This window comes from Pieris brassicae, chromosome 3, assembly GCF_905147105.1.
Source record: "Pieris brassicae chromosome 3, ilPieBrab1.1, whole genome shotgun sequence".
Taxonomy (NCBI): Eukaryota; Metazoa; Arthropoda; class Insecta; order Lepidoptera; family Pieridae; genus Pieris; species Pieris brassicae.
In genome coordinates, this window is record NC_059667.1 from 17,726,198 (window position 1) to 17,798,286 (window position 72,089).

The 72,089-nt window shown below is 31.8% G+C and overlaps 1 protein-coding gene across 2 annotated transcripts; it reads left to right on the forward strand.

Moving 5' to 3' along the window:
* Positions 1-7,431: 7,431 nt before the first annotated feature.
* Positions 7,432-49,429, forward strand: LOC123707247 (lachesin-like). 2 transcript variants are annotated; one of them, XM_045657132.1, is made up of 10 exons: positions 7,432-7,528; positions 7,953-8,167; positions 17,681-17,805; positions 20,571-20,778; positions 32,929-33,102; positions 40,384-40,512; positions 43,103-43,241; positions 45,713-45,861; positions 47,533-47,586; positions 48,267-49,429. In XM_045657132.1, exons 2-10 carry the CDS (start codon positions 8,095-8,097, stop codon positions 48,365-48,367), a joined length of 1,152 nt encoding a protein of 383 aa, XP_045513088.1. In that variant the 5' UTR covers positions 7,432-7,528; positions 7,953-8,094; the 3' UTR covers positions 48,368-49,429. The 2 variants fall into 2 exon arrangements, with proteins under 2 accessions (XP_045513088.1, XP_045513089.1); XM_045657133.1 differs by having other exon boundaries at positions 7,509-7,561.
* The last annotated feature ends 22,660 nt before the right edge of the window (positions 49,430-72,089 follow it).

A 72,089-nucleotide genomic window follows, 5' to 3' on the forward strand; every position in this document is an offset into this window, starting at 1 on the left:
GTTTGGCCCAAAGTAAGAACCACTTTTAAATTGGCTACATTTACTCAGTAGTTTGAGGCTGTTTCTTTTATAAATTCTATTTTAGAATTATTATACTGAAACACACCCAAAATACTATTTTTTTATTTAATTTTTGGTTTTGATAGAATAAGTAAATTTGAAAATCCTTTTTGTTCAATATAAAATAGAAACATATACTTAGAATATTTCATTATCTTTAACCGTTATATAACATGAATCTAAAGAACTAATCTACACAATTTGATACCAACTTATTTAAAGTAAGTTATTAAAGTTATTTTTTTAGTTTTATCAGAACTGTAACTGATAAAATATTAGTTCAAAATAATATTAGCAGATATTTAACACAATTCCACATGTTAATATTTTATACAAAATAAAATCTTGAAAAAAAAATTACAAACGCTAGGCTTGGTATTATAATTTCATATACTTGGCATATACAATGATATTTCAAACGTTAATGATGTTTGTTTACGAAATAGCAAACACAGAGGCCGAGCTTACAAAGCTCCACGTGAAATACATGTAACGAAATCTCCTGAAACTTGTTTTGACATAATAGCTAGAAGTTTGGCAGTTAGCGCGCCTAGACATTTTGAGTGTGGTCTAAGGTGTAATTTGAAGTTTGTCATAGAAATCTCAAGAGAAAGAACTGTAATATGGTATATTAATGAATTTACTGTGCTCATAATAATTTCGAATAGCATTATGTAGTAAAATAATTAAAGGAAAATAAAGTCTTGCAATTTACAAATGAGCGCAACTAGGCAATATAATAACGAGTCCCGAAAATATTAAAACCTAAATTAGTCCTAAACTTTCCGGCGAGACTTATAATAAATGAATATCAAATCAGGTACAACGGCGCATAGAACGTCAAAGACTAATAAGCGTCAAATCTAAAACTGCTATTTTATATTGCAACTAACTGTATATATATATTTCTTCTGTATTATTCTTTTATAATTTAAGTAAAGATCGTGTGAACATTTTTCCACGCAAGTTAACTTCTACATATAAATCAAATAGGAACATATGCCATCATCAATATTTTATTGCTTTCAATAAAGTTCTTTTCTAGTAGTTCATTAGTCGTTTCTAAGTCTATAATAAACTCTTATGACTTAAGGAAGTAAATTGGGTTTCACCTGGGCCGTTTGGTGGATATAACGGGATCTCCCCACTTAGTATGGTCCTGCCTAATGACCAAAGTTTTCCCAACTTCACATGCGTAATTACCCTAACATTTATGATACAATATTGTTATGTGAGGTACGTGAGTATATTAGTGGTTATCGATTTGTTTGGTTAAATGTAAAGAAACTATTAACAGTTATCTAAGTAAATGGAAGTCCACCCAAGTTCTACTTCGCTAATTGATCCTTGAAGCTCTTCAATGACCCACGACGTGATAAATTGTATCTTTAGTATATAAGTTCTCATGTAAATGGCTATTGTCTGTTATGAGAATAAATTTCTTTTAACCCGTATATTGTTAACTATTGTATATTTTCTTTGCATTAATGTATGAATAGTGCTAGTCCTTATCTACGCGTGCAAATCTTACCCCGTCAAAAAGATGCATGTGAAAAAAGTACAGCAACACAAATAATAAAAACTACTAAACTTGTACGATATTCAATGTGTTAAAGTACTAGGGAGCTCAGTCCAGCTCTTCCGTAACTTATTTGGTAAGAAATTAAACCGTGTATTGTGCAAATGGTGTGTATGTAATGTTATATAATAACAGCCAAAAAGCCACGTCTATGTAATTCAAGTATTCTAGCCATTAGTTTGTTGACTCATTCCTTCATCCTTTGCTGACTAAGCAGGTAAATGTTTGTGATTATGTTTACTTTATTATACAATATAATCGCGTTACAATTTTTTCGTTACACAGTTTATAGCAAAGGTAGTTTGTATAGAAAAATAATCAACTATATATTTTCTCTGTTTGCTGGAAAGATTACTGTAGAACTTCTATATCGTGCTATTCTATTATAGATCTATTCTAAAAAATAAGTACCGCAAGCGTACAAGTACAGCGAGGAAATGCTGCCAGCCTTTAAGGTACAGGGCCACAGGGATCAAACCTTTTATATTTTAGCTAAGAATATTGTCAATACTGTTTATTTCAGAACATGTGTCAGGCACAGAAGGCTACTTGTCTATAATAGAAAGTAGGATTGTATCGTCACTGGATATATAACTTGAAAACTGTACAAAACCAATTTTTAATAAGAAATTTCGTTTTTTATATGTAATCGTATTATGATTCGACAAATTAACCACTCACTCCAAATCCACTGGCTGTAAATGATACTTATAACAACCTTAGCTAACACCTTATCAGTAAATAATTAACCAAATAAAAAGCTTTGGAGCTTTACATTCTCTTTTACTTTAATTATTTTTTACTTTTGTTTGCTCTTCCATGAGATTTCTTAAAACAATCCAGTTGAGATGCTTTTGAGTTTAGGTTACTAAACTCAATAGCATTTTTTCGTACTATATCATATAAACTGAAACGTATTGGCATCGCAAGACTGAATGAGATAACGTTGTTTGTGGTTTCTATGTTAGTTCTGAAATTTAACTACCAATCTTGCTTCGACAGATGATTGTATGATTCTAATAATTTATAAAATCTAAAAATTATTTTTAATAATTATCCATCACAATACGCTATTATATTTTAGTAGATATAATTATTACAAAACTTATATCTCGAAAATAATTCGTAACTTATTGTAATATATACTTACTATACTGATTCCTATACAAAGTTTAGGTGAATTATACTATATTCAATTACAACTATCATTGAAGAAGTCGCAAAAAAGAGACTAGTAATATACACGAAATCAACGCGGGCGATAGCTTGTTTAAAATAATATATGATATTTTAGGGAATAATGTTGTATTGTTTTTGTAATATAATACTATCTATATACATAATTAATTAATTTAATATTATAAAACATATTTTGTACAATTGTGTGAAGGTACACTATAATCATCAACGAATCTATAACAAATTATAGACTCGACTCGATCTCTGTAGTCGGAAGAAGGCATTGTCATCTTTTTTATTATGTCAGTCGATTTATTAAAATATTTTCTTCATAATCACACTTCTTTGAACTAAAAATTAACCTCTTCAATATCTGAATTATAAAGATTTACTATATAAGACACAGTATATCTTCTTAATCATACTTTATGAACTAGTTTTAATTATGAATTTTATTTAGACACGTTCGATACAAAAATGTTGAAGTTTTTAGAATCGCTTATTCCGTCATAATTTAAAGGCGTATCGGTCTAATTTAGGTTTAGTCGAGCGGTCATAGTACGAATTTTCATAAAAATTGAATGAACGAAATTTGATAAGGACTAAGGTCACGTGGGAACGTAAACCGTCTCGTTTTTCGATGTCATGGTATGAATAAGCGATGTATCTCAGTTGTAGGTTGTCAATAGGCTCGGTATAAGAGCTCATAGTAGCCCTCTGGTATGTTTATTGAGTCTCCTTGGTGTTCTTTATTAATATTAAGTTTAGATTCATTATTAATCTATATTTTTTGTTTTATTTTGTTTTATAATTTGCACACTTATATTTTTATTCTGTTTTATTTATTTTATTTTATAGGACTTACTGGCATAGATCGCTTACTTGCGATAAGGCCCCCCATTACACCACATTTTTTTTTCATATTTTATTTTAAAATTTCTGAAATGATCTGTAAAAAACTAATGAGATTATGTTTTGTAGCATTATTATTATTCGTAATTGCTTCTTGCGATATTAATTTAAATTTATGTAACACAAACTTTTACTTTAAGTAGTTATGGCTTTCTTAGACGGTCACTAATATCCTGAAGGACTTTAAATGAAGCCTACAAATCATATTGACCACAGCACGTTGGGCAAACCCAACCATTTATAATGTTAACCCTTCGGTGTACAGTCCTGGCGGATAAAATTAGAATCATATTTATCAATACAGAGCAAACTGCAAAGTAACACTTCAAGCGTGCTGCAAGTAGATATATTTAATAATCATACTCGATGACAAACAAGATTAGCACAAGTGTGTGTTTTGGTCATAGTTGTGACATTAGTTCCAAGACAAATACAGTGGCCATTCTCATGAAGATACCTCGATAAACTGATTAAATAAAGCATGAACAACTAGACAAAAGATTTACCCATAACAGAACAGTTTCCAACCCCAATATGAGGGAATATTTGATCAATACAAAAATATTTATCCAATAAAGACGTCATAACATTTCCCGCCCTGTGAAATCAGCTTTAGCCCAACGAGTTAGTGATTGATAGTGTTGTTGACAACTGTTTGTCATGGATATAGTTGAAAGATATCGGTTACTAATATTTTATTAAAACATATCAAATTTACCCCAAATCTGAGCAGTGTTAGCCTAGTGGCATATTACTGATTTTCACTTGCTACTTTTTGCAAATAAAATCTGTTTAAAACTCATTTCAATAGATCAGAGATCACTTTAAGCAAACTTTAATAGTATTACAAGATGATAGGTATATACCTCTCATAATATTGTGAAAAAAAGAAACTATGAAATTCTCTCGATCAATTTTGTCTTAATAGTGACGTCATAGTGGATTAAATGGTCATCGTAAGTTATTTGAATAATGGCTGGATTAGCGGAACAAAAAATATTATAAAATAATGACATTCTTTAATCATATTAGACAATTCTTTTAGAAACAACATGTTGTAAAAAAATTAGATGAACAAATCAAAACAATTGTTTCTTCTATAACACAATATTTTTTTCATTAAAAAATTAGGTTTGTTATGAATCAAGGCATTCATGATTGTTTAAATTGCCTGGTCGTGGCCCCCATCTATTTATAAGGACAAACAAATTGATGAAATTCGTTGTAAAATAATTAATTGCAAACGTCTCTATTCAACGGAGATAAAAAATTCATGGCTCCGTTGCCGCTTTTATTGGTCATAAAGTTATAATTTCATAAGAGAGGTTGTGTTGACAATATTTTTAGGGTCTACAAGGTTTGTGTTGGAATTTTATTTTTTTATCAATGGCGCTACAACATGTTTAGCTAGGCCTCTGATATCTGTATCTGTTTCATGATCATTTGTTAATCTAATAGGCAAGTAGGTGATCAGCCTTCTCTGCCTGACGCACGCCGTAGACTTTTTGGGTTTAAGGCAAGCCGGTTTCCTCACGATGTTTTCCTTCACCGTTCGAGCGAATGTTAAATGCGCACATAGAAAGAAAGTCCATTGGTGCACAGCCGGGGATCGAACCTACGACCTCAGGGATGGAAGTCGCATGTTGAAGCCACTAGGCCAACACTGCTCACTGCTGTGCTGGTATTTATTTAGCTAATATAATACCGATAGATTCTGATATATCTGGATTATTATGCTGTACCTAAGTGCCGACTCTCAGACGTGTAGCGCTACCAGAATGATACTTTTGGAACTCCGATTTATCGTAACGGTATTTTTATTCTATATTCGCAATGAATACTTGCTCGTATGTGGGTGAATTGTAGGTTCAGAAACTTTATGCCCAAATTCGTGTTGCCTTTAATTAAAATCAAAGGACCCGTCCCACGGTCGTTTTAAAATTTTCTCCTATACGTCGAAGTGACCCATGAAATAAACCTCAATATTATAATAAATTATCAAGCCATGAAATATTAATATGACGTTGCTTTAATTATTATGCATTGAAGTTTTTGTTTGCAAAAACTAATTGACAACCACAATAAAACATGTACATGATACGATGTTCATAATGAATAAATTTCCATTTAAATCAGAGCTTAAAAAGCCTACAATTTTCGTTAAACTTGTACTTTTACTACTTAAATTTTTGGGCAGTTCAGCAGCAGCAAAACAGTTCAGAACGAAAAGAAACACCATGTCAGTTGTGGACTTACGTATAATATAGCTATAAAGTAGTAGTAAGTAGTTTTACTGACAATTTTTAAGCACATAAAACAATTCATAGGGTATACGTACTGAAGCGATTCAATTTCTATGGTTTCGTTTCTTAGCGGAAACCATATAAATTATGATACGGTGTATCAGGGATATTGAACTTTTATACTTAGAGTTCCTTAGAAACAAATAATGGCGTGTTTCGTTTCTTTGCGACTAGGAAACGGCGTATCTAGTTCAATCACAGACGTGCTACCGCACCCGTCACTTGTTTTAATGTTTTTCTGCACAGATACCCTTCAGTTAACTGAGAAAAGGTTTCACAGGATTATTTATTTGCAAAGTTAAAATAGTGATTAAAAGTTCAATTGATATCCTAATTGAATAGTATGTTTATTTATATATGATTTAGGAGCTGTTATTATATAACAATACATATTCACACACACACAGTCCGCAATTCACACAATATACGTATATATTACGAGATGAGTTTTGGCAGAGGTGAGTCCAAGGCTTGTATATAATTTTAGGTATGTCTAAACTAAACAATTATGTTTTTTGAATAGTATAATAATTGTAATAAATCTTAAACAATCAACATTAAGAAGATATCAACCTACATAATAAAATTCGCTAAGCATTTTTTTCTTCTGTTTACTCTACCTATAAAGGAGAAGATGTTCATTTATATTATACAACCTATAAGAGTGCATTAGCAAATAATTTACATTAATAGCATTATACGAACATAGCTTCGAAAATCCAAAACAAAATAGTGCCTAAACTGCTGTTGCTTTCGGATTTTAAGTTAAAATAACGCGATATTTTACTTAGACATGACGTAAAAATGTTCGTCACCTCTGCTTAAGTGTAATAAGCAGTGAGAAAACACTTAGGTCGCCGGCTTCTTCACAACTAATCTTTTTATAACGTGTCATAACTTAAGTGGCTTAAGTAAAAATATACGAATTTCTTGAACACTCAAAGCATTAACTAATAAACAAGGTCAAAATTGTAATAAGCTTATAACTAAGTGTTAAGATCATGTTAAAACCCCATAAATAAGGCTAATAATGCTAACACGAAATTCTATATTGCGGTTATTATATTTTTAGATTTTTACAGAACAAACATTATATTAAAGAAAAAGCAAAAGCGTAGCGGCGTAGATATGATAATTACCATGGCTCAAGGATTTATGAAGTATGAATAATAAAGACGTAAGCAGTTGTGCCACCATTAGAAGATATTACACTTACAAAGGCTCGTTTCTAAAACAAACCACAGCGAACAGAAAACAAGACACTCGTATTCATGAAAAAGGCGCAAGGCTTAAACGTTGGAGTACTAACCTTTTCATGCAATGTTACGTAGGCGGCGTAGTAGTGTGCTACGGCCGCCCAGTGTGCTACGAAATCTGCTACGGGGCAGACGCGTGAGAGCGGTTTCCATCGTTTCGATGTTTCCCGTGTTTTAAAAATTACGTTAACCCAACAAATAATCAGAAATACATTTAAAGGAATATGTTATTTAGTAGCGTAAGTCAAAACGTTATAAACACGCAGTTTAAAGTAATTTTGTTTTCTTGTCATTTGTGTTGTAATATCAATATTTTGCAAAATTTCATCTTCACTTGAAATGAAAATGTATTATTCGCTAATTGAATCGGTTCAAATGGAATTAATTGAACTACTTGAGCAAACAGTTTCTTATAAATATTAATAATATTGAGACCGGCAATCGTATAACAAAGAGCGTTTCAAACTAATTGGGTGAGATTTCATCAAAATTGAAACATTGATTGAAGTGAAATTGGTTCAGTCATAACTAAGACACCATTTCAATATCTTGTATAATATTAAACTTTATTTTATTTCCAAATGTGCCACAGAATATTATGTTTACATTTAGATATAATTTTATATATAATTGTGTATAAGGAATCATTTTAACCATTTACAGTCACTCCGTATATTGAAGTAGTAACATAAGTGCAACATTTGTTAGTGTAACAAATGAACACTCCGTGTAACAAATAAACAAATAGTGTAACAAATGAACGGGAAATGTACTGTGTTAAGGTGATGAGTGAATAAATTGCGGAATGAGGTCGGAACGATCCTGGTTCTGCTCGATGCTACAAGCATTGGCCTTTTTGCCAACAATGGCTTTAAAAGGTAAGATCGCTTAACTATAAATAAATATAAATAAGCCTTTGAGGCGTTTATTATAGCTATTTCAAATGTTTCGAAGAAAATAAGATAATTTACGCAAAACGCGTTATACAAAACAACGTACATGTATTTTACCTAACTAGACTAAGATTGTTTGAATCGTTTTAAAACTTCTGTAAATTTATTTTTCCGGATTAAGTTAAATATTCCATTAATGTGTTAAAAAAATATTGTTAACTTCAGCTCAAAATACATATTGGATCTGTTTAATTTGTATTTTAGTCATGGTGGTCATCACAATTTTACATTAAGACGGAAACGATGTTAGGTAAATTAAAAATTGTTTTTTTCTCTCAGGAAACTACTGCTGTACAATATGAGCTGCAATATTTACTGATTTGTGTAATTTATTATAAAAATAATAAATATGTATTTCTTAGTTTATTTATTATATATATTATACATATTAACTTATTGCTCTTTCGAGTTTATTATATGATAAAGGAATAGTTATTGTGTTCCCCAGTTTCATCTGACAACGCCAAACAAAGTTGTACTGGTGAAAAAATATATACCTGTTCGACGTTCATATTTTTCTAAATAAATCCATAAAAAAACATTGTATGATTTCATATAATGAAGAATCATAACCCCCTAATGGGGTCCGGCACAAACAAAATGTGTTTATCCATGCCCACAGTATGGGGAAATTTTTTACTTGTTGTTTTTGAACGAGTCCAGTGCATTTGACTCAGTCAGGTTTAGGTTTCCTTCATTTTTTAATGAACAGCACCTCAATCGTTAGAGTTACTCCACGAGAGTATAGGCAGACGCAGGAACTGTTACACAATTTAATAAGCAAACCATTTTATATATATATTTATTTACATTATACAGTCGGGAAACCTCATATATTTTAAAAATACACAAACAAAAGTAAGTAAGTAAATCTACAAAAGTAGATGTTTAGTACTGTACCTCACACATCGCCAATTTTAGGACATCGGGCCATGTTTCAGCCGGTCCCTTTTCTATGATTTCCATCACGGCTTTAAGGTTTAAATGTAAATATGTATCCATGTAAGAAGCAATGTTGAATAAGAAATAATACAAGGTATATTTTCTGAACACCGTACCGAAAAACTAAAATCACTTTAATCTCACTCTCTCTGTTTAATCGGCAGCTCATGTCTGAGCGTCATGCTCAGCACGAAAGCGTCTGGAGCAGACTATCTGTTTCCACAGGTTTTGGTCCAGCGCGTCTCTTAAGATAGTGTATAGAAGGCGATGAGTCTTTCACTTGATCGATCTGGTTGGTGAACGGCCTCGTGATCTTTTACCTTCTGTGTTACCTATCACGATAAGTTTTTTTCCAAGTTCTCATCGCCTCTACGCGGCCTTTAATCTACACACTAGAATAATAATCTAAACTAATCGTTATTATAATTTATTTCTATTAAATTTTCTGTTCTCGTTCTGAATTTCAATAAGCCTCAGTACAATTACCCATATAGATAGAAAAATCCATTGAGTTAAAAATAGACTCAGTTCTCTTAGCTTAACTTTATATTAAACCTAGTTGTAAAGTTAAAAAGTAATCGTATAAAGCGCTTTAATTCAATGGACAGCTGCTAAGTATGTAGATTATCATAAAAAATCTTCTAATACAATAGCTGTGTAATCCAATTTATCAGGTAAACACGTTTTTGTTCCATTACCATTTATAAAATTAATATTTGAAAGGGTCGGGTCATGTGAAATTGTATTAAAATATGGACTGTGTTTTGTGTATCAACGTGTATTGGCTTTGATGTAGGTTTTAAATGAAATTATTTTAGGGAATGTTCTTTACGATGGGCTACCGATGTTTTTATCGTAAATTGGTTACAATGTTTGATCTAAATATCCCATAAATTAAAATACATGAATAAATAAAACATAATAAATATCTAATGTACAACAAATTGAGCAAAAAATAAAAATAATATTTATAAGTTTAAACTTTAAATTTATTTTAGTTTTATAATTTATCATTTTAAATTATTATTATATCTATAGGTGCGTTATTTAACCTACAGCTAAATTTGCTGTATACGTTGAGCGACGTTGCCGCACTTACAAGCCGAATAATGACGTCGAAGAACTTAGGCGAATCACCAAAAATAAATTTTACTTACAGTAATTTTACATAACTTTCAACATCAGAGATTTAAATATTTCTATCCTTCAAATAAATACGAATTAGAATTAAAGTACTAATTTTAATTATTTATAATAAGAATTTTAATTATGACGCACCTTCATGAAAGGCAACTATCAATAATATGTATAAATTGATTTGTAGATTAAGAATGTTCAATTTCCTCTACTAAAATCTTTCGTTAAAAATAAAGTTAGTAAAAAAATTGGCAATAACTGTCATACCTATTACCAAAGCGACCGTTAAAACTAATTTTGAATCATCATCCGATTTATAACTCTATACACACAACAATATGTCTATAATAATTATAAAAATTAATTATAGTAATTGTTCGCGCTAAATCGGTCTCAATCAAAGAAGGATGACAATTGTCAATTTGACTTTGACACACGAACCGGAGATGGTAGGGGGTCCCGGCGTAATGGCGCAAGGGAGTTAAATTTTAACCGCTGTCGCGTGCGCACTAAATGCATACCGTATAGCATTTACTTTTTTTTAGATTCATCATTGAAGGATCCAGTATTTGGAGTGAGATACGCCATCGTGGATGGTAAAAGCTAGTTTAAGTCTTATCGATTATTGGATTCCTTTTATTATTATACTGACATACGACACCCGAACCAGCGCATATTATTTCACCGAGGGTAGGGAGCATCCTGGATTTAGTTTCCGGATACCCAGGCCCACACAGTAATAAATGTTAACAAACTCAGTCAAGAAATTGCAGTCTAAGAGTTACAAGTATTCTTTTGATAAGCGTCCTCATAGATCAAATGATTTTCAAATTTTAATGTTCAGAATAGTTACAAGTTATTAGCTCAAAAACCTTTTAAAAATTCGGTAAATGTGAAATGAGCAAATGAGTTTATGGGAATCTGCTATATATACAATCCTATACCTAAGTTAGCCAATTTCAGCGCCGAAATCTATATATTTTAATAAATTTTATATACCAAAGTATAATTTTTATACTAAAAAATTCAATTGGAGGATTTTGCCATCTTATATATTAACTCTGATCAAGTGGTTGATTGACCTATGTCAGTGTAAATATATCTACTTTCTGTAATTGTGTGAACTTTTTTGCGCTGCTATGGATATAGTATAAATGGGGATAAAACATATGATCTCAGAGTTTACGCTTAATCACTAGCCCAACCCTGGTTAAACTAGCTGACACAATTACATCAACAATTTTTTTAGTAAAGCAAGTCAATGTTCTAATTGTCTGCATAGTTGTGGTTAATTAAAATAAGTCATTAAGAATGATTTATCTTGCGGTGAATGCGGTAATTAGATTTGGGTTAGGGTATTGACATATGAGAAGCGAATGCGACAGTTTAACGACTATTTGGGGATTATCAAAGACAGATCAATTAAATGATAACAGTATTCAAATTAAAGTATAAGATTATTATGAACTACAGCGATTTGTCATAACTTAAATGTGAGGCTAGGTACCCATTTCGAGCAGTGTTTGCCTAATCCCTGAGGTCGTAGATTCATATCTCGGCTGTGCACCAATGGAATTGCTATGTCCGAGTGTTGGCTCCTACGGTGAACAAAAACATTCTGAGGAAGTCACCATGTCTTAGACATAAAATGTATCATGTCTCAAGTACAGTATGCTGATCACATATCGGTTAGAAAATAGCAAGGATTACGAAATACACAAATGTATGTCCAAGACCAAGGTGTTACGCCGCTATTTTTGAGCCCCATTGGAACATATCTACGACTATTTGCGAATAGGTGAGCAGACTTGTGTTGGACGGGAAATTTGGGGTATAGGTATTAGGTATAATTATAGTGTTTCGATCTGTTTTATCACTGTATGATAATGTTCACACAAAAGAGACACTTATCAACACGGCTAATTAAACAAAAGTGTACTGTTAATACAAATAATGTAATGATAATGAAAATATTCTTAAAAGATTAATTGTATGAGCTTATCCTTATTCTCTTCTATTTTGACAAAGAGGCCAATCTCCTTGATTGATCAATATCACCGGGCAACGCCACACCCTCTAAGGTTGTGTAAAGAAAGTCAAGTTTTATCGTCATTTAAAGTGTCGATGACCCGTGAAAACCAAACATTTAGTAAACTTTAATCGAAAAAAGGTTTAAAATATTTTTACGTTTCCATATAAATTCAAATAAAATAATCGCAAGCTTTTACAACATCTAATATATCTGATACTATATTACTGATTTTAAAATCTTTTAAGAATCTTTTTTTCTATTACCTAACATAATTTTTTGTTCAACCATTTTGGTGTGTTCTCACTACGCAAATAATTGCCTAAATATACCATAATATCATATTATTTAATAGGAATAAGATTTAAACGACTTTATTTTAATTATTTAATGGAGAAATAAATTTATACAAATAAAAAAAACATCTGAATCGATAATTGTTATTTGTACATGGTATTTGTTTTATGTTTACTTACGAACGGTTTACTTGTCTATGCAGAGGTTTTAATAGAATAAGAGAATGAAAAGAATGAGAATGCAAATGTTCTCTCGAAAGGACTTACGAATGGTATTTTGTATATACATTTGGAAAACGTTGGGTTACATTTTTAGTTGATTATATACATCAACACACAACTTTTACCGATTGCTGAACGCATACAGCCTTGGGCATAAAAAATCACACCATTAAACATTTTCAATACTGATAAATTAGTGATTTAAGTCTTACAAAGAAAAATGTAGGTATCAAGTTGAAAAGGCAATTCGCACTCGAAGATGAAAGTCTCGTGATTATTGTGGCTCACATTCAAGGTATTCCAATGTATCCGCCCCAATACCCTTTTTGATATGGAAATATGGAAGTAACAATAGAATAGAAATAACATTTGCAAAGAAATCTTTCACGATATTAGGGAGATGTTTTCGCTGTGTGGGAAATATCGCTCTCTGAATAAACTTGATTGCGATTGATATTAATATATACTATCTTGTATATATATATTTTTGAGGGCATAATAAGCTTTGTGAACCCAATGAAGAATAAAGAAGACATAACGTCTGTTCCTTATGGCGATCTTTAGTGAAACAGGCGATAACAGTTTCAAGTAATGGAACCTTGTTTGCTATTCCGCCTACAATATAATTACTATATTTTATACGAGAAATGTATCTACTTATTCTTAGTAAGTTTCCAATAAAACGTTTTAATAAGCTCCAAAGAGTCTTTTTATCGAAGTACATTGGTGGTTCAGTTAACCACTATAAGTACAAGTAATGGTCAGAGCCGTTATGTACGTTGTTGGCGGGAACCGATAAATGGTGCGAGCTTTGTAGTGATCCAGAAGTGGATTCCGAGTAGGTATTCGAAAATGTTCTAGCTTTGTTTATTTATTACGTAATAGCAATACTATTCAGTTTAAACATTATTATATATTCGTATTCATAATTAAACTTTAAAGCAAAAATACACTGAGATACATACAGATGAGAATACACCTCACGCTTTACACTTTAAATGTAATGAAACGAATCGCATTGTTATATTAATTAAAAATTTATTTAAATCTTTTGAACGTGATCGAGATAACATTTGGATTTCATATTTTCTGATAGATTAGTAGGCTTACTCGTATATGTGTCGAACGGTTTTATGTTTGACTAGAATGACAATTATCGTTTTAAACCAATAGAATTTTGTTTTTATTATATTTTTTGTAGCAGTGACTTCACTTGTGCGTCAATGGCTATTCTATGTGCAGACTCGCTATTATGGTAAACTTTGTAAGGAAACTGGTATACCCAAGAGAGCCAAAAAATCTACAGATATGATGGTTTTGGGATTTAGTACTGATCACCTATTTGCCTTTTAACAAAAAACAAATAATCTCAAAATACATACATATATTTGTGGCCCGGACCTAAAGCTGTTGTTTTAGATTATTTAAAATCTAATACTTGCTGGTCATGGTATTCGAAAACCGCTTCTATTATATAACTACGTACATAGCAAAAATAAACAGATAGTAAATAAACCCATGAAACAATACGGTATGACGACATACGAGTATGTAGGACTATATAGGTACGTATATAAATACAGTAGCTAGGGGATTATTAAAGATCTAAAGAAAACTCCGAACCCGATTAGCCTTTTCGAATTGAAACCCACAAATTTGAAGCCCCAACGACCACACAAACGTGTTTATATGGAACATTACTTAAAAACAAAACACAACTTCTTTTCCCGGTCGACCGGTCACAGCCTTCGCGATAAAACACTTTTCACACGTTTTCCTCAATAATTTGAAAGCGGCCTCGGTGAAAAACGCAATATACTAGTTTGGGGCGGCCCGCACCTGCCACGGAATGCTAATGCGAATCTACTATTCGAAATGGTCACAAATCGATTTCGAATTCAATCTTTTACTCGAGTAGAAAATTCGATTTTTAAATTTCGGATTCTGTTCACAGGCTGTGTGGGCCTGGGTATCCGGAAACTAAATCCAGGATGCTCCCTTCCCTCGGTGAAATAATATGCGCTGGTTCGGGTATCATAATAAAAAGAATGATTTTTAATTCATTCTAATGCATTTAATAATTTTAAATGCGTTAGAATGTTTACAAAACGTCATAAATTTTTCAGATGTTAGATATCAGTCAGATAATTAAAAGTTACAGCAAATTTACACCCTTAATTTAAAAAAAAAAACAAAATTGAATAAACGAAGTGTTTATGCGACAAGTTGGTAGATTAAACAGAAAAATCTCATTTTCCTAAATAAGGTTTTTCATTAAATAAGTTCCAGAACGTTTTGCGTCCCCTTTGGAGTGGAAATTGTGGTGAAACTTTCACGATTATGTTAACTTGACCCGTTTTCAACGTCGTGCTAAATTTAAAGCCGTCTGTCAGCTTAGATTGTGTAATTTACTTTATTTATACGTGTGTCCTAATATATTTTGAAGTATTACATCACAGAAAAAAATTTGGGTAGGAAATATTTTAACCTTCAAATAAAAGTTTTACGGACGCTTCGGTGCTTTATGGTCTACTCACTTTTACTGTTTATGATAACGTTCCTAACTACAGTTGCTGCTGATTTTAGTGACATCTATTTATGAGTTACTGGACAAGGGTTTACTGTTTTTGGTGGTTAAAAAAAAGTAGGTGAAAGTGTCAAGGCTAACACCATATGCAATTAAAGATGCATACACATTATAACAAAGCATATACACATTACGACATAGTCACATAATCTTAATAATATATATTATATATTGATTTAAAGGAGTTTATTAGGTATTCTAGGAATTTAGACTGACCATCCATTGGCAAGGAATAACGTAACGAAACGTTATCAATAATTTTTTGCAAACGTATTTTCTTTCCTCAGCGAAGGTACTTAAAAAAATAAGAGTTATGAAAGCGCCTTAATCATCTTAATCCTCAAGCCTTTTAGATCGTGAAAAAGTCTGCAAAGCCGTAGAAAAATATGATTTTTTCGTGAAATTCCTTTGACTTTTGTTTATTTAGTGAAGGATATTTATTTTGTGAAGAGCAGCGTTGGCCTAGTGGCTTCAGCGTGTAGCTCTTATGCCTGAAGTGGTAGGTACGATACCTGGCTGCACGCCATTAGACTATCTTTAACTGTGCGCATTTAACATCAAAACATCGTAACATCACTTGCCTTCAAAATTTTAAGGCAAAGGCGGCAAATACTTCACAGAGTATACCTTGAAAATATTATGTAAATGCACCACTGCGTATAAGGTTGTAGCGCAACTAGATTATTATTATTTATGTCGCATATTTTCTTACGGCGTTACGGTTGTTTAATTACTGTCATCGTTTCTCTTTAACGTTGTTAATTTATAAGTCCTGTGACATTGTTTAATAATATGCAGGAGGTAAAGGCATTGCTCTGTATATATTACTATCATTCGGTCATTCTATCCGGTTTTACGTTTTACGGCTGTAAGTTTATTTTATTATGTAATACTTAGACATAGGATTGTAGACGTTTTTATAGATATCTCCATTAAAACCTTATTTCATCACTTTGCTCTATTGTCAATAAGTTTGTCACAAAGTCTTCATAGAGATTCCAGAACTTTTATTGGAAATGTTCGTTCATATCATCGTATTGGTGAAACAATTATTCAAGTCGGTACAGTTTTGGAGACTTATTAGTAAAATATATAATATTCGTGTGGAATTATTACATCAAAGAAGTTTTATAACTTATTTGAATTAAGAACACTGCTTATATCTCAAACTCTCAACTATCAATACCTAAGGCGAAACACAAAGCATCTTGAAATAAGTATATTTCAATATAGTACAAACTCAAGTCTCAAACTAAAACTTCCCGGTAACAAAGGGGTAGACCCAAGTTAACATCTATGCGAGTTTGACTCCTATGACTTAGTTAATAAAGGCCTTAATTGCAAGGCTTAAATAGTTTCTTGGAAGTTTAATGCAGTTTGCTAGATTATAGCGTATTAGCTTGGTTTAATTTTGAGATAGTTTTAACTTTAATTTTTGGTTGGAGTAAAAGTTTATTAATGGTGCTGTGATAAAATGACATTTTACTTGATAAGGAAAGAAGAACTGTCTACTAATACGTTTTAGATTTTATGCTACTTTAAGGCAAGCTTTCAAGTATTTTTTAATAATGATTTAGGTATCAGGTGTTTACCAATTATATCATAGAGAAACTTTAATTTTAAAATTGTGTAAAATAATTATACGTTTAAAAATTGTTTTCTTTCAAAAATGTATTTGAGCATTTCAATATTTTTACGTACAATTATTTTGTAAAGTACATATATAGTGTATAAGTAATAAATATGTATATTTCTATACTAAAGTCGCTCGAGTGTTATAGCCCTTACCTGTTCATTCGGGCGAGGTTTAGGTGTGGTTAGAAGTTGACTGTACTGATAGTGAGCTTGACACGCCATGAAGTTCCTTATAATATAAATTGCGAGATTATTAACGATACAGTAAACTTCAATGTCGACTCGCAATAATCTTCGATACTTGGTTATTAAACACTCGGATATGTTAATGTATTATACGAATGTTATTACAATAACTAAAAATGTTCATCGTTAAATTTCTGGGAATCGTCATCGTTGAGTATAGTTCATATGAAAATAATATTTTTAGGTATACCATGCAATAAGTTAGCAAAATTGTATTCAGGTCCTTTGCTAAACACGCTCGAACACTCCCGGTATGCTCTAGAATCTTACCCGTTGTGGTATTAATACTATACAAATACTACTTTTTAAATGCTAAGTGTAATTATGTTATTGTTTCATTCCAGATTCTCACACAACGAAGAAATTTTCAGAGGAACCTGAATTCGAGTATCCTATTGGCAACCACACCTTTTTCCTGGGCCGTGAAGCAGTACTTGGGTGCTCAGTTCTTAACCTCGCTAAACACAAGGTAAGACAATTCTCAAGTTTATATATTGGATGTATATCTTATCATCAGCCTGGCCTAGTGGTTTTAGCGAGTGACTTATTCGTCACATTAGAAAGTTCAAAGATTCGAACCTTAGCTATGCACCAATAGACTTTCTATGTGTGTACAGTGGAGAAAATAATTGTGAGGAAAACGCCATGCCTTAGACCCAAAAAGTTGACAGTGTGTATCTGGCACAGAAGCTTAATCACCTACTAGCCTATTAGAAAAATAAACAAGTGCCACTGGGTTTTTCATATCTTGCCACGTCCGTCGGCATGGGCACAAGTCCCGGACCGGATAAAAATATTATTTCTAGTTACTCCCTTACTTTGTAACTCCAATAGTGGTCGCGATACGGACCCCGATGAGTTTGTATGCAAGTTCTCACGATTGATTAGATTTAAAATTTAGGTATATCTTTTGACTTTCGAACCATAATAATAAAAAACATCTTATACGAACCTGAAAATTTGAAATGACAGTTTTTATAGGGTAGATACATTATAAGGTTTTGTTACTAATTTTACTTTCTAGTTAAGTAGGGGAACAGTTTTTTATCCTCTATCTTATATTTATACTAGTAACATATTCAACTCTCTACTAACGTTCTCCACTACTATACGTAAAAATAATTTTAAAGTAAATTTAACACCAAGGTAATTTAAGGTATTTACGATGAATAAATTTCTTTTAAATTGTTTTTAATCATTTGTGTCCTTTTTCTTTGTCCACTTCACTGTCTACATGTTTTATTTTTTTTTGTTTTATTCTATACTTTATGTCTAAGTTATGTAATATTAAGTACTTTTATTTTATTTTTCCTTACAGAGATTGCCTGCAAGAGATTGTCCTCATTAAAATAATTGTACTGATTCGAAACAAAGTGTTAAATAAATAAATTTACGTTTTATTCTTCATATTAATCAGCTATATAAAGTTATTATACATAAATTTGGAGTAAACAATCTGCCAAACGTTTTGTTTGATATTGGATACCATACATTTGGATATGTCGTCCAACAATGGAATATACATATCCTTCACAGATTAGGGCACGATCGGTGGAGTGATCACATGCGGTATTATAATCCTACCGTTGCAGACCTCCGTACCACGAGACATCGCTTATCTATCGCTTGTTGTTTCAGACAGCTTAGATTTACAGACCTTTAAGCATCTTTTATTATCCTAAATAGATTAACGTTAATTTATTATAATCGTTACTCGTATAGGTGAGGCCAAAGGTGAGGAAGAAAAATTACACTTTTAAAAGGATCAAGCAATTATAATCTGTGTGGCTTTTAAATTTAAAAGCATGAATTGGGAATGCCGTGTATGGACAGAATACAGATACTTCATACACTGTTATATTTGTGGCCTCGTGCACTCAATATAGTAATTTCTCAATGAAAAATGGGTCAGATATATATATTTTTGTGTTTGTTGCATTTTTTTCGTTCTTTACATGCTGTTGTGTAGGTTGTTTCGCAAGAAATCGATTCCCTTTAGACGTTTAACGCAGACACACTGTAATCTAAGTTAAAAGAAAACATTTATGTAACCTACGTTTACAGGTGTTTAAAACCTTAATAAGACATTTATAATCATTATTTAAAAAATAATATCGATGGTAATGTATAAATTTATTTTAACTGACGCTTCCAAAATAATACTGAAAGCATGTTTTATCAGTGTCACTACGTATAAAGCTATACAATACACAACTGTTTGTTCCCACAATATTACAAGCATTCTTGACGCTTCTGTTGTATTTGCCGGGTAATGAACTCGATTTAAGTATACTACATCGAGAAGCGACGTGAATGTACTTGTATTTTTATGTGTGGGTTCAATTGAAAATACATTGTAAAAGATTTGAACTCTGCGATTTTATTTTATAAATTTTTTGCCTTTTGAAAGAAATTTTGTTATTAAAGATCTTTTTTACTATTACGGCTGTTTAATTATTTCTTTAAATACTGGAAATGGATGTAAGTGAAATTAGTATTTTTAATTTAAATTTTGGTTAAGTATTATACAAAAAAGACATAGAGGTAGGTTCTGAAGGATTGACATAGATGTATTTTATTACTTTACGAAATCGATACCTTTTTTCGTTAAAAATTTTAAATAATTTTAACTCTTGTTTAGTTGATTTATAAATATTATGAATATTTTCATAAATTATAACCTTTTTATTAACAAAAGCAACATTTTCCGCTGCCGCTGGAATGAGTTTCGCGGCATTCAGAATTTCGTAAAAACCGTCTTCAACGGGGTAGGCCAGGTCCATGATGACCTTCCGTCCGGGCAGGATAACCTACAAAGTCGCAAAACGAGTTCTGAAGCTCACAGGAGACGCCCTTGTTATAGTCGAGAGAAAACCCCGTTTTGAGGCAGACTTACGTACGCTACAAAAGCAATAGCTCCGCTGTCAAGGTCCATCAGGCCAACAGTGAGATTCTTGAAAAAAATATATCAAGCTACATTACGTCACGAGTAGTGGCCTAATATGAAACAGGGGGCTAACTCTGCTCCCCAGTAGTATCAGATTTATTATCATGATTGTGAAACATAAGAATAAATTGGTACTAGAAATAGTTGAATGTTTGGAGTTTACACTATTTAAATTCTTTGTCACAGTCTTGCAAGGACTTTAGGGCGACTCTGTAACAGAATACGGGAGCAAATTTACGTTAGTTATTAAACGTTAATTGATAGCTCATTTCAGAATCATTTTTCAGGTAGGATGGCTCCGTGCAGAGGATCAGACAGTCCTGACAATGCACGAGCGTGCGGTTCTTGGGTCGCGCTACGCTGTCACCCTGGACCCACCTAGGACGTGGCAGCTGCGTATAAGGCCACTAAGGGCGGAAGACCGGGGCTGCTATATGTGCCAGATAAATACTCAGCCAACTATGACTTGGCAGATTGGGTGTATCGATGTTTTTGGTAAGTGGAAATTGTTTGTAGAAAAAAATTGTCGTTGGATATTTGTTGGTTACACCATTGGTACTTAGTTACATGTCTTAATTAAAAGTCAACTGAAATACTTTTTTATATAAATGCTATAAATGTATAGTTTCAAATAAATATATTATTCTTAATAATTATTTTAATATTTTTACGAGCGTAATATCGCAAGTAGACATAATACTTATAAAGATCGTCGTTTAAGACGATGACGTCTTAAAGTAAAATAACTAAAAATATATAATTTACAGCCACACCTTGATATATTAATCGAATAATTCCAACTTCATTTTACGTAAAACCCCCTAATTTCGAAACCTTCCCCTCCAAAGCAATAAATACTAAAATACACTTGTTTGAAACGGTTTCTGAACGATTCTCGGGAGATTTGCTCCTTTCATTTTACCTTGGAACTTTCTGCTAACTTATATTAGTTCGAAAACAAAAATCAAGTATTACTTTATACTACTTAATACTTTTTAGCCCGTGAGAAATAAAGTCTAGTTTTAAGCGTTTTATAATAGAAATTGACGTCTAGTACTTATTAGATTGAAATTGCGATTCATGGAATTCGCAATTTTCTTTAAGCTTGTATTTCACAGATTTTTTGGTATAGGCGTATCATGTAAGGTTTTTATTTTGTTTTGTAATTATAAATTAGAATTTTATTTAATTAACTTAAAATGTAGGTAGAAGGCTAACAGAAATATTTTATAAGAAAATGTATTTTTTTCTTAGAGAATTATCGCACTATTTACTAATAATATAAGCAAGAAAATTTTGTATTTTAATACAATAACAACAACTAAAGCTACAGCATTACAATGCTCCATTTTTGTGTTACTTTATTATAAAATGAAATAAAAAATGTTGTAATAATTATTCCGTCTGTTACATAAGTGATTTTATAGATTAAAAAAAATACGATAGATTAATTCAATTATTCATTTTTAAATAAATACACAAAATAATTTGGTTGAAATACCAATCATTGAAACATAATTTACTGTTACGCAATCAGTTGCCTGGATTCCACTTATAAGTATTTTTTCACAGAAGATTTATCATAATAAAAGTCACTCACTCAAAATATACATTGTCATATAAGTCTCTCTGCTCTACACAGTCTCTCCACATAGTAAATACTAATATTAATTACCTACAAGTTATATCATAATAACCTAACTTATCGTTACTTTAAGTCAAATATAAGCCGATTTAAACGCGGAAAAGTCGTCTTGAAAATAAAATATCCATGTTCTAAAATATTCGGAAAGACGAAGGATAATAATTTGGCTTCCCCTTGCTATAAATAACGTCCCATTACGGCGGGGTGGATTAAACGTTCTTATGTACACTCATATATTCACCCCGCCCGTGTTTTACTTCAGAAAATTGATGAAGACATCGATTCCTGAAGATTTTGAATTTAAAAAAAGCATATTTTAAGGGATTTTGTTTTTGATGTTACTTTTTAGATACTTGGTGTACAAAGTCGCGCTGTTTATGCTTCGATATCAAGTTGGAGCGCAGATTACTGTTCAATTTGTATTTATTTGTACTTCAGTATAATTAAATGTAGTCTTTTGTAGAATATAACGGATTCTGTCTCTGCACCGCACTAAGCAAATGCTAAATAAACAAAGCTTTTTATGAATAATAATACGTAGGTTGTGAGAACCTATCCATATGGTGACTCGTCACTCATGATTACTAAGAAATTTGTATGGGAATTATACGGCATTAGAAAATATATTGCAGAAAGAATTGCGTTCAGTGATTCCTGGTCGTATGCCTCGGCCGCTTAGACTAATCTAGAGCGACTACCGAAGCTTGGTCCTCAGAGCTTATTTTGCGCAATTTTTAACCCATCATTTAGCAAACAGTATATATCATGTATTTTATAAGTTTGTTTTATGTAACCTCATAATATGCAATAGTGGGTCACGGTTAGATGTGTTGTTAAAATTGGTTTTAATTTAATTGAATCTCATGAACGTTAAAAATCTCCGAAAATTTACATAACCGTCAAAATTTTCTGCCTACCCTAAATATTTTTTTTAAATTCAAAAGCAATGTGTATGTTAAACTAATTTAATTAGAATATCGCCTAATTGAGATTGTTACACATAAATATTTTTATAGTGATACATGATAACCTTAACATTTATTTAAATAGCATATTTAACAGAAGTACCCTCAAAATTGTCACATCGAAAACACCTAAATATTAAAACTAGATTTATGCCAGTACCTTTGAATAAATAATTTCAAAGACGCCCGAACCGGAAACAGAAGTGTATTTTATTTAAAAAGTGGAAATATTGTCTCGGTACCGCTTTATTCTCGAAGGATCGACACTTATTTGTTTAGTATTCAACAGCTATAAATATTGAATGAAATGGTACGGATGCTCGAGGGAAAGGAAATATAATTTAAAATCATATTCCACTTATTTTAATTGACGTTGGAAGGGAACTCCTAATTGGTGATGTTTTGTATAATTTAGTAAATTTTTACATACAAAATCGCGAAGTTCGAAACGTTTAATACAGTACTCGTAATATATTTATCGATGTTGCGTGAAATTTTACAGTGAACGAAATATTGTGAGGTAATTAATTAAAAACTAAAATCGTGATATGTGTCTTCCAATCCGCACTTGGTGACAACATACCCACCATGGCTTTATTTAATTTGTGGGCTCAATCAGTTTGTTAGGTTGTTAAAACTCCAACATCGGACATATTTTCTCAAAACTGCGTAGCATCGTTGTAGTAATAAATAATTACTAAAGATCAAAGTGAATTTAAAATTCGACGTAATAATTGACGGTCGGACCTGACGCGTACAAATTAGGTCCGTGTTAAAAATCGTTATAAATTCAATCCAGGTAGAGCAAACTATAGTTTATGTAGTGATAGCGTGTTCAGTGTTCACCCCGTGACCGGCTCAACGATCGATTGCTCTTACACAATACTGGCTTATAGGGTCATTTCTTTTTAAACGATACAGACTTTAAGTACTTAGTTACGTAGAGCTGGTATTAGAATTATTTTTTGTTATGGGAGTCAGGAAGGAACTGACTTTGACAATTAACGCACATTTCTTCGTGTCTTGTGATGCAGCTTTACATCTTTACTTTAAATAACCTTTTTATGGAGTAGGATCACCTGATGTAGTAAAACCGCCGCCCACAATGACAGAAAGTCCTCGAGAGCCGTTCAGGTCTTTTAAAAATTAGTAAATTTTTGCTCTGCGTTCAATAGTTTGTTAAAAATTCATCTAAACCGTGGTAAACCCTCTTGTATTACGAGTTATTAAGGAAGTTATTTAGAATCATTAATCAAATAAGTTATACGTTGCCTTGAAATCCTACTTATTATATTTTAGGATGTGTATTGGTTAATATTCGTACCGGTTAATGTGTAAGATTTGAAAACCCTTTTAGGTATTTTTCATAACAAACTTAATTTTAAATTTCATAAAATAATTATATATATATAATAACATATTTGTTTATTTTTATTTTTGGTTTTTCAACTGTTTTCAACACGCCTTAGTGCATGAGTGAGTATGTGTTTGTATGTCAGAATGAATAAGTGTGTGGGTGCAAATGTGTAAGTGAGTGAGTGAGTCAGTGAACGAATGAATGAAGTGTGTGACATATTAGGTCTCAGAAGCATCTCCAACACTGCGTAAGGTGTTCATAAGCCAGTCCTTTATTAAATTGTACATAATGAGCGGGTAGATGTTAAGCAGCCTTTTTAATTTATTATACATTACTATGCTTGCATATTGGGTCTGGCGGAGTCGGTCCATACGGACCAACCACAACCCTATTTACTTTTAGGAACAGCCTACTATCGTACGGGAGCGATCTTTGTGTGCTTTTAAAATTACACTAAGCTTCCTAACGGAAAGTAATTGGCTGAGATCATAAATCTCTTCCGATGAAAATCTGTACAGCCGGAATACCACCACCCTTTTTTAAAAAAAATGTTTATTATACAATTTTTTTGTTATTATTTAAGGTTAGAATTTCACATTCCGCTAATAAATACCCAAATGTGATAGTTAAAGTATTGATTTGTCATTAATAAAATAGTTATGAAAGTTAATATATAGCATTTAAAATTCATTTAATAACCTCAGAATTTTTGGTATAAAATGTTAGCTTGAATGTAGGTCAGGTATAAAATATGCTTTATAATTTTCTCGTTCATTTTCAGTTTAGTTTGTAGTTGATTTCCCTTTGATCATCAACTTTACCGGCTAAACATGTTTGAAAGTAAAGAATGTTCTGACATATTCTTTGCTATGTATAAATGTTAATATTGTTCTATCATGGTTTATTCCAAAAAGACTATCGATTATGGTATCGACCTCGAATTTATAAAGGTTTTGTAATGATACTGCATTAATATATAATATAACCATAACCCATAGACTGATGCGTTGTAAAAATAACATTTATGTCCAACTTCGACATTGCATAAAATCCTTAACATTTAATATAGAATATCAAAGCTAATAGAATAAATATTCAATATACAAAATTTACACTACTATAGTGGTAGAGGCTGAAACTGCAAATAATTTCATAGCACATCGTGACTGGTAACGAAACGTTGACCAAACACAAGCAAACGAAACCCACTGGCGTTTTGTTTATTGTTCGATATGCTTATCATCATATCATCGTCAATTATTTTTTCATTAAAACATGCGCAAATATGATTATTAGCTTCATTTCTCCTCTTGATATTAATTTCCTTTAAATGAATTAATAAATAGCCGTCACGTAGACATTATTGATTATTACAAATAAAATTTGTATGAAGTACAATAAACTTCAAAAAGTGACAGTACTACAGGGTTATTAAAATCTAATACAACTACATAAAAAGCGTATTGAAAGGCCGGCAATGGACCCACATGAGTGTCCATGGACTTCGGTAACGGCATTTTAGGTATCCCGTAGGCTTACTTACCTTACAAAAAAATCTTATTACGATAATTTCGATAAACTTTATTAATATTTTGATTATATTTTTTTTTACTAAGCTGGATAACTATTGATATTTTAACATTCCTATACTGCGTTCTGTGTTAGCTAAGGAATAATTTTATGTTATTATAAGCAGTACTTTAGTTTTGTTATAAGTAAATAAATAGAACTAAACAAAATACTGTTGTATAACGTTACATAATATTAAAATTAACATGAGATAGACAAGGCTAAAACATTGAGGCATTAAGACCGAATTACGTCCAGAATAAAAATTTATAATAATGTTAGCGCGGCATAGATTTTAATGCGATTTGTTCGTGCCTGCAAAGGATTACTTCTGTATAATGTTACAGAGCTTCTTATGTCTTGTATCAGTGGAAATTACCTGATTATAATTAGTCGTCTTAAAGAGTGCACCGTATTCATTTGAAATATTCCTGTCTTTCGTAACTAAAAATGTCTATTTTGAGTATAAGAGGGAAATGGGAACAAAATAATGAACCATGAAATTTAATTATGAAATTAATTAAGTAATTTTCGATTATAAAGGGTGTCTCAGCGCCGATTTTAAACTTTAAGCACAAGTTTCTCGGTAACCCTCGGGGCTAGCGGAAGCGGTGGCGTTCGGTTTTTTTTATCGCTAAGTCGCAGTGGTCTAACTCGCACCGCGCGTACGCAGTGGGGGCGTACTTTTGCAATGAGTTTTCGTTGAGTGAAGCAAAACGCAAGTTTTGTAATCGCTTTCAAATCTGCCATTTAAGTGACCCTATTGCACTAAAGTCACGGTGTTAACTGAATCATCAGAAATAGACCTGTGCAATCAATTGAAACCATCGACCCGCGTCACCACTTCGGTCGCGGATTATCCATGACGATCAGTAAGAAGACATGCTGCCTCTTTGAGCAACCACCATTCAAGATAATGTTAGAGATTTTTTCAGAAGACCTAAAAATTCTGAAAAAATCTCAATGTTTATTTTACTGACACTGTTTTCAGTGTCACACTTTTACCCCGAAGGATACGTCAATCGTCAAAATCGCTGTTACTGGTCGTCAAGCAATCCGAATACAAACAAAAAGAAATCAATATGTGCAATATTGGCGAAGAAAATCATCGGAATCAGTTTTCTTTGGGAATTATTGAGATGCAACGGTAACAGTGACTATCGAGCGGTATATTGACTTCATTATTAATTATTGGTAGCACAGCTGCAAGAAGAGCATATTGACAAATCAGGTGTATGGTTGCAGACCGATGGATCTACTGAATATGGATCAAACTATATAATAAAAATATATGAAAGTCTTATGCAAGTGAAAAAGAGGAAAACCGACACAAACAACACTCGTTTATCCAAAACGAATTTGATTATTGTCAAAGAACTACGGAACTATCGAAACGTATTAAACCGACATTTCAGGATACAATTTCGGATAAAAATAAAGTTTGTCACTGGAGCTTAGATGAAAGAGGTTCAGTTTTGTGTAGGGTTACCATAAAAACCAATAAAATTAACTATTACAACATTTTATTTTTGTAAACAGGTTAATTCTATAGAGAATCAAAGGCTCTACAGAGTTTTTTTCGGAGAAACAAGAATAAAAAGTCTAACAATGTTTAATTGTTAAATGGTGAAAAAAAAAACAATATTAAGTCCAATAATCAAGCTCAAAAGAGTTTATAGAATATATACTTCCTATATTTTAGTTTCAATTGTTTATAAAGCCTTTATTGTTTTACTGCTAGTCCAAGTATTATCTCAGATCATTTATCTCATGATATTACAATTGGTTAGTATGGTTTTAGTCCAATTTAAAAAAAAAGGATTTTCTACTAAGATATGTTATAGTTTTTTATTGTTTTGTATCTTATTTTTTACCAGTGAAACTTTTTGTGGATATATCCAATTTATTAATTTTCTATTTTATTTTTTACTTTTATTGTATAGATGTATCTGTTTTGTTTCCTAAATGAATAAATATAATTTAACATTAGAATCTAGCCAAGCCTAAGTTAACACTAGTAAGTAATTAAAAACTATCCTATTTTACTAAAAAATATATGTAACATAAGAAAGTATCTAATGACACTACTTCGAGTCTTTATTAAGGGGAAGTTCTTGTATGCTATAATAATACACAATTATACACATTCAAAACTCTTCTTGTGCTAGTCTTAAATTGAAAGTGATGCACATGACAAACTTTAAATTAAGTAATCGTGAACCTTTCGTTCTTAAGATTTTCATTGTTACCAAATAAATCGGCGGATAATAATATTTTCCAGCTACAATGAAACGCCAGTGTTCTCGGCAATTATACACTTTATTTACGTCTTATAGAAATTGTATTAGGTATGCAGTAAACGACAGCTTATCTCCAAAAGATCAAAAACATGGCTACTTGCTATAATATCATTGTGGCAGCCCTAGTTCAGCAATATTGTCACATTTGCATGCGGCGTTCGCGATTTCTTATTCAATTCGAACTTGTTCCCTACTTTATTGGAGCGAGTGTCACGCGGTGGGACATGGCATCGAAGAATTATTTTTGATGAAATCTTTCTTGTGCTCTTTTATTGCAAAGTTTTCGATACTTGAAATATTTTGTTATTTGAATAAGGGATTATTTTTAGTTGGTACAAACTTAAAAATTTTCTCATACTGTACTATGTAATCTCACCGTTTATATGACTGAACAGCGAAAACGAAGTGACTTGCCGTATAACACTTCGAATTTTATAATCTCGACACTATAAAAGCATTTATTTTCCACATTCATATCGCGAGAAATAAAGATATTTCATCAACGCGTGACGTCGCTGCAAACATATTGGATTTTGCAATGAAATTTTTCATGCGATGTCTTTAAAGCAAAATAAAATGTTGAACATTAAATATTTTCCGCGGAAGTTCTGAATAAAGTTGTTGTAACTCTATCTATGAATCCGAACGGATGGAGTTTTGATGTAACGTTTGTACACTTAGTGGAAGAATGCTTTTAAGAGTTTAAAAAATCTTAGAAAGAAAACTACGTGTAAGTTTGAGTTTAGTTTTCATAACTTTTATGAACTGAAACGTGATTTTGTATTTGTTTCGTGTGTTCATGTTTGAAGAAATAACTAATATGCGAAACTTCATTGAACTTGTTTATTTATATTAAGTAAGTACTTTAATACAGAACTTCCTTGTTTAGTTTTCGTTTATTATTCTAGAGTTTCTAGAAAGTCTTTTATACGTTCCTCCGGTTCGCTTTTCCGCTACTTCTAATGCTCTTTTGAATAAGCTAGTTAAATTATTAACATTCATGAAAATATTCATATAATTGATCACGTCTTACTGTTTACGTATATTGTTATCGTGTTCTTTATGCTCTTAATAAATTTTTTTTATCTGTTTAGTGTTTTTTTTCTAATAGAATAGTATATTATTGGCCTTCTGTCTCTGACACACACCATAGATATTTGGTCAATAACCTCACACAGATTAAGAAAACAGATTTACTTAAACTATGACTCCCATGTGTCAAACTCCTTTACATTTTTAACGTATAGCAGTCCAGTTGGAACATAAATCAAAGAATAGGACCGATAAAATCCTCCAATTTTTTTCCATAATTAGTTCTTAAAGTAATTAAATAGTTTTAACTAACACGCATTTTATCATTTATTTCTTATATTTATCGAAATGAAACCTTTTAAGGATTATAAAAAAGTTATTTCTCTAATTAAAACCATAAAGGTGAAATTTGATTGAGCTTAAACACTACATTAGGCTATAAACTACTGTTATCTTTATGGGCCTTGGAATGGATTCTGACCCCTATTGTTTTATAGCAATCATAAATAGTATTGGGCGTAGGCGTGTCGAATCAAAAAGCCATTTGAGCGTGAATAAAGAACAACAGTGGTATTTCAGGGTTAAAACATTGTGAAACCTTCAAGTTTGTTTGTTTTACGGCTTGGAGTAGATCAGTGTGCTGAAACGTTATTGTAATTTCCGCTCCGACCGGGAATGACACGCATCTAAAATTACATTCCTATCTTGAATTTTCAAATCAAGCATTATTTTAACTAGATGAATAATCATGCGTCATAATTGATAAATAATGAATACTAATAGGAGATTATGATTAAAAACAAATTTAGTAAATAAATCATTAATGTAATTACTATTGAATCATAAATGTAATTATTTATATTTAAAATATCTACGCTAAATTATTTAAATCGGTAATAATGGCTATGAATGCTATGCCTGCTACGAGTGCTACGATTGCTACGAACTAAACTTTTAGGCAAGTAACTTTTATTATTATAAAGGATATTACAACCTAGCTGCTGGATGCCTGACCTCAATCATAAAAAAATAAATAAAAGAAGAATATATATTGTTAGTAAATGTTGATGGACCATAGAACAATTCTAGTAGCCAAGAGGGTGCTTAGTGGAAGACTTTATTTCTTCAGATTTTAAGGCAGGTCCATGCCCCTGGTACTTTTGTTTCCTAACCAATACATATGCACCTATGATAAATACTAACCAATTTAACAAATCAAGGGTCTGAAATGAATAATTATTTACGATCGTTTCTTGCTGTCTTCTTTTTCTTACTCCCTCAGCTTACTCCATATGTTCTCAGTTAATTAAAAGATTTTATTATGTAACGTGGCAACTGGTAGGAGGCTCACCAGATGTCAATACACCGCCTATAGGTACCAATATTGCCAGAGGGCTCGCAAGTGCGTTGATGCGGGAAAAATTGCCTTAAAAACGCTTAGTTGTGGACGACGGATGTCAAAGTGATACGGGTGGAATTTCGTATACTGCCTCGACGTCCGATGTTGAAACTTGGTATTATTTGATTAAAACAAAATTTATTTCAAGCATTTAAATACCGAAATTCAAGTAGACTATCGCTACTACGACTGTAAGCATTGTAAAATCCTTACAGAAGTCTTATCCAAATTAGTAGTTCTTGCGTAAACGAAAAGCAATGTCAGTTGTCAAATAAATAGTACAGTAGCTTGAACAAGGAATTGATTGAAATTAAATTAAAATATTCCATCAATAGTAGATATTGTCTGCGAGACACTGTTAGGACACAGTGGTAAAACAGGCGAGTTGAGCTCAACTAATCTGATTAAGAAATTCTTTCATTGAATGTAACCTACATCAAATGACCCTTTTATACTAGTCCATAAGTAGATTTTTAAATGCTACGTATAAATTTAATTATATCTTTGACTAGTTTTTCTTTCCTTAATATAAATGTTGCTCATGTTAATACCGACGACCGACAGTCGTAACTGTTAAAAGCTTTATACAAAGATGATAATAAAAAAATGTGAGGCAAACTTCAATATTATATATTTCAGTTCTCAATTTACGTGCGCGGTAAATATCACGAATCCTTTCCAATTTGGAATTTATTCTGTAAACTAGTATTTTTTTCAATTTGTTGTCTGTGACCTATGAAAGTGTATCTTTTTCACATGTATTAAGGTTTTATTTTGGTCTTTTCATATAAACATTTTGGCATTGGAAATAACATTTGCGGCGGTTTAATATAAATAAAAATTTATTGTGCTTTAAAAGTCCGAGCTTAACAGCAAAATATTTGTTCTAAAATTGAACTGTCAAAAGGCGCTTAGGAGGATAACCATTGTCATATTGACGATAAAAATAATTCTAAAACTAAAATCCTCGGAATCGACATTCTATATTCAAATTCTTTTCATAAACAAATTGCGTTGTGTCAATAATGTGTCATAACGGCTTAATTTCTTTCCCCGTACAGTTAAATCCCGCATGATTGATGTATGATCGTAACGATATTAGTATGTTCGGTCGTAAAAAGCTTATCCTTTGACACTTGCTTTTAAGTTTCAGCTATACAAAATATCTATGAAATACAAAATTTATGTTGTTCAAGAAATATTTTTTTATAATTTAATTTATTTAAGTTATGTTTTTTACACATTAATCCTCATACATTTGCGTATTATGAGTAGTAGATATTGAAAATTATAATCTAAAAATGGAAAAAATCTAAATTTGGATGAAAAACAGCGTGACAATTTCCTAAAAAGTTTTTCACTTCGAGCGGTAAAAAGTGAAATTTCCAAAATGTCTTCATGATTTATATCGTCTTACGGAATAACATGGAATCTTTTTGTTGTTTTAAATGTTATACTTGGGCCGCTATTTGCATTGAACGTTTTTTTTATGGAACGTTCTTTTCTGTCTCATTTGATTTGGGTAGAATAAATTTAGGGTTTTAATTTCGCTTAGTCCCTTCTCAGGCATTGAATATTCAGGATGTTAGGGCAAAACTTTCATTCTCATTTGGAATTTTCAAATGTTTTCCACGAAGTTCCTTATAGCGTGTTACTAAGGTTTATGATCTCTACTTATACTGATAATTTTATATGTATGTTTCACTTATTTTTTTTAAATGTCTTATTGCAGGAACGTATAGCGTTCGGGATGTGGGCTATTACACACTCGTGATTTTTCTTAACCTTTTCCGCACTCCGCACTTTTGCGTTCTCTTTCCCAACCGTCAAAACAATGCCTATTGTCTATGTCTACATAAGAAAAAACCAACCACAATGTTTTTACTAGAAAAAATTCATAGAAGCTTAAAAGATTTAATGATTTGATTCAATGAGTTAGGTTACGTTTCATTTCATAGCTATAAAAAAATTCTACTGAAGACTTAGCTGTATGAGCATAGTTCCCTTTGCCTACCCAGAATGCATGAGGAAAACAAAAAAATCTCTGCTTATATTGCTTTACGGTATACGCCTACATTTTAATATCAGTAACATGCTTATTTACTTAATTGATACATATGAAAGTCCAAATTTAATTAATAACGGAAAATTGTGAGGCAAAATCTCAATTTAACGTCATTAGCGTTATTAATCTGCATGTCAGGATGAAATGTCATTGTAGGTTGTCATATTATGTTTTACGAAAAATATTATACTAGCAATAAAAGACAAAAATAGGGTTATCCTTTATGTAGTAAAAATGTAATAAACAGACTATGAGCTTAGCTTCTGTATAGAAACAGTTTTTAGGAGGTTTGACTAAACTTCGTTGTCCGCAGTGCCTCCAGATATAATGAGTGATGATACATCTGGGGATGTATCGGTTCAAGAGTTGGAGAATGCGACTCTAACTTGCAAAGCGACTGGACATCCTGCCCCCAAGATCACGTGGAGGAGGGAAGATCACGAGCCGATATTGCTGAAGAAACCTAACTCTAGAGAGTTTGAAAAAGGTAACAACGGCACGGTTTAACTATTTTCTTGCTTACGGAAACATCAGAATCAATCTTCACAATAATAATTACAGTTACATCGTCTTGAACCAGGAAGGGGGAGAGAAAATGATGATATTACACATAAGTTTTTATTTAATGTTTAATCTATATACAAACTCACTTTAATGGCTATATAATATATGTGTTAAATCATTTTTTATCTAAACAGTGGTCATGCAAGAGTATTTATGGTACCAGTATTCCCTTTATTATAACCCAAATACATAATAACATGATCTTTATGGGGAAAAAAGTCTCTCTTATTAAAAATTTTATAAACTTGATACCAGCTGCTTCATAATCATATAACAATACATTTATATATCAGACAACATGAATAATAATTCTCGTGGAAAACAGGTTTCTTGCATCTACAGGCTAATGTTGTTTCAATTAGTTTGTGATGCTTTACGGGCAATATAATGTTGTTATGTATTTAAATTTGTTCGACGTCCTGGTGGACAGAAAAACCGTGTCCAGTTTCCATCACACTGTTATTCATCTTTTTTATATTTCTGATTATGTATACAATAAAGCAAACTTTACAAAATTGAGGTATTTGTATATAAGTAATACAGTAAACACAACTTTAAATCTACGGCCAAAAATCGTGCAAAATCCTTTCACTTACATATTTCGAATTTTAAGCAAATATATTGCGTTGACGTATTGTTCCATTCGTTTTTGTTTCTGGACCAGGTTTTTACTGTAACAGTCCTAAAGAAATCTTCAGACTTAGCCGTTTCTACGTGTTTAATTTTTAAATAAAACCGAAGCAGGATATCAATTCGAATTGTATTTTTGTGTTCAAGCAAAACATAGCTTCATACGATCATTAGCCTTTGAATATGAATGAATGAATTAACGTTTTATACATTCAATTATCTTAGTACAAGGCCAGTCAAATAAAATTGTGAATTTTTATTTAAACGGAATTTATTATAAAACCAATACTGTGTATATTTAAAATATACAAAAGACTAAAGTGCTTAGCTCAGGCTGTTAAGATCAAACTGAGCACGCCCTTAACTGAAGAGGATTTTAACGACTAATGACGCTATTCGGTATCAAAGGCTCGAAGGCCATATACGAGAAATGCGTGTTCAAAATCGTTTTATTCGTATTTAGTTCGGAGTCAGTGTATGAAATCCTTGATAATTTCCATACGGGCTGAATAAAATAAAATTTTATTAGCTGAAGTTACCGAAGTTTAGCGTAACGTTCAAGTCGCGATATAAGGTAACGTCTATAATGGTATAAACTTTCTGTATTTGACAATTGGGAGTCTTATCTTTTATATTAACTTTTTCATATATTCTAAAATGTGTTTTGAGTTTACATGAATATGAGATATATAACGGATATGAGATAAGGCTTTTATATAGTAAAAAGGTTTCAAAATAATTTAGAACCGTTTATAAATACAATTTGGTTTTGTTTGGTTTGGTTTCTTAATTTTTCTTATTTGGATTGTGTTTATTTCATCAACATTAGCCGCTTTATAGGCCGATGCAAGAAATCTGTTTTCCACGAGAATTATTATTCGTGTTGTCTGATATATAATATATTTATTATATCATTATGAAGCATAGTTTTGGAGCCCACAGAATGCAAGAATTCGTCCCCCCACGTGGACGTATTATTCAGTTAGCAGTTTTAAACAATTAAAATAATTGTTTTATCGAGAAGCAGATACTAGCACAGACATCAAAAGAGCGTTATTGCATAATGCCGTGCAGTTTTATAACGCGTAGAGATTTTAATTGTATTTCGTTCCCATAACGACTTTGCGACGTTGAGGCTAATTAAATACTGGAATTGTTTACGTTACAACATTACGCGACATGTTGAATCAACTTTGAGACTGGCCACTGTCCATACAATAATTAGCTTATGCAGAACATAAATAAAATTAAGCATTTGTTAAAGATTACTCTTTTATTTAAATACTATACAATGCATATGCATAATGGAATTGTAGAGTGAATACAAAACAAACATTGTGCACACACCTTTGTACAACTCGAAAGCATCGTCATTTCGTGTCACGCGCGATTATTTTACATTGTGAAAATTCTTTACGTGTCTGCATTATGCTAGAACTTTGAAAATCGTACTTTCATACGATTTCTATGGATAACGTTGTTGAATTACTTCTTTTGTGGTATAATGTGGTTTGAATTTTCACGTTTTATAATCATCGCCAAGTACTGGTTGACAACATTCCCCTCAAGTATTTAGTCACCCATTATATATTCAAGACATGGTAGTCGGCAATCCTCAAATCTTCAAATAAAATACTAAATTATGTCATATTACTCGTAAATATATATAACCTATAACCCCATTACGTTTAATACTCTTTTATTTATTTATTAACACGTTATATTAATAGAACACATACAATTAGATAATAAAAACATATTAAGGATGCAGCAAGCCTTATCGCCATCTTGCGGTCTCTTTCAGGCTTCCTTAGTAAGAAAAATAAAACGATTTTTTTTTTAGTGTAGAGTAACTAAATTGAGAAATTCAACTTATAGACAACAATGTAGACGTATACAATTTCTAAACAAACAATAAATAAAAACTAAAAGCTCATCAAAGAAATTAATGAATCACTTAAATACAACAAAAATAATTATAAAAGTCACCGTCACTGAATATATGAAAAGGATATGGTTAAGAGTTGTTTATGTAGAAGACTTTTTATAAGATTTGTGTGGAAGATTATAAGAAAGCATTTTATCTTGATTCCACAAAGACACAGAGTAGATAGATCTTACGTTGAACGACAGTCTGACTTCGATCGATTACATTAGAAATTAATGTCTATGGATAAGCGACATACTCACAGACATTTATGGATAGATTTAAATGCTTTGAGTATCATTCTAAAACCTGTATAATGCAGTTATAACATTTACCTGCTTGATAAATATATAGTTATATGTTCAGTCGTGACTTTTGTAATTATTTTTATTAGATTTAAGGGATCCATGACTCTTTTGAATTATTTGATTAGCTTTAATTTTTTTTAATGGTTTGTTTAAAATATATATATATGGTCCAATTATAAAGGGTTACTATGTATTGGCTGGTATAGAGTACAGGTATAGATAACTTTAGAACCATAATATAGATGATATTATGGTTCTAAAGTTATTCACTGGTCAAACAATGTATCAGGAGTCAGAATGTTTCTTGCCTTAATAATTGTAAATATAGTAGATGTAATATGTCTCCGTTATATAGGGGCTTAAAATTTATTAAATGTTTTTATAAGTAAAACACAAAAGGCCGTAAAATATATGATGACTTTATTACTGAAATTGTATTGAATTTATTACAAAAGGAAATATTATTCGTAGTATTGTCACAATATAATTAAAATTTCAATATTGCCAACATTAACAAGCATTTCATTTTGTTTCGTCCTTTATTTGCAATTACACAAAATTATTACAATTTCTGAAATTCAAAATTAACACAATATATTAATTCAGTCCATTATTTCAAAAGCGTACATTTACTATGATTGTCACAATTGAGAAGACTAATCAAAAATATAGTATTAAACATTGTTGAAAATTAAGCGTCGAAGCCTTAAAGTAAACCGTGTCATGTGCGAAAATGTGAAGATATATTGTGTCCTAAGCCTTAACAGGCGCAGGTGTGTCCGTAAATTGCTCTCGGAGTCTGAGAAGTTCAAGTGAAATATTTTAAGACGTGTTTACACCTTTAAATTATGTATTCTATAACGTAAAGTTTAATTTAAATGATAACATCGAAATTTGATACCTCAATTATATCAAAATAAACACTACTAAATTGTTATTTGATTTATATAAATATAAATAGAATTGATGTTGTAGTTTCAAAGAGTATAAATAAATTACATTCTTTATTTTAATCAGAAAGACTCGATCACTCGCTTCACCTGACTTTAAAATTGAACTCTTGAAATCGAAAAATAAATTGAGGGGACATTACAACTTTTATTTAAAAATTTGATATTTTTAAAGGTATTGTTATATTCATAATACTTAAAAGAATAAAAACTTTTGCAATTGTTTATTGTATAAAAATTTGTTACCCTCGAGTAGACCTTGGTATTTGTAACTTCCACTAGGGATCCCAAGATTTATAAGAAATAAAGATATAGTTATCTCAATATCCGTTGCGCCTTAACAGCCTTGGAATGACCCGGGATAAAAACCCTATCGAGGTCATCGCTATCACTATTGGGAGTTACAGAGACAGCAGATCCAGTAAAATTACTGTTCAAAAGCGAATCTTATAAATTTATAGTGAGTTCGAGGTTGTTAGGTTCGCCTGGGTTACTTGGGTTACATACCCTGGCGTGTGCAGGGCTGATGAGGCTGTTTTTAGTGGTTATAGTCTACCCCTCTACCCTAGCCCCATAGATGTCAAGTGTCAAGATTGACATTCATAGGACTGGCCTGCGTAAGCGCATTTTCACCTCATAAAAAAACCTTAAGTTTGGTTATAGGCACTAAGAAAGAATGTTGACATGATATGGACGGTTTTATTCCCATATCTGGTTTCCCAAACTTGATATAACGATGATGCACTGTTGATGATGCAAATCTTAATTGGGATCGCAATCCGTTTTGAACGCCAACCTTTTGAACCCAACTGCAAAAATTATAAGAAAGAACCACGCAAAAAAGCGATTCTCAGTTGATCTAAATAATTATAAACCATGATTTTTAGATGCAAACATAAAGGAGAAGTTTTCATAATTCGTTACTAGTCATTTACGAAACTTTACCTAAGTCACATAACAGATTCAAACTAACAAACTTCAGATTATAAGGTAGTGGTAAAAGGTATTATTTTCTATAGATCTAAAAGATATAAATATCCATACCATTATAGGAATTTTACGTTACTAAAAATGAACGTTGTATCGACTGTGTGAAACATACTGTCTAGTAAGAAAAACACTTTTTGAACGGATTAAAGCTATGTATTATTATTAATAACCTATAATTATTTACATAATTTTAAATTTTAATTTTTTTCCGACGTTTCGCGTGATTTTCAGCGTGCGTGGTCACATAAATACAAATAACACAACTTTCTTTGCAGCTGTGATACTTTTGACATTTAACAGCTTTTGTCTTCAGGCACTGTGACCACTTACGCTGAACAGCACGCGAAAAGTCGGAATTTAAAAAAAAATAGAATTATGTAAATAATTATAAGTTTTTAATAATAATACATAGCTTTAATCCGTTCAAAAAGTGTTTTTCTTAATGTGTAAAAGCTATTTTAACAAAAGACAATACTATACTATCTAGTGTGTTTTCCAACCCGTTTGTACCATGCAACATGTAACAAACATAATTTTTATATCTAAAATTAAATTGGTTACTTAAGAAACTTAAATGATAGGTTTGAAGAAAAAATCTTTGGAAATTGTAAACGAAACATAGTAAGAAAGTTTTAAAACATATGAGGAATAAGTTCTAAAATATGAAAAAAATAAATTTATTATTTCTTTCATATTCGAATTAACTATCAAACTGCCCTCCTGTGGAGCGCAGAGAAATACTGTTCTGTATTTATACTTTACTTACGGGCTTTGTTAATACGTAATTCCTTTTCTGCCCACGCCGAGCTAAATCAATATTCTTATATAACGTTAAGCATTATTTATTTCGAAAAGCACCTATGCCCACACACTAATTACGCTTTTAATATACCTTTTGTATCAAAGTAATCGTATACAAAGCGTTTAATATTATGTGGAAGTGGCCGAGTGTTATAACTTTGTAAATCCATTAGGAATAAGTTCTAAAATATGGGTCATTTAGTTGATCATTTATAATAACTTAAATCAATATAAAATGTCATTATGATTTACGTATAGCTTTGTTACGAAACTATTTTTGTATCGTTAAAAAATTCTAAAACATGATAATGACAGTATTTTGATTTAAACTTATATGGTCCGTAACATCCCAATTTGCGATTTGGCAGATTCATTTCTGTGTTTTTAAATTATTCAATATTCTTAAGTCCTCCTTCTGTGTCCGTGACCCACCTTAGTTACTTTTTATAATAGTAATAATATTAATTTATTACAAGAATATGGTACAAAAATGTGTAAGGTGGTAAAATAGTAAGTTCGCATATTCTGCCACACACAACGGCGCGTAAATTTGTCTTTAAAGGTATTTTACATTATTAGTCATATGAATTGGTCAATTCTTTTTTTATTTGTATCGTACACATCATATCATACGTTATTAAATTTTATATCAACTACAGGGTCTCACGCAAATAATCATTTATCATCACTATACGATATTTTCCTTCACCTTAGTGTCGAGTGCAAATAACATTCTATTGATACACAGCCGTTTTAAACCACACCCATTATAACTAATCTTGTGTATTATTAGGAAACGTAATATTGTAATATAAATGGTGATGCTGGAAGCTCATAAATTATTAGGCAAAGGCCAAAGTTTAGTCAACGGGTTATTAAGTTTAAATAATTTTTGATGGTTTCGTTTGAAATTATAGGTTAGACTTATAACGATAAATGGTGTTAATTTGTTGTCATATAATTCCTTCTTATAAAATCTGTAAATGTATTAAAAGAGACACACAAGCATACTACATATGTCTTTAGAAAAATCAACTATGTTTTATGATATACTTCACCAAATTTTATTCCGAAAGTGTGTTACTATACATGAAACCTAAATCGCTTCAATTGCCCTTAAAACGTTTAAAGATGGCCCTAGGTTTCTCCAAGATACGGGCGGGAATGAAAATATGGGACTAATGAGTTTATAACATATGCTTAAACCAATCAATCTTTTGTTTAATTTTTATCTACCCTTCTTGTTTAGTTAATATGATTTAATATCAACTTTCGCCAGATATTGGGCTTAAAGTATGTTATATAATTGATACTTATTTAAGTATAAACAAAACAGTGGTTTTGTTTTTTAAGAACTTTGTTAATTAGATTAAGTAGTAGTTTGTTATTAGATAAGTATTAGAATAAGAAAGAGCGTTCATCTCTAATACAGGTTCTCGAACTTAAAAGTGATGTACTAAATGTAGATTTAAGACTATTTACTTAATAAAGATTTTTTTTTGATCAGATTGTACTGAAACTCTTCCTTGGGAAAAAGTTTCCAGCGTCAAGATTTTGACGTAAAGTAATATAAGTAACATTAAATTTTTTTTTTACAGTGGAAAGTTACGTAGGCAGCTCAATGCCCTTATGGAGAGTGGATCGGCGGCAAATGGGCGCCTTTCTATGTATAGCATCCAATGATGTGCCTCCAGCCGTTAGCAAGCGCATCACTCTTAATGTTAACTGTAAGTTTATACATCATTTAAAATCCTACAGGCGTCATATCTATTTTCTTTAATTTAGGTAGATTTAATTATGTTAACAACACAACACTACAATGTGCAGACTGAGTGCGGATTTCCAGTGACGATTTTTTCTTAATTAATATAATACTTATAAAATGGCAGTAATAAAACATATTGCAAACGAAAATATTTTTAATATTCAACTAATTCATTCGTGACCATATTACAAAATTAGAAACATTAAATTTTAAGCATTACGTCATAATTAAATAGCCATTAAAGCCTTTTTGGTAAAGTATAAAATTCCAATGGAAACTCGTCATTTTCACTGCGGTAAAATTATAGTAATTTGTAATATTTTGAATTCTATTATTTTATAAATACAATAACCAAACATCATTTGCGTAAATAAACCCTCCAATATCCTGAAAGCGAAATTCCGGAAATGGTTGAAATAGTTTTGCACGGTCATTAAATTGGAAAGTGGTTAGTTCGCCAGATTTCGAAATTAATCATACGCGCAAAGTTGCGAGCCAGGCCGAGGGGTACCGCAATACGAATTGTCTGCTAAAGTATTTTCAAACATAATATTTCAATAATTAGTTAAATATTTTATGACTAATAAGATCAATCATACTGGATTTGTTTTATTAAGAATTCCTGAATAGTTTAATTAGATAAAGCTTATTTTATTTCTCTTACGATTCCCACTTAACGAATACTGTGATGAATATATTTGTATTAGAAGAAGGAACGGTTTTTAATCATAACGAATACGACATAAAAAAAATTGAATCGTATTTGGGTCAAATCAGCGATTTAAATTAAATAATAAGTTGTTTTTACTAAAAGGCCTCTTTAAACCAACAATGTTTATAGCTTAATTTCTCATACCAAATTATCGTATAAACCAAAAATATACTATTTAATAAGCGCTTTAGGCTTAAAAACTCTCTTTTATTTCGACTCTTTTGTAGCTACAACATAATAAATAGGTAAACGTAAATCCTTAGGCAAAGTAAACTGTTCGAAATTTGTATAAATGTAAAATTCAAAATACTTTTATTGTAAAGCTTTTGGGCTTACCTGATCTTACGCTTCGGTCTGCCAATACCTATGGGAAGGGTTAACGAGTTACAACGTAATCCGTGAAGGCAGCTCCGATGTCAGCCTTGGAACCTGTCCAGGGTTTGACCTCTACTGCCTCGTATATTATGCAATTTTCCGCTTACAATTTGTGATTGAAAAATCTGTTTTACGACGGTTGAATGAAATTGAGTTTATAAATACTTTTCCTGTTCCGTTGGTTGTATTTAAACCGTTTTTAATTTCATACTATTTTCATATTTCCAGCTAATAAAGTTAGTTACGGAACGACGACGCAAAAAATAAATATATTATATATATACATTTCATTCATATTTTTATAGTAATACATCTGTGTCATAATCAGTAACAACAACTCGTTATCAAATACACCACAGAGGCAGTGTTGCATTACCAATACTTGTTAATTTACACAAATTCATTTACGTCCTTTTAATAAGCCATTTTTCAAGAATATCCAGCGATTTATTTTAGCTCATCGTTTTCAATACAATGTTATCTTAGCCGTAACCCACATACTAAGCATCGATTATATTGCCATCCATATTATAATTCAGACTTCAAGACTATTTCGTTTAGTGAAAAATGTAGGTAGTGCTGTTGGCGAGATGCCAACGACGTGGACTGCATCAGTCACTTCGCACGACGCTCTTGGGATAAAGACCGTTCTATAACTGGAAATTATTGCACTACACATGCGTCAAATAAATTTCCCGATAAGAATATACTTGTTAACTGGCATCATTTATTTTAATTCGTATATAAAGTCGTAATTCAACTGGACATTGTATGTGATATAATAGTGTCTATATTTATTATTCTGATAAATGAGTTTGCTGTGTCTTGTGTAAAATATGGTTGGCCTTATTAATTCTGCGTGTATTACCATGGTTACTATAATTTTTGTATGGAAATATCATCGTAGTCTGCGTAACCAACACTTGACTTGACAACATTGTAAATGCGAATAACCTTTTCGTTTAAGTTACGCTACAAGCTACTAACACGGCTGGCGCTGCGTAAAATATAGTCTGCAAGATACAAATATAATAAAATCCTGGTACTTTTAAAATATCGGTGTCTATTAGATTTCCAGTGTTTCCATTTGAACAGTGTTGGCCTAGTGGCTTTAGCGCGCGAATCTAATCCCTGAGATCGTAGGTTCGATCCCCGGCTATACACAATGGACTTTCTTTCTATGTGCGCTTTTAACATACGCTCGAACGGTGAAAGAAAAATCGTGAGGAAACCGGCTTGCCTTAGACTCAAAACATCGAGGCCCTGCGTCAGGCAGAGAAGACTGGCTAATCACCTTCTTGCCTATTAGATAAACAAATTATCATGAAACAGATACAGAAATCTGAGGCCCAGACCTAAAAAGGTCGTAGTGCCATTGTTTTTTTAATTAGATTTCCAGCTCACTATCTTTTGTATGTTATATATAGTATATGTATTTTAAAACACATCTTTTCTTTTCAACCAGTTGCTCCAACAGTTAAAGTTCCAAACCAGCTGCTAGGAGCACCCTTGGGGACGGATGTCAAGCTCAAATGCTACGTGGAGGCATACCCGAATACAATTAACTATTGGATCAAAAATAGGGGAGAAATGCTATTAGATGGGTAAGAAAACTAATAATTTAAACTTTAATTAACTCTATTGTTCATTTCTCTGAAATTTTTCTTCGAAAAAAAAAACATAATTTATGAATCAACGTGGTTGCTGTGCAAAAAATTAAATTTGTCTATTCACCGCGAGACAGCTAATTTTCGAGAACCTAAAATACTTGGAAATAAAACTAAAATGTTTACCTTTCCAATTTGCTTTTGAATGTAATTTGAGCCGGTTTCGACTTATTATTTTTGTCCGTTCTTTGGTATTCATTAAATTCTGAGAAATATGTTTTTGAAACGTGAATACAAATAGAAACATCTACTACACAGAGCAGAAGAAATTTCGGTGAATGATAATAATATCATTCATCACCAATATAATTGATGAATCAATATAATGGTTGCGCCAATCAATGCGCCTTCTGAAGTTCTCATGTCATTTTCACACGTGTATTTCTATAACATATTTACGGAAGTATCTAATTGTCCTCATTTTTTAATATGTGACGTTAAAAAGCAAAAATAAAATGAAATTACAGGTCAAAAACTATTATTTTGTGTATCATTATTTAATCGGGACAAGCAACAAGAAATAGAACATTTTATCTTAATTAAAAGTAGCCATAGATTTTCATATGGAATACTCATTAAGTGTATTGAGTATGTTTGAAGCTAATTGAAACGCATGTAGTAAATATACAAATTATATAAAAATTCAATAAGCTTTCAAAAACTGTACTGACTGTAAACGAAAACTTTCAAAAAGTTCGTGTCCCAACTTATAACCGTTATCAGAAAATAATACTAAATCTGTTCCGTAACGAAACAAAATAATGTAACGAAAAGTATAAAATAGTGGAAGACAAAGAGGCGACTGTTTTACAAAATTTAATCAAAGGTTAAATATTTTAGAAATATGCTAAGTCCTTATCTGATTTCTTAACAAAATTGCAGCAAAAAGTTATAAACGATAGGTCCTTTACGCTGTGCAAAAATAAGCTAAGTTATAACCTAAAAGTATACTTTTTAAACAAAATAATTCAGCACACGTCAGTTCATGGGTTAATGTAGCGTTATTCTTAATGATTCGTTAAAAGCAAGTTTTGTGCCAAATTTCGCTAAAGTTTCAGTTGTATCTTTCATATTTTGGCATTGTTCTATTAAAACTTCCCGACATTTTGATACAAAGGCTCTAGGCAGTATTCGCATTTTTACTATTATTTAGTTTTGCTTAAATTTTTTGTGAAACTAATGTACAATAAATAATGATGACTAAACTAAACTTTTTGTTAAAGTTTCGGTTTAGGTATTGGTATTAGCTTCTTTTAATTACATCTAATTATAAATAAATATTTTTAGCTTTATACTTCTTTTGCCACAGGCTTTCGAGATAAATTTGCGCATTGATCCAAATTTCGTTAAATAACGATTATATCAAATATTAAAAAGCGTGATTTTGTGTAAATTGGACAGTATTTATATTTAATAACAGAAAAAAATAAGTTCCAGTTTTATAGATACTGTTACAAAACAACTTTTATTAACATTGACGCGAATGCCACATCCGCGCTTATATAATACAGAACATAAACACATATTATATAGTTTTGAAAACTAGAATTTGCTATAATTTGGCTTATAGTTTGCTTCATAGTTTAGACTTTAGAACGATCTAAACCCTTTATACAATTACACATTTTAACCTCAAAGGGCCCCGACATAATGACTTCCTTTCAATTTGATTGATGACGCTTAAAGGATGAAAATAACATTTCTAATACCATAAGCTATAAATATATGCTATATTTCTCATCTGTGAAGCATATAACTATTTTTTTAGTTATATACTTCATTATTAGTTCACTATTTATTTTTAACTATTCTAACTACAACTTACATGAAAATATGATGTTTTTTGCTTAGAACGTTTTGCTCAGATATTTTTCGCTTTTCCGGAACCTTATTTTTTATATTTTCAAATTTCTTTCTTCAAAAATCTTCCTTACAATTCCAGGAGTAAATTTTAAAACTTACTTGAATTGGTCCAGCTGTCGAATTTCTGTGCTTAGCAACATATCTGTGATTAATTTTGATTTTCATAGATATTCTGTTTTTGTGATTTGTCTGTTATGCCTTCATCTAAATTAAATAATTTAAAGTATATTGCGCAATCATTCTGACAATAATTTTAAATATCAATATATTTTATATTAATATATATAATATCATGTAGGTTAAGAATATTGTAAATACTGTATATTTGTATATTATTATATCGTCACTCTATCGAAATGTTTATCGTCATTAGCGGGCTTAGTGGACGTCATGTGTGTAAGTGCGAGCACAAAAGATACGAATAAATCGTACAATAGTTGATTTATATTAAATTTTAACTAGAAGCGTGTTCAGGGCGCCGATCTCACTTTTAATCACAATACTAAACCCACCTTATATAAATAAAATGTATCTTTTATTTTTAGCCCAAAGTACACAATACGCGAGGAGAAGTCCTCCTACAAAGTATCGATGTGGCTGACCATCCGACAATTCGCAAAGAGTGATATCGGTACATACAACTGTGTCAGTACTAATTCATTGGGAAAAAGTGAAGGGACATTGCGGTTGTATGGTAAGAAGTGATTTTTATAAAAATACTAATACTTTAAATAACTGTATAGTTCTCGATACTTAATCTTATTACTAGTTAGTGACATCGTCAGTACAGCGAAGGTACACTGCAACTCCCAATGGCGATTCCGATATGGAATTTTTAATGCATGATCTAACGGTCATGCGATCATCAGCGATACGATATTGAGAGAACTACGTCGAAATTACACAGAGGTCACTGTCGTGGCAAAATACATCATCTATTGCACGTTTTAGTAGGCCTTAAATCAGTGCAACTGACAAAAAAATTAAAATTAAACTGGCAGTACATCTAATTTTTTATTTTTATTTAAATCGTATTACATGTCGAAACAAAATAATTATTTTTAGAAAATCTATAACGTTTTCAACTTATCAATATATAAATAAATAATATAAAATGAAAATATGTTTCAGCAACAACAAACAATTCATTATTATGTGAAAGATTCACGATTTATGTAACCTGTATCAGGGTTCCCAGAAAACAGAAAATAACAAGGCAATTACGTAGTATTGTTAAATATACAGGAACTTATTAAGATAACTATGTCAACTAGTAAATATGGAAAAATATAAGTATTCACATGCGTGCAAATTATGTGCGTGAGAAGGCTTCATAACAGTTTTCGAGGACCATAAAGATGTATAAAAGGATTTTACGAACATAATCTATGATAATGGCACATCACTAAAGATAAATACATCAAGCCTTGTATGCTGTACAATTAATGCATTTAATATATAAATAATTAAATAATACTTGAAAAAGATCTTGTCCGCCTTTGTCAAGCGCTTTAATTTGCCCTATTATATGAGGGCTTAACAACAGTTTTGATCAACGAAAGTCTGTCACGTTGAAATTTGGAGATTAAAAGATATTATGCAAATTATGTATTTGGTCAGGATTTAAGTTAGTTCAGAGTTGCAAGCCTAAATATAAAATGTCTTAACATCTCTTTATTTTACTATCGTTTTTAGTCCTAATGACTATATAATTCTCTTCAGTAATTATTATTCTCAATAGGTTGAAATCGAAAATCTAGGAATATGTATAAAAATAAAGCAATCCAGCTTTAATCAAAGCCTCCCAGATATGAAATATTTTTATAAGACAGTCCACTCTGTACATTTTGTTACATCGTCCATGATTCAGTTCTATTTATTTTCTATCAAAAGATACGTGGAAAAACACACCAGTACCAGTATGTTTCACAAACATTAACAGTGTGTTCGAAAATGAAAAGTTCTACGTATGAATAGAGGCAGTATCAAAGCCGGCAATAAAATTAAAAGCAAATATCGAGACTGCGAGAATATGTCGATATGAAAGTATCATTTCGAGGAAAAATCGTATACAATTGGCAAAGGATCTTCGCTTAGCGGCCTTTCGCTGGCAAACTGCCCGTATCTACTAATATCGAATTTATTGTTAAAGATAACATAAATTCTTAGGTGCCTTAAGTACAAAAACTAAACTGTCTGTCTCTTTTCAGTATACTTAAACACTACTTGATAGAAAGAGACGAATGAGTATAGTGCAGTTAGACTTATTTATGTACGACAGGATACCTTAAATTACTTAACCCAGACACAAATAGAAAAAAAAGATTTTGAGCGACAATTTTTAATCCAGACCTCGTCATTTCAGAAATTAAACTCAACTCGCCAGAGGACTTCAGCAATCAAATAAGCGTGGCGGGAGGTTCGTACACATTTTTTCTTAAAACTTATCTTTTTTTAGCATTTCCATTTGAATTTTAGCTTCAAAACTGTTTGAACTAAATATTTTGAACTCTAAATTTTCAGAAATTATAAAGCAAACGAATTTTTTACTCGGAAACCGTCACATCAATCCATTAGGGATAAACCGATATTTCGAAGTAAAACCAAAACTAAGAATTTAATTTAATAAAGCGCTACAAAAACCTGTTGTATTATTTAATCTCACTTGATTAAAATAATTTAATATTTTGAAGACGTTCCCTTTTTTTAAATAGATATCTAACTCAATCGCAGATTAACTAAGGTATATTACAAATAAGAATAGGGTCGATCTTTTACTAGAATTCGTTGCCTCTACGACTAAATAGTATATATATATATATATGTGTTCATAGATCAGACAATGATAAGTACATTATTGCTCAGTATGACTTATTAATATATCGAGTGTTTCATATTTTATTAGTGCCTTCAAGATTTCTTAATAATTTAATTGCTTGTCCTGTAAAGTAATGAAATTGTGTTTATTATATTCTGACCCATGGCCAAGTATTATATTTTACATATACGCTGAATGACGTCTTATCGTTCAAATCTTAATTTTCACCTTATTCAAATTTAAATTGCCTTCTGAAGCGTTAAAAGTGATTTCTTCTCCAGGTCTAACAGAAGCGGCAAAAGCGAATTCACAGGAAAGGATACATATAAAAAGGACATTGTTAATATTAATAGTCAGTTGTGTATATCTGTATGTACTGTAGAGTTTGTTTAAATAAACGCGAAAATGTATGCTTTAAAGTAATCCAATTACATTGTTTCAAATTGTAAATATAAATAAGATTATGTTATCATTGTGTTTTTGCTGGGATCTATAGTATGTCTTTATAGATAATATTATGTTATAGATAATACGAGGATTTCATTTTTGCGACCTCTTCAACAATAATCATTACAATTAGTCAAGTCAAGTTCGTTTATACGGCAGAAATTTTATAATAATTATTACTTATGTGCGTACTAAAACCAAAGCTAATAGGATCTAAGTGTATAACGGGAAGAAGCTTTTCTCTATTGTCGTTACTGTTACAAATAGGACACTGTCCATTGATGCAATCGTCTTAAACCTACGTTGTTAAAAAGTGTAAGCGAAACCCGAAAACTACTCGCTTCATACTACATATGTGCACACAATCATTATTTATGTTTTTATTATAGTATATATTTAAATTAAGGTAAGTAATTCGAGATTGTCACACGATACATGTAACTGGGTATGCACCGGCTCCTAAAATACAATTTTCACAGGAGCCTGAGATGCAGGTTGTGTAACCTGTTTTTGAAGAAAAAAAATTACAATATTATTATAGATATAATATTACTAATAACGATACCAGGTAAAACATTTAAAAGTCACTATTTAGTAATAAATCTTACTTTCTACACACATTCATTCTTAATAACTATTATTTTAAATCACTAAGTAAATTAATATCATATGCGATTACAAATGTATCGTAAACAATGGTATAAAAAAATGTATTTAAAATAAATACATTTTTTCGTTGTGCAAGTTGCAAGTACCATCACGAACGTTTATTAAATAAAAATATTTGCAGTACATTCTATAGATCTCAGTTTTAGTATTCATACTTATCGGCAAGGGGAAAATTAGTGAAAAGCAATGATACATTTAAATGAAATACATAAATTACATTTTACTTAAATGTATGTAAAAAACTTTTAACATTTACATAAACAAATCTAGATAAAATTAACCCTGCCTTAGTGTGATATAATAAGGTATATTAAAAATTTCGCTTAGAGTCGCCAAAATATCGTTTACATCATGTAAACAACGCTCGATAATAAGACTGTTTATAACAAATAAACTGATAATGTAATTGTAGTTTGTTTTATTTATGCTCCCCTATTTGTAAAGAAATTCATGATAGATTGGTATCGTAGTACCTTGTAAACATTTTAGGTTTTTAGCTAAAAGATTTATTAGTAGAAATCATTATTCTTAATTCACACTTACTAACGTTAAATCCGTCAGTCACCCTTTAAAATCTCCTAACCCCACTTCGCAGATTACAAAATTTAATTATTGGGGTCAAAAATTAATAAGAAAAACAAACTCCATTACTCGAGGTTGGCCGTCAGTCTCTTAAAGGGTGTCTTGTCCTCCGCCAGATGCCGCAACTTTTCCGCAGTTGCAATACCAGTCCACTACCTGACGTTGCGAAGTCATGATTTCTTACCCATTATAATTAATTGAAGGAGGTGGTAGTGGTCGTGTTGTGCACGTGGCCCAGGTACACAACTTTCCGACATTCCCACACTTTTTCGACATTCCAAATAATTTCAGAACCTTCTCGTTAGAGACCTTCGGATCCAGCTTATACGAAGCATGCGACGATAGCACCACATCTCAAATATTTCTAAGCGCTGGAGAGATCATTCTTTATTTGTTCAAGCTTCACAACCATACAGTGTACTAGTACTTTAGCAATAGGCAATCACAATATTTTGTACACATAAATTTCCACACATACATTATCTAAAAGTTCAATGAAGCATATCTAATATTTCAAACCAATACTAAAGCTTGCGATCAAAATAATCTTTTATAAATATTCAAGTGATATTTTCCAGCTGAAATTCTGAATACATATTGGAAATATTTCAAAATGATACTCAGCGTTTCTTTATGTAAGATTATAATAAGCTCAAACGAAGCGCTTACAAAATACATGTATTGAACTTCTATTTATGTATATTATTTGGTTCTAAAGAAATCCAATACGAATGAACTTTCAATGTGAAAGATTCCCGATCATGGAATATTATTAGATTTTTTTCATATTACTAAGATAGCCAAGCAATAAAGATATTTATTTACAAATTCTTTAATTTCCCAGTATATTTCTCTAAACAATAAATATTTAAAACAAAACGCTACATATTAGCAGTGCTACATCCTTTTAGGCCTGGGCTTCAGATTTGGGTCCAAGGTCTCACGATCATTTCACCAGCGTACGTGAGTACAAAGAAAGACTAGGTGCACATTAGGATTCAACAACCAACACTGGTCTTAGTAAATGTTTAGTTGAAATTATATAAATACTCCAATAAATACTTGCTTTTATAAAGTGCTTTAAATTGATATGGTTCGCGCTAAGTCGGTGTCAATCAAAGAAGGATGACAATTGTCGATTTGACTTTGACACACGAACCGGAGATAGTAGGTGGTGTCCCGGCGTAATGGCGCAAGGGAGTTAAATTTTAACCGCTGTCGCGTGCGCACTAAACATATACCGGTATACCGTATAGCATTTACTTTTTTTGGTTCATCATTGAAGGATCCAGTGTTTGGAGTGAGATACGCCACCGTTGATAGTAAGTGCTAGTTTTAGTCTTATCGATTATTGGATTCCTTTTTTTATTATACTGACACGCGACTGCCGAACCAGCGCATATTATTTCACCGAGGGAAGGGAGCATCCTGGATATAGCTTCCGGATACCCAGGCCCACACAGATATTATGATACATATTTAGGTAATATCGTGTTCCTTACTATCGGTTATCTTTTGTACATGGAAATGTATCCATGGAAACATACACTGTTTTATGTTTAGCCAAATATAAACAAATAAGACTGGAAAAAAATAGTCTACATGTATTAACATAAAGTAAGTAAGTCTTAGTAAGGAATCATACTTACTTTTAAAGTTGTGTATTTAAATACATCTTTGACATTAAATCTGCTTGTTTATTAATGGCATCTGTAATGTAATCTGTATTATAAAATTAAATTTAAGTTCAAATGTCGAAAATTGTATTTTAAATATGAACAACGAACGAAATATTTTCTACAATTATTTCTAAAAAAAAAAATTTATTTTATAAATGATGTACCTAAAAACTCATAACGAAGCATCTCTATGTATATTATTTATGTTTTGTTTATACGTAATAGACTATAAGATTTCAGATTAATTGAAAAGCAAAAAATCTGTTTTCATGGAACTGAACGCTACATACTGGCTGTTAATTACCAACCTTCCCCGAAAACCTGTTCTAAAGGCACATTCTAGGTACTATCTTTGATCTTAAAATTCGATCTTTTGCATTATTTTATTTTGTGCATATTTTGTTTCTTTCTGCATCGTATGAGTGCATTGTGCCCGAGTACAACTATATATAATAATTATTTTAAATCCTCTACTCTCGTAATTCAGGTCGGGTTTCCAACATACTAAAAATACCATCATGCCTGTTAACCAAGAGAATTTATCTCCTTTCCCATCCTTTTTTAAGAATGTATCAGTCACGGATTGTGTGTTATGGCTAAAAGGTCGTTTATAAAGATAAAGTCTACTTTTAGAATAAAAATAGTCAAGAAGTAAGCATTTTGTAAGAGAAACTTTCGAGCGAATGACGAGCATGTCAAGTCCAATTACAGACACACGACGCAATCCGTACTGCTGTTGGACCAATCACAGTCAACTGAAACTTGTTCGTTTTCATTTTAGGCAGGCAGGTATAGTTATTTCAAAGTAAATTATTTCTAATTTAATTTGAAATGTATAAAACTGTTTAACCAGGTCATTTTCTAAATTACATTTTGACGTGGAAATTAAACAAGTGGTATCACAATTTCTGTGCAAAAGCTACGAAGTTATTACTTAAGTCTTCGCTTGCTTTTGACAGGCTCGTTTGGTACAAAACATGAGCGTTTTAATTAATTAACTTTATTATTATAGTAATGTTGATATTATTAATTATAGTAAGTAGCATAGAAAAGTTCCATTAAAACAATAATTATTTCCAGGAGATGCGTCCGATCACGAACGTATTTTTAAAATTAAACAAACCGACCAATATAAGAAGACACATTAGGAAGCAACTTTGGAAATTGAAAGAGTATTTCTTCCATTTATTGAATTAAAATTTACTTCTGTTCTACGTTAAAATATATGTTTTAACGTCGTTGATATACGTGAGAAATGCACATTTATCACAAATTTTAAATAATAATTAATATTCGTTACCAGTTTTGCCAAATCCCGAAATATTTTAGGCTAAACTGCTTGTTAATAAAGATAAACTTTAAAACCTTCTTTCATGTTTTATGATCCTATAAAGTTTGAAATGAAGACTACATGTTCAATTATTTCATACTTACATGAATTTTTCAATATATAGTTTCCTCGGAAATTGAACTTGATATATTGACTTAAACTAATCGACTTAGCTATGGCAAAGCTTGAATGAAAATCAGACCATGATTTATATAAAAAAAAGAATAATTTCAAGAAATTTTTAATTAATGTTTGAATATCTACAATATATTTTACATTACAATTTTAGCTTCCGATTGGCTCAGTATTAATCTAACTAAATTTTTATTAAATAACTTAAGTGATCGTTTCAAATGTGTACCGCATACATACCTGTAAATTATTAATTATGACACTACATTTACGATTAACATTTATTGGAAAATGAATGTATTTCTCACAGATAAGAACCGAACAAGGTTTTACTATCAGATGAAATTCATTAGAAAATTAATGGGTTTGAATTTCACGTTAACTTGAAATAAAAATACACTGAAACATTGTTGGATGGGAAGCGAAATGTGTAAAATTAATGTGAAAAATTATATGAAGCCTGGAAATAGCAGTACTTGCCTTATCAGGACAAACTTTTGTTTTGTATAAAAACACTAGGTGACAAAATTATTACGAGCTTCTAGCAAACAAAACTACTATTATTAAAATACATAGGTATTTCATGCTTATGTGGATGTACCGGAGATGACCTAGGTGGGTGAGCCGTCCATCCTGTACCTTTCATCGCCTCGGTTGTGTCGGACATCCGTCCCATATTAGCTTATTCTTTAACCCAGGCGCGTACTAAAGCTAATAAGAATGTACCATTGTTTGTCTTTTGCTGTAAAGATTTAATAAACATAGGTTTTAAGTAAAGTCTATATTATTAATTTATATAATATGTTCTTGAAGTTATACTTCTTTTAACGCGATATGGAAAAATTATGAGAGTAAATTTTAACGAGCGCTCGCACACCTTCACAAAACCCAACACCCTGAAGTTAACTGTAGTCAAGATTTTATTTTGTGATAATTAAATAAAGTTTATTTAAGTAGATAATGCGTTATAATAAAAAATCAATGTATTGTAAGTGTTGTTTTTTCTACAAAAATAGAATAACATTTTTGAAAAGATTTATATAAGATTTACATAAGTACACACGTATTTTATTTTTTAGAGCGTCAACTGATGTTAATACCGCCCATGGACACTCACACTGCGAGGAGGCTCTCAAGTGTGTTTATGAATGAATCATGTTAATAATATTCAGCAAATATTTTTTTTAAACAATTTCTTATGAATAAAAATATAATAGGATGAGGGTAGGGACAAAACGATAGACACGGGCGGTAATTGCCGTGTATTGGACGTTTTTGAAATATAAATTGTGTCTTGTGTGATGTATAATTTGGATTATTTCGGTTATAACCGTGTTGAGGGCTTTGGAAAACGCCCTCAAATTAGATGTTCATTATTGAATAATAAATTAACAATTTTTTTTATGAGGTAAAGATTACCACATATAATAGGTTTGGTAGGATAAACAAAAATCCCCCTGGCTCCCACATTTATTTAGTTAAGTTAATTATAAGATTTAGTTTAATATAATTTTTTTTAACTTTCTAGCTTACTTGTTTGAAGTTCCTTTTATAAATATTCTAATATCTGCTAATTTGTTTTATTTAATGTTAAAAACCAATAACAAAGTTTCTGTCTAGTCTAATGATATATGAACTACATACGTCCGACATTTAGCAGGCCAATGGGATATAGATTCACATTAAGTCAATTAGTTAAAGGCCAACCAGCCAGGGCTTTTCTGTTTTCAATAAAACAATTCTCAAATAACTGCTTTATAACGAGAAACCACCGTTCCACAGTTTCTTACGCAATAAATTATGAAAAGCCAGTATAATTAAGCTTAAATAAATGTTTAATTGTTTATGAACCGCTTTGAGTACGATATACGTGCTGATATAGGTAATTTATGACGCGGTAGTGATTGAGGGCTGTGATTTTAAATGCCACATGCGATCAGTTACTAAGAATTATTGTTTAGTCTAAGAGTTAAGAAATATGGTCTAGATAAGTGTATCCCAACTTAGGGCCTACGGAGGGATAAGATATTTAATTTGGTTGTTGAGGACTATTCAATTAGGCAATTCTAAAATGGTCTTCATTATACGTTATATAACGTTTTTCATTATATCGCCTCTTTACAAGAACAACGTGATATTTTTTAAACCACGACTTTATAACATATTATGTTGGGCATTGCATAAAATTGGGAAGTCTCCGCTTAACATTCTGCATACACGAAGAATTCACGTTACAGACAAGTTCTATGGTATAGCAAATAAAAATATTTTATGGACAGTAGTAATTTTATCTTTACACAACGCCATATTTTGGAAATGTTGGAGAGGCTGGGGCTGCGTTTGCCATGTAACCATACTCGGCGTGGTAAGCGGTCGCAATTTCTTGCAGTGCCTCGAGAGCGTACAAATTTACTCAGAAAAGCATCACTTACGCGTGGCCTGCGCACACTAAATATTATTGCTCGTTATATAATTTGCACACTGGCTGAATTCACAAGAATTGCATTGTTTATAATTAGTTATTAAAAGGTTTAGGTTTTAAGTCTTTACTTGTTTATTGTGTTTAGATTATTGTTCATATTAATAGCTTTCTATTATATTAATACCTAGGTAACACTGAAAATGTTTAGAAAATGAAAAACGACTTAATGTAGAAAGTTGCCAATACTTTTATTGTTTTAAGTAATCTCCGTTCCTCTCTACACATCGTCGCATTCGATGGAACCACTGAGAAAAGCAGTAGACCCATTCTTCCATAGGGGTTTCTGTTATGGCATTTTCGAACGCTTTCACCGCATCTTCAGGGCTCGTAAAGCGGATACCTCGATTTTTTTCTTTAGTTCTTGGGAATAAATGAAAGTTGCAGGGCGCCTGGTTAGGACTTTATGACGGATGACTCATTATCTCCGCACCTGCCACATTCAAATATTCAACAGTTCGTTTTGCGGAGTGCCCTGAACAATTGTCGTGGTGAAGGACGACCCTGCTTCGCGGGCGCTGCTGTCAAATTTTTTCCAAGATAACAGGCAAACAGCGGTTGACCTAACAGTCTGCAGTAACCGTCCTTCCATGTTCTAGCACAACTATCGCGAATTAACCTTTACGACCAAATAATGAGATAATCATTTTTCCTTTACTTTTTCGTTTCTTTACCTTAGTTTACCGATCCTCAAAAGGAAACACCCACCGCGCTGGGTGACTTTGTATTAGATGTATATATTATGTTTGCTTCTTTATATTCTAAGTGAATTGTAACAAAACGATAAAATACAATTAATTTACTTACAAATGTTGGTTAATTTATCTACTATTTACCCCATAACTCCATACTTGGTCCCTTCTTATTCCTCGTCTATATAAATGACCTACCATTTCTTGTAAAGGAGTTTCACGAGATAGTACGGTTTGCTGATGACACTTCGCTTTTATTTAAGGTGAAACGACGAAATCCATCACTTGAGAATGTAAACAGTGCCATCTCCAGTGTATTTCAGTGGTTTAATACAAATAGACTTTGTTGATAATGCGGTATTCTTGGGAATTACTTTAGATAGTAAACTCCAATGGGGCGTACAGATAGAAGGTCTTTCGAATAGGCTAAGTTCTGCAGCGTTCGCAGTGAAAAAGATACGCGATCTTACGGATGAGAATACAGCAAAGCTCGTTTATCAGATATTTTCATAATATCACACGGTGTTATTTTATGGGGTAATGCAGATGACATTTGATTCGATATTTGTAATGCAAAAGCGGGCTACAAGAGCGATCTTTGGGTTGTGCACACGGAAGTCAGTCCGAAGGAAGTTTAAGACATTACATATTTTGACTTTGGTAAGTCAATACATTTATGAGAATATTTTGTGTGTACGAAAATTATAGATATCTTTAAAAAAATAGTAGCATCCATAATTATAGTACTTATAATAAAAACAAAATTAGCGCACCAACCACTTGCTGCATAAAACGAGTAATTCTTTCCATGTCAATTATATACGTTTTTTCAACAAAATCCCTAGTGAGATACAAGTGTTGTCAATAAATGAATTTAAATTGTACATTAAAGTAAAACTGCTTGCTAGGGCCTATTAAAATATAAATTAATATTTAAACGGTCCTAGTGCTTGGATATGAATTGCTCCAGTATAAAGAGGTAACGCGACTGAATCTCTCGGCTGCATTTTCAAACTCTGGTCAACATCCACGACTGTTTTAATGTAAAGTGGGAACAAACTGTGATCCAGATGGTATCAAATTATTTCAGTTTAATTAGTAATATTATTATTTTCTTATGTAGCCAAGTTCACATTTCAAGGATCGTCATGCTCGCTTAAATGTCAAAGCTGTGGTGGTGTCCATGCATCGGGTTGTCTCTCTCCCTAAAATATGGCGAGAGGGCCGATGGCTGGCCATGCGTGATACTCGTGAACGGGTGCTACTTGTGGTGACTGGTCGTACTTGATTCGTGTATGCGGTGATGTTAGTTATTTCGACTATGTGTTCGTGGTGTTCCCACGAGAATGTAAGTGCGTGCTCCTATTTCACCATGCCTCCTGCTGATAGAGGATCTTTCACAATATGAGACAAATCTTTGTTTTTAAAGTTATTTTATTATTATTTATTACTTAAGATGTCATGGGGAACATGGTGTAATGGTTGCTCCTTACAAACGCTGTGTGAAACAAAAAACCTTGGAAAGGAGAGTGGCGGAGAGTTTGTTGCCAGTTATTCTCTGCCGTTCTACGCCCTTAATTTTTAGAACTGGCGGTAAATGTAAAATTAGAAGCATATTGTATATTTCTTTTTTTTACGTTCATAAGGGTACATTGTGTTACCTATATGAATAAATTATATTGACTAATAGCTTCTTTGTATGTGCGCATTTAACATTAACTCGAACGGTGAAGGAAAACATCGTGACGAAACTGTCAGGCACAGAAGGATCACCTGTTCTTCACTTGCCTATTAGTTTAACAAATGATCCTGTTTCATGATGATACAGAAATCTGAGACCAAGACTTAAAAAGGTTGTAGCGCCATTGATTTATTTTTACACCTTTTCAATAGCCCGGTATTACACTCGCCAGCATCTGGAGTAGCACTCGTCCACAGGGCGTATGATATTGGATGATGACCATCGGATGACTTTTCTACCATTTTTTCCTTTAATCTATCGCTTACAATGTGAGCGGGTAAATTATAAGCGGGCTCTTAGTCAAATTAAATTTGCGTGTAATATGCTTAGTTTTAGTTCTTGCATAAGCAATGTAAGGTTATAATGGAAAATAGTTTGTGAAAAAGTCGGTCTGTTTATTCAACGTACATTGTTGTAATTATTTTTAAAATTAACTGGCTCGAATGAATTATCACAATGAGGAAATATATTGCATTGGATTGTTGTTATTACAACTCACCTTTAATATTTTAACCGACGCAAGAGGGGTGCTATGAGCTTGAGTTTTTGTGTGTCTGTACCATTATGAGTCCTAAACGTATAGCCAATTTTTTTTGTTAAAGGTGCCGAGATGCTTCTTAGTTTACAGTATGAAGATCTGGTTTCAGGTTCCTGAGTTTTCGTAGTTACAGAATTCTTACACTTTTTTTACCTTACAATTGTATACTGGTACCACTGTGTTACTGTTAAGGATGATTTTAAAACTGGCAGTAAATGTAAATTTTTAGAAACATTGAATTTTTCAATTATTCTCTTACAATTTTTTTGTGGGTTCTATGTAACCCCCGATACCTTAAATAACTGTTACTTCGATGTATAAAAATGATTGTACTCAAAACTGTTTTGTAGAAAAATCAAGTTACTATTATATATGTAAGTAGGTTCTTACTAAGCTTGAACTAACAATTCCAAAGCGAATGCAAATATTGGAGGTTAAAAGATAACCTTCTTTTAAATTCGTTAATAAACATGTTAATAGTTTTAAGTAATTTATATTCAAGTGAGATTTATTCGATACTTGTTCTACGATGTATAAATAATACCTAACAAAAATAATCAGACTGACACAGAAATACGTCTTACAAATGTAATACAGAACAACATAAAAAACTGCATGCAAGCCCTATATAAGTGTATATAGGGCTATAAAGGTCATTAACCTCGCTTAGTCCTTTCAATTTTTAACGTTTCACGCCGGTTGCACGTCAAACATACCGCAAAGTGCCGCCGGCAAAAAACTGATTTTATTTACGTAATTTCAAAACATATTTCCCTTTTAATTACGCGGAACTGCTATTTTTCAGTTCGGAAGAATTTATTAGAACATTGATTACCTTTTTTTATTAAATATTTACATATGTAAGTTACATAAATTAGCACCTTGAATGATCGACAACCTCTGTTTTCGTTGACAACCACACTGAGAATACTGAGGCTACTGTATACCTACTGATATCTATTTTTTAACTGAAATGAGAACTGTCACATCTGCCAAATCTGTTTACCATTTGAGTAAGTTTGACATTTCGTAATATATTGACAGTTGCCTATGACTCTTCGTATGTAAAAAAATCAGATTGGTTATTTTAAATATACTTAAATCGAGGTATTACGAACAAATACGATAGGATCCTGCAAGAAAAGAGTGTATTAACTCATAAAAGGCTGGCAACGCACTCGCGAGCCCTTTGTCATTGAATGACCATGGGCGGCGGTATCAATTTTCTATAACAAAGCCCATTGGAACAATAAAACAAAGTATTGTCTTTGGTTAACATAGCTTTTATACATTGAAAATTTTAAACATTAAAATTATGAAAATAATTATAAGTTTATAATAATACAAATAGCTTTAATCCGGTTAAAAAATTGTTTTCTCACAATAAAACAATACACAAAAATCTATTTATCGAGAAACTTCAGCCAATGCCTATAAAATGGTGAATTCCTCATAATTCACATTTTATGTGACATCAGTCTGAAACGAATGGAGGTTAAATCAAAGACGTTTAAAAACTAAAGAGCAGTGTTGGTGTAGTCGCTTAAAAGTACGACTCTCATCCTTGAGTTCGTGCATTTGAATCACGCTTGTACACCAATGAAATTGTCTATGTGCGTAATTAGCACTTGCTACTACGGTGAAGGGAAATATCGTGAGGAAACCGGCATGTCTCAAACCAAAAATCGTGTTTATAAAATAAAAATGATCGTAGATACGGATGCAATCTGAGGCCAAGACGCATATAGGGTTCTAGTGCCTCTTGAATATCTGAAAACTAAATAGCAACTTAATATGATTAAAAATATAATTAATAAATTAAAGCCAAATTCAAAAATCATTTATTCATATAGGTAATACAATGTACACTTATGAAAGTCAAAAAAAATACATTAAATAATTTTACATTTATTGCAAGTTCTCAAATCAAGGGCGTAGAACGGAAGAGAAGGACTGGCAATAAACTCTCCGCCACTTTTTATAATCGCTAATTTTTTTTTTTATTACACAACGCTTGTAAGGAGTTGCAACCATTACACCATGTTCCACATGACATCTTAAGTAATAAATAGTAATAAAATAAATTAAAAACAAAGATTTGTCTCAGTTTGTCAAAGATCCTCTATCAGCAGGAGGCATGGTGAAATAGGAGCACACACTTATATTTCCGTAGGAACACCACGCAAATACATAGTCGAAATCACTAACATCAGCTTATACGAATTAATAAATGAAATTAATTATTTGTATTCCCAAATCATGATTGGATGTTACAACTTTAAACTAATACATATTATAACTAAAACATTGCAGGCATAAACTTCCGACATTTGAGTGAACCAACGGTCTGTGCAAGATAATGGTCCTCGTGTGCCCCATTCGGGCCCTTAAGTGGCCGGAGTGATGGCGCATGCCTCATTTAGAGACACCAACATTATATCCCATTAATGTGGAAAGGGAAACTTTGTTCTGCTTTTAATTTAGATTAGAATAATTATTTTAAAAAGCAACAAATATATGTTGAGAATAAATCTTAAAAATCATCGCAACGAAACTAAGACAATTGAAACGACATGTCTTACAAAATCTTATAAAAAGGAAATATGTGTTTTATATAAAAATACAAGTACAATAATATTGTATTTAGAATAATTTAACTTTTTTAATAAAGAGACACATATCAAACACATTATTGGAATGTTTGAAAATGTGCCCTGACAAGAATTTCATTTCTTTGTCAAGTCAGAAGTGGCGGAACTGATTTTAATTGTAATATATTTTCAGTGTATTTCTGATTCTACATATTTTTGATTCTACAATTTTTGATGTCACCGTTGTGTTATTTTTGTACTATCTATATATATATAAATGAATCCCTATTTCCCTTGGTGACGGCATCACACGTGAACGGCTGGACCGATTTCGCTAATTGTTTTTTCTGTTGTGTTTGTTACTGTCAGGAGAAGGTTCTTATGAAAGAAAAAAATTTGAAAATTGCGCAGAAAATTAGAAAATTTATTAAGTAATCCAGACTTTTGTTACAGCAAAAAAAAATTCAGTGCATGGCGCTTTTACAATTAATAAATACTTTTTGATGTAACCTCATGGCGTTTGACATAACATTGACAGAATCCATGCTACAAATATCGTCAAAGAGGATGTAAAAAAAATGAATATCGATTAAAACAAATGCTTCGATCAGAGTTAATGTATAGATAAAATACATCGCTAATTGTTTCTGGCATTCATCTTGAAAATCACTTACTTATGTCACTTATGTGCAGCGAGTTCCCGTGTCAGAATACCAGCAAAACTATTTATATACGCTCCAGAAAAACCAACTAAGAATCTTGTATATCATACATTAAGCATTTGTTTCTGAAATATTTTTTTTAATTATTCCAATTCGTAATCAATATTCATAGTTAAGATAGGACAACGTGTGTCTGGTCCGCTACTCTTGAATAAAGTTAACGACCGACTCCATTATCTAGCTAATTATTATTACTTTGTCTTAATATAAAAACATTGCATCAATTAATTTACCGCAAAAAACACGATGGCTTCGTTAAATGGGTTATTCGGAATGTAAATGAATACAAAGCGTGGTTTTTGCAAGGTACAAAAGCATTAACCTAACTAGCTTCACTGAATTGCATTGCAGATAACCTGCATTCTTCCTAAGTACTTTGTTTTTATTGCCCCTACGTACTTATACGAATAAAAATAAATGCACAATTGAGCGTTGCTTTGTTAATTTGAAGGCGGTGAAATCGAGAATTATGATTGCAGACGGATTACAAAATAAAGAAATCTATACTAGATATTATGAAGTCTTTTTTTTTACTTTTTTTCTATTAGTCATATTTTAGTTACATTCCAAATATTATTTATTTATTATTTATTATTTACCAGATCTTTATATTAAGATTTTCTTCTCTAACACACTTATATATCGTTATTATATTGGAAATATTTTCAATGAAGCACGTATATTTCTTATAACCCAAAACCAATGTAGTACTCACTTTCCTCATTACACCATATTTACATTTTTAGATAGAATAATAGATAATAGAATAGACTTAAAACGTTAGCGCACCTGACATTTACAAAGACAATTCGAAGGTAACAAAGAGCCCACAGATACACCTGTGAACTACATTATACATTTAATCATTTAATAAAATAATCTTAGGCCATTGACAACGAAATTATGACATGGTGTAAATGAAGTCACATTCCATTTAAGTACTGAGTTTGACAAGCTTTTTAGTCTTCCTTACCAAATATGTGTAGCGTACTTCGCGTCATTCCGGAAATTACACGCTCCTGCAGCAAGCATTGGCTGAACGACACAGTATGTATGTTAATGATTCTAACGAGCTTTATACAGACTACCAAACTATTGGAAATGTCAAAGAGCCTTATTAATCTGTGGTAAAATGTATTAATTTTAACTGTTATTATCATATATTTCACTTTTATATTATTAAGTGGATCCTTTAAGGTGTTTTAATACGAATAAAATATATTATTTCAGCCAAAGATTACGAACTGATATAATGTTATACCTATAAAAAACTACCAGTAATTGTTATCGTGAAAATCGTAGAAAACGTTTCTTGCAAGGAGAACGGTGTACAAGTGTACCCTGAAATGGATGTATCCATACAATTGGTTATTCTATAAATACTGTTATTGCATAAACAAAACAAAAAAAGGTCAATATGATAAATAGGTACGCGACCTTCGACCTTCATATACAGTATACACACATATATATACTAAATAATTCTATATCACTAACACGTCTTAAAATAAATACATTTGATAAATTTAAATACGAAAGTAATTTCAAGTTCCCCAGTAGGATTCAAATAAATGGCCGAACGTAAGTTTACCGACAGTTTTTACTTTGCCATGGCTAATACTTTTCTAAAAGCTTACAACTTGTCTTGCACAGATTTATGTACCGCAGTGAGGCGTAGCCGCCCACTGTGACGCCGGAACCGAAATCAAGAACCGAATCCTACCTTTCGGGGTTTGGACTGTGCACACTGTACGCGATACTTTTAATAAAATCATGATATGTTACATTAGAAAACCACTATGGCTTGTAATATAACCGTATCATACTCGTTTAGGAGCACGACAAATGCATATAAAGCAGTGTTTCAACTAATTTTTTATGATGGTTCACGATGGTTCATAGGCTATCTAATAACTGAGTGGGTAGTCCATTTATTAGCCGTGGTTTCAAATACCTCAACGTTCTCTCACCATTAGACGTTGTGTGCTCTTGATAAAGAGCCGAACTTGCGTTACCGCTCGGGTCTTTATGTTATGATCAACTCGATTTTTATGTAATCTCGAAAGAAGTCCTCAACTAGAAGACATTTTTTTTCTACTATGGGCAAATTACTCTTTCTTCATTTTTATATGAGTTGAGTCGAGCACGTGGAGGCAACGTGTCAAATTCAATGTCGTGGAAAAATTATTTGGTATATTCGATCTTAAGATTTGGCTATTAAACCGCCTATTAGTAATTGGTTTTATCGTCGTCTAAAAGAACAAATAAACTGTATACATAACTTTCATAGAAGTTTGGACGTCTCTCGATTAAGTTTTTGCTATACCACGTTAACTTTTACAAACATATTGTATATATAAGTTATTAATGGTAATAGGACTAAATTGATTTCGTGATAGACTATTTATTATATATATATGACTATTTTAGACTAACTGCTCTGTCTTTTTATTTCAGCTTCGTCTTATCTCTTAAATCAAAAGTAAATAACATCTGTGGTCGTTTAATATGTTCACTGCCTACTCCAGGATTTCCAAACCAATTCAAATTAGGGTACTTAAATAAAAGAGTGTACCAATTATTAAAAAGCCGGTAACGGCAAGACTTCTGCCAATGTGACCCCATAGGCAGTATTACATAACATCAGAAAAACCACATGTCCGTTTGCTTCCTATTACACAAAAATGTTGTTTATGTTTTAAACTAACTGTAAAATATGTTATAAATTACTTATATTTGATATTTTTATTGTGTCCGTTGCATATAATTCTGTTTTTATGAGAAATTTTGTTGTGTATAAAGAAGTTTACATAAGACAAAGTATGACAAAGTAGAAGTAATTAAATGCAAAAACTAATCGCGCTATAGATATATATTTCTGTATCTGTGATCATTTGTTTTACCTAATGGGTAAGTGAGCCACCTTCTGTGCCTGACACACGCCGTCGAGATTTTGCTCTAAAGCATGCCGGTTTCTTCACGATGTTTTTGTTTATCGTACGAGGGAGTGTTAACTGCACACACAGAAAGAAAAATTAATTGATGACCCATTCGCAATTTGAATACTCACCTTCAGAATAGAGGCATGGCATGCTAAGTCATGAGGCCATCTCTGCCAGTCTTTCAAGTTAATCGCAATGAAGATTTTATTCAGATTTAAATCTTAAGAAATCAATATGTGTGTGTGAACAATCTTAACAGAGGGTTAAACGAATTGCTCAGAAAACTAAGTTTAGGAAGGAGTTAAGAGGGAAAAATATATGTTAATAGTTTGGAATTAAACGTCTGTTCCGACTATATTATAACTTTCATATTTCGGGTGTTGAATCGTAAGAAAAGTTGGCGCCGAAAAGATATATTCTTTAATCTGTATTGCAACCGAAGATGGACAGCCGTAGCCACACGTTGGAAAGGGACCTCTGTGGAAAACGAATATGGCAAGACCGCAAAAGTAATGAGCTGACGACTTTAAAGCCCGGCAACGCAATTTCGAGCCTCCTGGCAGTATAAGTGTCCATGAGCGGCGGTGTCACTTTACATAAGATGAGCCTCCTGCCCCTTTGCCATCTGTTTTATAAAACTTGGCTGGGATGAAATCAATGGAAAAAGCAAAACAATTTTCATACTAATAACGAGTATGTAATAAATTTGATGAATGTTATTGTAAATAGACTGGATTAAAAGCATAAATAAATAATTATGTGTTATTAATATGACTTGGGCCTTTACAGAAATAAACAATTCCTATCCAAAAAAATACTTCAAACAATATAGGTAAATGTAGGTTGCCATAGAAAAAAAATAACTAGTAACATCTTTACAACATCCGTGGCTATAGCTTGAGATCTTGGTTTCGATCCCAGCGAGGAAAAAAACCACCTAAAGTATAAATTTATTATTAATAACATAGAATTCTGCTCTATGCCTCATAAGTTAAGGGAGTTTACACACAAAGTAAGTAATGAGATTATGAAAAATGAGAAAAATAAGAGGCTCAAAAAATATAATGGCTTGTAATCGGCTATAAGGAAAGTGGTCTAATTTCTCGACGCAGTAAGCCGGCTAATATTAAAGAATTATTGCTGTAATTAGCTGGAAAAATCACTGTTTTCTTGTTCGTAATGGTTTTTTAGAAATGTTTGTTAATACCATTTTGTCTGAAGCGACTGATTCGACGAATGTTTTGTAAAACTTTTTTACTGCTATAATATATTATTCTCAAGTTATTTGTATCACACACCCATGTAAGCTATATTCGAATCTTAAAGGCCATCATTAATTTGTAAAACTATAACAGTGGTACAAATAAACGTGGTATAAAATGTTATACCAAGAATAACCTAAGAGTAAGCAAAATGTCTACTAATAAACCCGGAATAACTTAAACCTAGTATAACCTCGGCGTAACTGTTCATACTAGCGTTATTCCAGCCGCTATCCTAGTTTAAGTCTGACATAACCTAAACCATGACTCACGGATTTTTTATGAAAGCCGTTTGAACAATGTTTTGAGAGGGAACAAGTTTACACTCCTTATTTAGTTATTTATAAAGAAGAAGCATACAATTATGCCCACATTAAAACTCGCAGTAGTGTAGAGAGATGTTTTGGCGTATGTAACAACTAATCCCCTGATTAGTTGTTACATACGCCATCAGAACATCAACAGAGCCAAGATGTATATAGTATCATTGGCAGTCTTGCACAATATAGCCATTGAATTGAAAGAGTAACCTATCTCTGATGATGCTTGCTGCGTGGAGCAGCAGTGAGGGCCATATTTATTTAAAAAGTCTTCACTGGAATGTCTGTCTGTAATTTTAAATTTATCTTTACTTAACTTTGTATCTTGACCATATTCTTAATTTTTTGTTTATGTTCCTTTTGAAGGCGCTCATTTTCAAGATGTAGATTTTCTTCACAATTACGTTATTAAACAAATAAAACATTATTCTATTAAATTTTAAAACATTTTTATAACATTATGCTCTTTATTTCAAAGTGACTACTGAAATCTTCACTAGAATGTCCGTCTGTCTGTAATTTTAAATTATATTATATTAGTGTTCTTTTTGAAGGTGCTCATTTTCCAGAGCTTGAAAACTATGCTTATCTGCATATAAGGCTTCCCCGAAACTAAAACTATCATTACTTGCTTTCTATAACAAATAAGAGAATATTAATTTAGGCTCTGTTCATGCACAACTAAAAACAATTATATTTTTAAACAATGTAGTTTTTGAGGTACAGGTACTTGTTAAAATGTGGTTTATTCATCTGTTATTTCGCTCCAAGCCTTCATTTTCTCCTTTTTGTGTTCGTACTTATAACTAAGTTATCAATTATGGACGGATAGGACCGTAACATATTTCTAAAAAGCAGCTGTAATCGAACACTAGAAACAAATTAAAATTCAACAAAAGCAACATTTATGTTTCAGTTTTACTCGACATTCACAATTCTACATACCTTTTCTTCTTTCTTCCAATTAATTCAGCGTTCTCTATTATTAGTCGACATTTTAAAATCTTTTAAAACTGGTTATTATAATAAAAATAGACAACCCCGGATCAAAATCACAGCGACAGGAATGTGGTTATCAGAGACAAATTTCTGTTTTTTTTTAAAGTTTTTAACGTTGCGACACGGCAACGTCGCAACGTTGCGTAACGGATAAGTATAACTATTCCTAGTATAAAGTTCGAATAAGTTAATTTTTTAATTGTACCACTGTAAGTATATTAATTACTAGGTTAATTAGTGGAAAGTTGCAGATAAGTAATAATTTTATACCCATATTTATAAGTAAAACAAATAAACTCGTGCATATTACCAATAAAATTATCGAATTTTCAAAGAACGATTTGGTGGCCATTCTTACACAATTTTATCTTAAAATAATAAGCCCACCAAAGAGTATATCTCGCATAGACACGAAGAAAGGCACAAAATTGCCAGTCGTAAGGATAATGAGAAAGGTAATACTTTGCCTTTGAATAGTATAGAATACGCTCAATACACACTATTTTTTTTTAATGTAGGGTATAACTCGTAATTGAAAGTGGTAAATATGTATTCTAGCTCAAGCACGTCTAGTTTAACAGTGAAACAAAAAACAATGTGAGTCAAATGTGACGATCGGTCTAGTTAAAATATTATACATCACGCTCATCAAGATTTATGAAATTAAAAATATGTATTTCGAACACGAAATATTTTTTAAAACTACTATACAAGTTTCAATATGAATTGGATAGCTAAAGAAATAAGGTTGCATGTGACCTAATTTTTAGTGAAACATTGAACTGTGAATTAACATTATATTATTAATGTGAACTAGCTTATTAAGTTCTATCAAAAATATATAATTACTAGAATTTATAGAATTACTCTTGAGACACGTTTTTCGATGCTTTTGATGGCAACACTAAAATGGTCGTCCTGGTCGTAGAATTTAATAATTATTTGAAAGCCTATCGAAACACTATATCTGGTATTAGTTGATATAAGAAATATTGTATTATTAGCCGTGCTTAGAGTCGTTTCTTAAGACTTAATGAGCGTCTAATAAATGAGATCACCGATGAGAATCAATACATAGTATAATCCTACCATAACGCAATGAAGGATACTACTTAGAGTAGGTCTATAAAAAGTGGAGCTTTATTAAATATTCTTCAGAGTAAATTCTTCTTCGAGTAAAATCTTAAATTAGTGATATTTAATAAATTATCTTCGTACACAATTCGTATGGAATCACTTCAACAAAAATAAGGCCTTAAAACGAAGCCATTTTGGAAAATTATATCTTCCACAAAACACGCAATAAATTGGCCCTACAGAATTACCCTTCGCCGTATTACGTAAGACAGTGGTCCATGACATATGATGTCATATTTCACAAATATTCTTAGGGGATTAAAGGTTCAAACGACTGAACGTCTGTTTTAACCGAATTCAAAAAGAGGTTCTTGTTGAAAACATTACAGCCTTTCTCTGAAAGTCCCGAATATACGAGGTTAACAATTTGACGTCAAAAAATTATATTGTATGCCGTATGGTCCTCTGTGATCGCCACTTAAGTCTTGAGTAATTTACATACACGTAATAATTTACATGCGCCAGCACATTGTTAAAGTAAGGCAGCGAGTGTGGGGCCGACCCCCACTTGCTGTTGGGTTTTGGTAGGTCCAATGCACCTAATAGGACCTACTAAAACCCAATAGCCCCATCTGCTCGATATAGGCGGGCGGCACGGTAACAGTTTCCCTTAATCCGTGTCCCCGTCAAAAACATTTGCTGTCCTACTGCAAGCTCAACTTCCGAGTTGCCCAATACGGACTCACAGCGGACTACGTGCGTAATCGCGTCGCCGTCTCACAAGTCTTTTTGGCATTGAGGGTCGGCATCTGAGTTACTCTTGAACTTTCTATTTAAGTACTACGACAGACTCGAACGAGGCTTTAAAAGTGTTCCATGGGGCGTCGTTGTCAGCTTCCACCAAATCTTTTAGAACGACGGGAAGTGATAGATCAAATCCTCAGAAATAAACGCCTAAAGTGTGTTGTGCTCTATCGTCTGTGAAACCACATTCGTAACAAATGACAAGCCTCCACCCTGGCGACCCTGTGAAGGTATCCCCTGCAATATCCGTGACCTGAGGACCTAAACGAGTCGGTAAGAGGGCGCACTCCATCTATTTACCCAAAAGTTGAGCACTGTTTGAATTGAATAATTGCAGAGACTGTTTATTGAAATTAAATAATTGCTGTGTATAAATTTTCTAAGCAAAATGTTATACAATTATATCTGCAACCTACTTCTGAACTTTCATTTTCACGTTGTATATAAAATAAAACTTTGTGCTTTAAATGCCTTTTTATCCGTGTCATAATTTGTATTCAGAACTAAATGTAATAGACCTCTAAGGCGTACCTTAGTGTGGATTAATTAACAGGCTCGTTACCAGCTTTTAAAAGATGCCCATTAAAACCGTATAGCCCAAGAGCTCACTAAGAGTTTATGAATTGAAGGCATGTAAAGATTTAAATTGTTAATACCCGAAAATGCATGTGTAACTATAATTTTAGTGGTAATAAACGCAAACGTATGCAATGCAAAAAAGCTATGTTTTTGCTAAATATTTGCACCGATGGTGACTGCCGACACCAAAATGTTTTAGTGTTTTAGGCTTTGCCAAACGTTCGGTTTTGGAGTTTAAAGTCAAAATTTGAGTCATTAATCTGCCTTGCCTTAGAAACACAGTGAATATTATTAACCATATTTTGAAAGATTATTAAAATATTTATACTTAAGTGAGGTAATGAACTGGATTATATACGAATTATTCTGTTTTTCTCACTTGCACCATGTTCCAGATGAAAATTAATATAAAAAAATACGATATTAAGTGAAATACAACGCAGATAAAAGTACTGTCAAAATATACATAGATTCAGATAGTTTCACAAAAGTATTTTTTTCTCATTTTTTCCTAAAAAAATGCTAAGTGCCTTAGTGGTAAATAAATAAAATAAATTCAGAAAGTAAATTTATTGACAGCGTAGTATGCTATTTACAAATCCGTATGTTTTGTATTCAAACTAGAAACACATCTATAAATAAATAACGATTTTTATTTAAAATAACAACCAAGCTCTCACACTATAAGTCTTTGGTAATAGGAAGATATCTTTTAATCAGGGATTACGTAATTGGCGACTTGCACTAGTTGGCCTAGAATTGGTCGCATTAAATGGTGTTACTGGATATTTTACTAAAACGGTTTTCTCTGGATAAAACTTTTATACGCAATAAAATTAAACGAATTTTACGGTTCTATTTTTAAAGCAATGAATAGTTTAAGATATTTTGCCTTGGGTGTTACCATATATATAACTTGAATAACCATTTTACAATTTATTTCAAATTAACACATGTTTTTATTTTAGACCTATAGAGGCCATGGGTCCTATACAAAAGAAATATTAAATTAATTTACTATATAATCTTAATATGTCGACAAAGTTGATATTTTATATTATCTAATCTAATCTAATTTGAACTATAAAGTAATATAAAACTTTGGTAGCTATCTATTTTTACTATGAGTTCGATTATTTTCTTCATATTATTAATAAATAAATGTAAAAGTCATTATAGACGATAATTATTTTAAAGTATTCTATGCAGTATTATGCATAATAACTGATGCATTAACTGCCTTGAAATATGTGTACCGCAATAAATCATGAATTTGAATACATTTGCATATCGGCTCACTCATCACGCCGTAAGCTCAATATCATATGCTTCATTTATTCGTTTGGTTTTCAAACTATGTCGAACTTTAGAATACTCCATCAACAGCCTAATAAAGTTTGAAACTAGGGCTTGTTGATTTTCTGTCTGTGTTTAGATAGTCAATGTAATTATTTGTTAAAATACAATCAATAAATGTACATATGGTATGTTTATTTATATATACAGTATTTATATGGAGTGTGAAAAGACGGAAAAAATATTTCAAAATTCTCTTCCACGCCTTTCGATTGATTACAACCATTAATAAGACATTAATACAAGTAGACACAATGAAGTTAGCATATAAAAAAGTAAATCAGAGGCGCTAGAACCTTTTATAGATCTGGGCCTCAGATTTCTGTATCTGTTTCATAATCATTAGGCAAGTAGGTATCAGCCTCCTGTGCTTGACGCAATACCGGCACATCGCGCCGTCGCCTCTAAGGCAAGCCGATTACCTCACGATGTTTTTCTTCACCACTCGAGCGAATGGTAAATGCACACATAGAAAGAAAGTCATTGGTGCACAGCCGGGGATTGAACCTACGACCTCAAGCATGAGTCGCACGCTGAAGCTAGTGGCTGCAGTTGCAATGCAATTGGCCAACACTACACTCGCTGACTGACTTATTATGTAACTACTTTATTATATAATCATATAAAAGAACTAGTTGACCTAGGACATTTCCGTTTACTTTTAAAGTGCTCTAACACTAAGAGGGAACACTTAGGGAGAACATCGTGAGGAAACCGGCTTGCCTTAGACTGAAAACGTACTCACGGCTGATTACCTTTTTGCCTATTAGAAAAAAACAAATGATAATTAAACAGATATAGAAACCTGAGGTTCAGATCTAAAAGGCTTTTGTTCCACTGGTTTTTTACCTGGGTTCCCAGTCCTAAATAATAAGAAATAAAGTAGCAAGAACCCGAGCAGATAAAGGGTAGCGCAACTGGTGTAGGCGATAACCTGCAGTGTGTTAAACTATTATTATTCAAACCCTGACCTATGCAATTAATTTTAAAACACATATCCATAAATTTATCATTAACGATCACTAGCTAACAAACTCAACATTGTTTATTTGTGATATATCAAAGGAAATTATTAATGTTCGACTCCGTTATTCCAAACTATCATTTATCACTCAGCTAATTCCGATATCGTGTTATTTTGATACCGAACTATGAACTAGGAA

What these genes read in the sequence shown, in the direction of transcription:
- LOC123707247 (XM_045657132.1), top strand. Translation starts at nt 8,095, where the DNA reads ATGAGGTCGGAACGATCCTGGTTCTGCTCGATGCTACAAGCATTGGCC. An exon ending in GCCAACAATGGCTTTAAAAG is followed by an intron (nt 8,168 to 17,680) that starts GTAAGATCGCTT and finishes GTTTCATTCCAG; the next exon opens with ATTCTCACACAACGAAGAAA. An exon ending in CTCTAGAGAGTTTGAAAAAG is followed by an intron (nt 33,103 to 40,383) that starts GTAACAACGGCA and finishes TTTTTTTTACAG; the next exon opens with TGGAAAGTTACGTAGGCAGC.